Genomic DNA, 72089 nt, shown 5'->3' with positions numbered 1-72089 from the left:
GGATACATTTTAGCAAATGTGTACCAATTTTGGTTGAAGCGGGAAGTCAAAACCAGAACATCCAGGACCTGTGTTTGCTACAGAGGCAGAGAAAAGGCGGTCAAATCAAAATCGAAAGATCCGGACTGATTGCCTAACCATATATCACCGTGGCCATTCTAAGAGCCCATGGAAGTTGTTTGTTTGTTTGCTTGCTTGCTTGCTTGTTTACAAACTGCTAAAAACGTCTTCCAAAATGTTCATCTTAACGACCCAGGTGGAGACATTGTCATCTGCTAAAACAAAACACAAAATGCAGACATTAAGGAAGAGAAATGTTGGAACTTTTTCGAAAAAGGTTAGAACATAGTACTCACTGAGAGGGCATACAATTCTGCATCGTAAGGCTTTAAAATGGTATTTTAATAAATTGATTTATTTTTTTAATTTGTTTAAACGTTTATTTATTTTTGAGAGAGAGAGACAGAGTGTGAACGGGGGAGGGGCAGAGAGAGAGGGAGACACAGAATCGGAAGCAGGCTCCAGGCTTGAGCTGTCAGCACAGAGCCCGACGCGCGGCTCGAACTCACGGACCTTGAGATCATGACCTGAGCCGAAGTCGGATGCTAAACTGACTGAGCCACCCAGGTGCCCCTGAATTGATTTATTTTTATTTGGAAAAACTTAAAGCCATAGAATTCTTACTCCGTAGCCTGCAGGCCTCCTGTTTAGATTTAATTAGGTGTGGTTGCTATGAGTATTTGTCAACCATAGTAATCGTTTGGCCAAACAGGGTAAGTTGTTAGAATCATTATTTTTTATAGAAACATATACCGTGTTACTGAGCTCTCTCTGTCTCTGTCTCTGTCTCTGTCCTTCGCTATTTGTTTGTCTCCCTGGCTCTCTGTGTCTTGTGTGTGTGTGTGTGTGTGTGTGTGTGTGTGTGTACATATAACTGATATACATGTTGGGTGTTTTCAGTGCAGTTGGAAAATGTTCAAGGACTCTAAGAGAGCTCAGGAGAATCTTTGTATCCAAGCCGCAGATGCCAGGGAAGCTGAATGAGGTGTGCAGGGCCGAGCGGAAGAGGAAGCCTATAAATCTTGTTTTTAAATGAGGCGCAGCTCAGAATGAGGCACTTGTTTTCCTTAAGAAAATAGAGGCTGCCTGTGAACGCAGCCGCAGAGCTGGGGCTGCAACAACCGGGGAGCTGGGGAGGAACCGGGGCCCCTTGTCTGGGCAGAGAAGGGGGGTCTTAATCAGGGTCTCCAGCCGGTTCGGTAATCAGCGGAGCCGGGCGTCCCTTGATAAGGAGGACCTGGTGGCAAAAATGATTTTAGAAAATCTCACCCGGAGTGTTAATCAGCAGTGAGCAGACTTTCGGAATACCGTTTACGACCTGGAAATACCCACCTGCTCCTTCCCGTAAGAAATTTTGTACGCCTCTGTCCCTTGTTCCCTTGGACGTAGGAGACAGGAAATCAAGAAAACCGGCCCCCTGCGCATTTCTGAACCGTCTTTCCAGGGGCAGCTCAGGGCACCTGGTGGGGGCCCCGACGGACAGGTGGCTCACGGAGGTCACCCTCCAGGAAGGTGAAGGGCCCCCCGGCCTCTATTCCCTAGGAAGGGGGGAAGCAGCCCAGCTCTCAGTGAAGGACAGAGATGACAGATCCAAGCTGGTCTGCAAAGCGTGAGGCCATCATCCGGCCATGCCGCTTTTCTCATTTTACGTGTTTAGGCAACGTGCAAACTCAACGGAGAGTTCAGAAGCATGACACTTACGGTGGCTTCACTTACAAGTGAAGTCTCTCCTCTCTTTTTTGTAGTAGAACCAATAACTGCACTCACCCCTCGTGATTAGCGCCCCCCCGCTTTCAGCCAAGGTGGCCTTCCTGACCCAAAGACGGGCGACCCCATTCAGGTGCCGCCCTTCTCCCTGCGAGTCAGAAAGAAGCCAGTCTTGGTGGGCAGAGCCACAGAGCGGTGGTCCACAGTGCGGTTGACGGGCCAGGCAGGCAATTTCTCTGGAGGAGTCAGATAATACCATTAGGAAAGCGCTAAATTGAGAAAGCCGGCTTTGACCGAGAGGCGGTGGGCCTGAAAGAGAACTTCCTGACCGTGGCGTCCAATCCGGGCCCCGTGGACGGCGGACAAAGGGACTGTCTGCTCTCCCCCTACAGAGGCCCAACGGCCCAGTGCCAAATTGCCCACCACAGTTTGCACGTTCCTGCCAAAGTCCTGTCCCCTGCATAATAGGGATGTTTGTCTTTGGGAAACACTTCGGTTCTGCTGCTGGGGTTTCCAGGGCATGAGAATTTCCAGTCCTGGAAAAGGAATAAAACACCCCGTCCTTTTCTCTGCGTGCAAAGTACAGAGGCTGGCTGCCCCCAGCGAAGGGCGGCTTTGTTTCCCGCTCAGAGAAGGTCTTTGATCCAAGCCAATGGAACAAAAGCTGATGATCTCACCTTTAAATAGAGGGATCTCGGCAGAAATGTGGGCGCTGGCGGGGGGCGGGGGGAGAGTGGGACGCAGCCCCAGGACGCCCCTCCGAGTGTGCCAGGGTGGCCCAGCCGGGAAGGAAGTCCTGACACTGGAGACATTCTCCACGGCTACTCGTATTTATGGAAAAGAGGCTGCGATGAAACAACCATATGAATCCACCCGGGAGGCGGAGGACAAGTCCCCCTTTCCCACCTCGCAGTCCGAGGCAGGCGTCTGTGGATGTGGACAGATAGGCTGGCTCTGGGAGACTTTCCCCATCTTCACGACCTGGAGCTCAGGGCCGCACTCTCCAATGCCAAGGAGCGGGCTGGACTGGTTCTGGGTCTCAGCAAGTTGGGTGCCAGGCCACCGGAAGGGAGGCCAACTGCCCGCTTGCAAGAGAGCCCCCTCCCCAGGGCCTCTGCTCTGTCAGCACGGAAGCCTTGGCTTCACTAACTCCAACCTTGGACTTCATTTCATCAGCGGAACATTGGGAAGAAAGCTTTCGTTTGTGATACTGGGAAGGTCGCTGCTGCGTGTTTCAGGTTTTCCATTTAGGAAATGGAAGGAGCCAACACCTCTCACTTGCAAAGATAGGAAAACCCATAAAAATCTGTTATAATGTCCGAATTCTAACTATAGACGTGTGTGTACGTGTGTATATGTGTGTATGTAAATACATAAACACTCGGCTTCCAAGCTTTGAACAAGTGTAAATTTACTCTGTGTGTGTTCTAATAATTATTATCATTAACCATTTATTGACAAGCGTATTTTAGGCATTGTTATCTCCCTTTAAATACGTTGTCTGGGGGCACCTGGGTGGCTCAGTCAGGTAAGCATCTGACTGTGGCTCAGGTCGTGATCTCACGGTCCGTGAGTTCGAGCAACGGCTCGTCATGCATGGGCTACTGTTCCTTCATTAAAAAGGGTCTGTTGAGGGGCTTCTGGGTGGCTCAGTCAATTAAGCGGCCAACTTTGGCTCAGGTCACGGTCTCACAGTTTGTGAGTTCGAGCCCCGCGTCGGGCTCTGTGCTGACAGCTCGGAGCCCGGAGCCCGCTTCGGATTCTGTGTCTCCCTCCCTCACTGCCCCTCCCCTGCTCGCACTCTGTCTCTCTCTCTCTCTGTCTCAAAAATAAATAAGCATAAAAAAAATAAATAAATAAACGCATTATCTCCTTTCATCAACCTAGCATTCCTAGGAGGCAGGCATACAATCCTCATTTTATAGGTAACAAAGCAGAGGTCCTAGAAGTTTATCCATGTGTATGTAGTAAGTGGGGGTTCTGAGAGCCAAAGAGTAAGATTCCAAAACTTGCCCCCTTACTCACCATGCTGTACTTACAGTGAAAATTCCGGCACCCAAGAAGAAGACGCACGGGGGAAATGGAGGTCCGTGATAGCAGGAACAATTTTAAAAGCCCATGATGGTTTTGTTTTTTGTTTTTTGTTTTTTGCGTTTTTTTACTACTGATACTGTAACACAAAAGACGCGTCTCTGGCTTGACACAAGACCACCATCCCTGGACAATGACTCGTGATGCAGCGGGTCACCTGGTTCACCTGAACAAACGGGAGGAGTGAGGATTTTTTCTGTCCGAACGGTGCTTCGGAAACCTGGCTTGGGTCGTAAACTCCCTTCTTTAGAAATCCCAGGCTGTGTGCCCCGAACGCATGGATCCCTAATCAACGTGGAAGCGTCGACTTGGAAGCATGGATAGTTGGTAAGATGACTTAAAGACCGACAAGCAGGAGCAATGCTAAGCAGCTCTGGAGGTCGGAGAAAGTCCGTGTTCTGAAGATCCAGAAAACTACCAGGATGAGCTCAGCTCTTCTGACAACGTGTTGCAGTAAACAGAGGAACACCCGTGTTGAGATTACGCAGTTTGGGGGCACTCTTTGCGTTCTCTTGCTTCACTGTGAATCGTTACACTTTTTACGACACTTTGTTTATTTTACGGACAAGGCCTTACATTCAAATTACGTCTTGAATGAGATTTACTCAGTTCACGTCTCACTTTAAGAATGTCTCATGATCCAAGCTCATATTTCTAGCGTAGACGAATGGCCCAGGCCTTAATGGCAGGTTAGAAAAGACTCGGTTCATTCCGTCATCCAGACATATCCTGTGTCAAAGTTATTTTTGATTTCATGTATTTCTCATCGCTGGGCGGTTTTGGAAAAGGACCTGGAAAACATGAATGTGTGTGTGTGTACATTTTCCAAAGTAATAAAACTGATAAAGAGTCCCTGTTTAGCCCCGAGCCATAATTTAATATTTCAACATTGATTACTGATGGTATGTTTTCAGTGACACGTAACCTACGTCACATGGGACAAAAGGAGGTATTTCAGGTTCTTCTAGAAATTCTTGCAAACTCTGACTTACACTGACTATCAAATTGGGTTGTCTGTAATTTCTGTTTTTTAAACTTTAAAATTTTTTTAAATGTTTATTTTTAAGAGAGAGAGAGAGAAGGAGATGGAGCATGAGCAGAGGAGAGACAGAGAGAGAGGGAGACACAGAATCCAAAGCAGGCTCCGGGCTCTGAGCTGTCAGCACAGACCCCGACTTGGGGCTTGAACCCATGAGCTGTGAGATCATGACCTGAGCAGAAGTTGGTAGCTTAACCGACTGAGCCACCCAGGTGCCCCGGGTTGTCTGTAATTTCTATCCTGTTGTTTCCTTGCTAGTTTGTTACAGAGTCTCAAGAAGTCAAGGGGCACCTGGGTGGCTCAGTTGGTTAAGCATCCTACTTCAGCTCAGGTCGTGATCTCCTGGTTTGTGAGTTCAAGCCCCACATCGGGCTCTGTGCTGACCACTCGGAGCCCAGAGCCTGCTTCGGATTCTGTGTCTCCCTCTCTCTGCTTCTCCCCAACTCACACTGTCTTTCTCAAAAATAAAGAAGCTTTAAAAGAAAATTAAAAAAAAGAAGCCACATATGTATGAAAGAAAGAAGCCTTTATTTACCATGAATTTGAGAGGAAATTATTTTCTTCTTTTCATCTGCAGATAAGCATTTGGTAGCATCTTTTGAAATTGCAAAGGGTGTCTTCTCAGTAGAAGGCCTTAAGCAGTTTCTGCAGGCTTCCCGTGAGCAGAGGGTTTTATTATTAGTTTTAATTGTCATCCTCTTATGCTCCTCTCCGTTTGAGGTTAGAGTTTACTATTTTCTACGAATATAATGTTCCAGCAGACAAAACCGAAAGGCAGTGTTTTGAAAAACGACAAGCGGAATTTTTAATCTGAAGGGATTAACATAATCTGGGCTGGACGAGAAAGCTAAAACTGATAACTTCACACGGAGATTTTAACATTAGTATCAGTGGTGTCTTATTGTTTTATTATCTATCTCCCTTACGGAACAAAAACACGGTTACAAGTTCCTTAGGTTGATTCTGTTTACACTCAGCAGGTGTTAATAGTTTTATAGCTCAGGCTGCTTGCTCCAAGACGTGCCAAGAAGAACGTGACCATTTTGAGTAAAAAGGATGTCGTTTTTAATTTTGTATATGAAATGTTCACAGAAGGACTTTTAGGCAAGCTCAGGAATGGCTCGTACGGAGGCAAAAGCTCGTCCTCGGCCGTACAGGACCTGTAAGTCCCCCAAAGGTCAGAAGCGAATGGAACGCAGAAAAAATGTGCTGAATGTCAGCTGAGCTTAGGAATTGACTGTTTCCGAATGTAAACCTGGGTGAGGGCTTATCTTTTTAGTCGCTCATTAGTTTCTTCATCCAACACCTACTTGGGGATGCCCTTGGGGTGCCAAGTTCAGACGTCGGTGCTGGTACCCAGAGTTGGCCAACATGCGACACGAGGGGCACGGCCCCCAGCGAGCCAACCCCATCAAGGGCCTCCGACCCCAGTGCACAGTGACGGTCCGGCTGCACAAAGGGAAAGATCCACAGAAGGCCACCCTCACCTTTACACCCATGACGACTTTGTTGTGGTTTCTCCCAACCATCTTCAGATTTAATGATGCTCTAGAAAGACTCACAGGACTCACTGGAAACTTTTCTACTTGTAGTCACATTTATTACAGGGAAAGGATGCCCTGAAATCAGCCAAAGGAAGGGACACGTGAGGCAGAGTCAGGGAAGCTTCAAATGCAAAGCTTCTTCCGTCCTCAGGATGCATGTCCCTTCGGGGCACAGACGTGTGACAACAAGCATGAAAGAGTGTCACCAGAAAGATCACCTGAGCTTTGACGTCCAGGGATTTCAGCAGGGCTTCCTTATTTGGCCTGTTTGATTGGTTGATGGCTCCCCCACAAGGTTAAGTGCAATCTCCCAGCATCTCCCTTCTTTGGAGGTAGGCTGGGGGCGGGCCACCTCATTAGCATAAACCATCAGATGTGGTCCAACGGACCCACCCGGAACGGCTGAGACCTTTTATCACTGGAGAAATGAAATGAGTTTAGAGATTCTTTCCAAAGAAGCAGGGCGGAAGTCCAGACCTCTTTCTGGGCCAAAGTCCTTAGCACACAGCTGGGGAGAAAGCAGTAAACACATCAGAATCCCAGCCCACGTATGGTTCTTACTCCGGAGAGGACACATACAGTGACTAAGTCAAATAGGGAAAAGATACCATACACCTGGGTGTATTAGGGGGAGAGGAGACAGAGAACGTAAAAGCAGTGATTGGTGACATTTCAGGTCTAGTGTCCGAGACAGGCCTCAAAGAGAAGGTGTCGGAGCTAACAACTGGAGGGGGTGAAAGAGAGGGCCAGGTGGAAGTCGGGCATCAGAGGAAAAACATTGCAGGCGAAGGAAAGAGACTCCAACAGTGCTGAGTCTGAAGGATACCGAAGGTGTTCTACAAGAAGCATGGCGGAAATGAGCAGGTGCCACAGGAGACGAGACCAGAGGAGGAGTGGGGGTGTGTTGAAGCAGACACTGTGAGGGCTTATGTGCCAATGTCACTTGGCCTTTGGTCTGAGTGATAGGAACACCACCGGAGGGCTTCAGAAGTGACACACTCCAAACTGCACTGGGTCACGATCCCTTTGGAACTCTGTCGAAAATAGACCGATGGGAGGCACGGGGGCTCAGGGCCCAGGGACGTGGATATTGCAAACCCCAAGCGAGGGACTCTGAGGGTTTGGACTAAGGAGGAAGGAGTGGAGGGCTGAGAGTTGGCCTGAGTTTGAGGGTAGTTTGAATGTAAAACTGATGGGTAAGATGATGGGTATGAGAGAAAGTGGGGGAGCTCAGTTGGCTTTAGGGTTTGCAGCCCGAGAACCTGAAAGAAAGAATTGCCACGGGCTGAGGTGCCACGGCTGGCGGGGACGCGGGTTGGAGGGGATGGCGAGGAGTTGTGTCGCACGCTGGTTACGTTTGAAGGGAGCTGTAGGGCGGTGGGCCTCTGGAGCTCAGAAGACTGGGAAGAAGTTCACACCGAAGACATCACGTAGCGGGGAAATGCCACGTAGGAGGCACTGAAAGCCGCAAGACTGGAGAAGGTCAGCAAGGGACTTAGGGTGCGTACAAGAGAGCCCCAGGACTCCCACATTTCACGAGGGGAGAAATCAGGCTGAACAAGAAAAGGAGTCCAAGGAAACGCCACCAAATGGTAGGAGAGGAAGCAGACTGTCTTGGGCCTCCTGGAAGGTAGGTGAGGAAGTCATTTCAAGGGACCCTGGTGCCCTTGACAAAGCAGTTTAGGTGAGGTGGGAGGGGCTAAATCTGCTTGGGGTGGGCATTGCTGAGAAGAGAAGTTGGAGACGGGAGACAGGCAACTCTGGTAGGTGGTCTGGCTGGAAGAAGGACACAACAGTGCAGCAGCTGGGATACGTAGGAGTCGAGAGAGGCTCGTAGAGGCAGGAAAAATAATAGTATTTTATATATTTTAGACATTTTTGGGAAAAGTGCCATGTGACTTGCTGGAACAATGTCCTCGCATTGGGGAGAGCGGATGAGACCCAGTGCCTAGGTCAAGGGGTTGCCCTTTGCTCGGAGTGAGGCGCTCTCCCATCCACCAGAACTGGGGAAGAGACAGACTATATGTGCACAAAAAACACAATCGACGGCAGGAGCACATGGTGTGTGCCCTGGGCCAGGCACTACTGACGTGCCTCACTACAGAAACTACCGGAAATAGTAGGCAGTGTTATCGTCCCTGGTTTACAACCGAGAAGCTAGGCACAGACCGAGTCCATAATCCTCCACCCGGTGGAGGCAGTGCTGGGACAAGCAGTTTGAGGAGGGAGAACGAGGCACGAGATATTAACCCGGAAGAGGGGATGAATAGGGAATACAATTTTATCGCCAGCCAATGTCAAGGGCCCACCTGAGGTTAACGCGCGAGACTTTCACATGTCATTCCACACGGAGACGCATTTTTCTCCCGCTGTGTTCGGCTGCAGACGTACAGGGACGGTCGGGGACAAGCTGGGCTTAACCGTGGTTTTCACGTCACCTAGAGGGGAAGGGAATTGAGGGTGAATTCAAGGGAGCGACGGCAATGATTGCTTAAGGAATCAAGGCCACCAGAGAAAGGAAGGAGACAAGGGAATGAAAGAGGAAAGGCACAACCGGTGGACTGTAAGTCCTGCTTTGGCAAAAAAAGGAACTCGCCACCTACTACGCGCTCTCATGTAGAGACCGATCTGGAAAACTAGGTGGTGGGGAGTGGAGGGCAGGATGCTTGAAATTTAGATTGTGGAATGCGTGCTGTTGCTGTCATGCCAATACCTGGGACTTGGCGAAGGGAACGAGTTGGTGGAGCGTAGAAATGACAGCAGAGAAGAGGTCAAGGAACGGAGAGGATGGACTGTTGGAAGGTCGTCTTGGTGAAAATCAAAGTCACCAGGAATGGCAGGAGGAGCAGCATCAGGAAAGTGGGCTGGAACCTGGGGCTTGCAGGCCACCTGACCTTTATCTGCTAAAGTACCAATCAGCCAGAAGGGAGAGAGCTGTTGACCCAGGCCTGTGGGCCTCTTGGGACACAACGGTGTTCTAGGACTCAGCTCAGTACACTTTGACTCTGCCTCACATATCGGTCAGTGTTGTACCTCATTTCCCTTCCCAGCTCCGCTGTAGTTCCCGTCACCAGCCCCAGGGAGAGCCCTTCATTTTCAAAATTCTTCCGTGGCATTTTTTCGAGAATCCTCCGTTACCACATTAATCAGGTCACAACCGTCTATATGGGGGTAGACCTAGAGAGGAACCGTGATTAGGAACAGACAACAAGGAACACAAAAGCCACAGCAGCTAATTCTCCAGTATCGACCCTAGAAATAAATCACATCATGTGAGAATTTGCGCTCATTGAACCTACAGTTGGCAAATAGATGTCTTTTTGCACCATTATATATTGGTAGAGTCCGTTGGGCCCTCATAAGACCCTGAGGTCAAGTGTGATGTCAACAGGGCTGTGCTCTGATGCGTTAGCAATGTCTGTCACGGTCAGCTTTTCCTAATCTAAAGCGAGGGCTTGTTTTGGGTTGATTAAGGGCCTGGGTGACCTACAAAGAAACTGATGAGAAAGCTGATCCGGAGACATGGAGAGAGTCGCCAAAGTCTCACTGTGGTGTAGTGGTCGAGTCAGGACAGAGATCTGTCCAGCGCTTCATGATCGTCACAGGATCAGGTGATCCCTGAGCCAAGTCCTGGGGGGTCAGTGAACAGAAGAAGTGATGGTAGAAATAACACCACGTATGAATCAGGAAAGCTGGACTCCCACCCACCCCCTACTCTGCTGCTCTCTTAGGTGTCTGGGATCCCACGGAATTTAAGTCTTCCCGCCAGTGAAACGAGGCATTGGTGCTAGACCATCTCTATGATAATCTCCGGCTCTAAAAAGTCAAACTAAACCGAAACAAACATGCAAACTGTGAAATCAACTAAACACGGAGGCTGTTGGACTGCGGTGGCCCTGGTGCCCTGGTGGCCTGCCTTAAGCAAACCAAAATCAAAGCCGGTAAACGCCTCACGGTCACAACATCACAACAGGAAGGAGAGCCCGTGACAAGAAGCAGCCAACCAGGCTTTAAGCTGCAGACAATCGGCTCATTTCCTTCCTACCTTCTCTCGCAGTCCTTCTCCCCATGCTGCCGTCCAAGGGCTCCCAACCAATCCCATCGTGTGGCTGCCTCGCTCGAATCAATTTTCGCTCAAACTCGTAAAATGTTTAATACGCCTCAGCTTATCTTTAACAAAACAAACAGACCCACCGAACTCTCCATGACCGCCACGCCTCTTTTTTCTCTCTAATTCTCCATCGTTCATCTCGCAAAGGCAAAGGCAGATTTTCTTTTTTTTTCTCTCGCTCAGGCTTCCATTGCCTCTAGATTAACAAGATCATACTGCTCCATTTTTGTCTTTTACCTTCTTGTATTTTTAGAACTCAAGATGATTATGGAGAGAGAGGTCCAGTAGCGGTGAGGAAAGGGAATGTCCTCTGACAGACTACAGTGTTTAAGGAACTTTTATTTTTCTATCTTGTTTAATCCCCTTGGCAAACTGGGTATTGCAGATATTACGATCCCCACCTTACAGACGAAGTCACAGGGACCCAGAGAGGTTGCGTGATAGTTAAGAATGCAATGGCGGCAGTCGGTTAAGCATCCAACTTCGGCTCAGGTCATGATCTCTCGGTTCGGGAGTTCGAGCCCGGCGTCGGGCTCTGTGCTGACAGCTCGGAGCCTGGAGCCTGCTTCGGATTCTGTGTCTCCCCTGCTTGTGCTCTGTCTCTCCATCTCTCAAAAACAAAATAAACATTACAGAGTTTTTAAAAAGAATGCAACGGTGGGAAACGACAGAGCACAGGGTAAGTTTACCCTCTGATCTCTGCCTGCAGTAGAAAACACTCTTCTACGCTGTGCCTCTTGGCCAAAACATAACGAGCCTGAAAGACCTGAGTTCCAAATTTGGTATGAGTGCTCTAGAAACCTGTTTTATTTCCCCCCCGAAATTCCACTTTGGCCTTGGATTATGCAGAGAAGTGTTTTCCCATGACCGCACTGTATTTTGCCTGCTGAAATCCAAGAACTTGGAACGCCCATCACGGAGATACACCTCCTCATATGAAAATGCCTATTGCCCTAATTATCACATTTGGGATTTTTCCAAGAGGTAGACTGTGAATGTTGCAAACCATTGCAGGGAAAGCGTTTTCTGAGCAGACTCCTGGGGAGGGCAGTCATTAGCTCCTGCACCAGGCAAGGATCTTTTGAAGCTCTCCTGCAGGAAACTTGAGAGCGATTCAATGAGGAAATGCAAATAGTCTTTGCAGAAAACTACAGAATTCCTCTGGGGGGTGTTGGGCTATAACGAAACAACTTGGAATTTAAGCAAAGTAAATTGTGGAAAAAAAGGCTGTTTCTCACCCCGCACTTTGGTTTGCTACAGCAGGAGAGAGCTTTAAGTTCCCATTTCCTCCCCATTAAGAAAATAATTGAGGCTAATTTCATTCTTACACATAAACCACATGGCTCTTTAGCTCTCTCTTTGAGATCTTGGACGAAGGTAGCGGCAGGAGACTCTGAGGCAGTAAACAAGACTTTCTCTGACTGGTCTTGGGGGGGCAGCCCTCAGTAAAAGGCCCCTGAGATGGGACCCAAGAGCCAAGGAGGAAGATGGTAATGAGCTCAACCCTAACGCTGTGGCTTCAGAGAAAACTAATTGTAGGGATTGTTTCTGGATTCCACTGTCAAGGGTTGACCTCTGGTTTAAGCGTTCCTAATGTACATACTTGAACATACCGGCATTTTTACGGAGAGGAAGGCATCGTGACCTCTCAAGACCCACGGACGTTATTAGAAATGTGAGTTATGCGCACTTTTGTCCTTTCCATCGCTAACCCAGCAATGTCACATCCAGAAAGCAGAATTTCTTCAAATGACAGGAATACCATAGGTCTTTATTTACCTGGCTTCTAGGGGGATGTGATATTCACACTCCAAAACAAACATCCGATCAACACTGCCCAGAGCAGGAACCGAGGCTGATTGTCTTGTGAGAATGTTCTGGAAACACCAGATCTATTTGGAAATCTAGTCCGTCCCTGGCTGGAAGCCTATGCTATCCTCTGTGCTCCCCGATGGCTGAAAATATCCTTGCTGGAGATTTCATGTTAACTGGCCACTCAGTTAATAATCCCCAATCTGTACTAATTTCTTTTTTTTTTTCTGCCCTTGGATAATGCAAAGAAAAGCATTGTAGGGCAACACCTGATACCCAGTAAACAGTTCACTGTTAACTATTGCTTTTTCATCTGCGGAATGTTTTTTGATCCCGCTGCGTTCTGCGGCCCATACTACTCACGGGAGAAACAGAGGAAAGTCACATGGCCACCTTTGAAGAACCCCTACCTGTGCTTCTGTCTCAGCGTTTGGCACGATGTCTCACGTCCCGGACGATATGCAAACTGTATGAAGTGAAGAAATGCCTTAACTGCCGTCGCTCCCTTCTGCACGCCAGGCTGAGATCTGTCTGCCAAGCCCCCGTTTCTGGTGCATCCTGGAGAAATCCCCACCGCACCTGAATGACTTGATCATAGCAGATGCGGCTTATCCCAGGTTAGACTTCCCTCCACCAACACAGGCTCTAGGGAAGCTGGGAGCCAACTATGGAACAAAAGACTCATCGACCCCTCTGCTGGGGCTTCTGAGTGGTTCCACTTTGTGGCCGCTTCTGTTTCTTTTTCTATTCTCTCTGTCCCGAACCTGGTTTCCTACTCCTTTGGAACACGTTCCCCAGTGAAAGCCAGCGCTGGACTTCTCAGTCCATTCCGTTCGTACTCCTGTCTCACGCAGACTAACGGTTACCTGCCCCCCCTTCCCGAGTCCCTCTCTCGGACCCCCGGGGGACCGGGAGCACATGCATTGAATCCGCACGTGCTCCCAGGTGACCCCAGAGCCGGGCCAGCTCCGTGCATGGCCTCTCGATGCCGATGCCCTGTGTGCAGCCCGCGCTGGGCCTCTGCCGGGAACCCGCAGCCTTGGCTTTCCTTCTTGGTTGTTGCTCAAATCGGGAGAATTGGCTTCTGGGCCTCACAACAAATCTGACTTTGCATTCTGTTTGGAGCCAGGCCAAATGACCAGCGCAGAGCGCAGGAGTGTGGAGGGGAGGCGACACTGGTCTCTTGCTTCCGGACGCCCTCTTTCTCACAAGTCGTGCTTCCGTAGTGACAACCTCTTCCCCTGGGGTCCCCTGAGGAGGGGGTGGTGATATGGAGTCACTCTGCTCTGGTGACATCTGATCATGAACCACGAGGGATCCCTGCTCTGGGAATTTCCCTGCAAGCCTGTTGGCTGGCAAAGTTCCGACTTGGGACCAGAAGACGCAAGTCACCTAACTTTCCAGCACCTAAGGCAGCGCCCGGGTGCTTATTAGAAATGTGGAAAGTCAGGCCTTCACCCAGACAGACGGAATCGGAATCTGCATGGTAACAAGGGTCTATGCGTGTTAAATGTGGCAAGCCTCGAGCCGTCTTTCACTAAGAGCTGGGTAAGACCCCAGCAACCTTCAAAACTTCCAGAATGTTCAAAAAAAATATTATGTTTATTTTTGAGAGAGAGAGAGCCTGAGTGAGGGAGGGACAGAGACAGGGGGAGACACAGAATCCGAAGCAGGCTCCAGGCTCCGAGCTGTCAGCACAGAGCCCGACGCGGGGCTCGAACCCACAAGCCGTGAGACCATGACCTGAGCTGAAGTCGGATGTTTAACCGACTGAGCCTCCCCGGCCCCCCAAAACCTCCAGAATTATCTTCAAAGTGTCCGCTTACCTTGTGTGTGTGTGTGCCACTACCCCCATTATCATCATAGACGTTTAAAGCAAATCCAATCCCACGGAGGGAAGGTCTGCACCTAAATATAGTAAATATCAAGTACAAGTCTCATGAAACATTGGCATCTTCATAACTGCCCTGAGGAAATTCACTTCTAAAAGCCACGGACGAGATCGAGTAGATCGATGCTCTGTCTCCACAAAGGGCTGACAGGAGGTTGTTAGCTGTTGGCCACGTGCTGCTTTCGGGGCTTGGTGGGACCCCCGGGGAAGGGGCGCTCAATAGTGCATCTCCTGACAGCATCTGAAGAGGCGATTTTGAGAAGAACCACAGGTCCTGTCCAACTGAGGGCCGCTGAGCGCCCTTGTGAGGCAGCTCTGGCTGACGGGAGGCCACCGGCTTCTGAGCAAAACCCAAACGGTTTGTGTTGTTGGATCCTGGAGGAAGATACCAGCATGGGCTTTGCAGAAGAGGACACCAGAACGCAGACCCCCCTGGGTCCCGATGGATCCGCGAGCATCGGAAGGTCATTTAATTGTGTCATCGGAGCTAAGCGTCCCCGCTCCCGGGCCAGGCTGCATTGCTGACGGGACACGAACACACTGGGAAGCCATTGCTGTGACTTGAGTCTCCCTCCAGAAGATGGAAACGTTGTGCATTGGTCCTTGGACGCACCACCGTCTGGAAGCTGGATCCATTAACCCCAAGCCTCAGCCGATGAGGCCACATTGACCTTGTAACCAGGGAAGGAAATGCCCTTTGCTTACCTGATATTCCCCGCGGCTTCAAGCAAATAAGCCATTCTTCATGGTTGGTCTTAAACCTTCACCTAATGTTATCCTGATTTATATAGAAGTTCTTGCATTTCCCCTTGGGGTGACTGTACTTTGTGCTGTGTGAAGTGATCCATATCTGTGCTGTTTCTAATCCATTTGTAAAACCATTTAGAAGCTGATTGGGGAGGAAAGGTGGTCTAGAAATGCCTGGTAATAATAATGATTTTGAGGCTCATGAATGATGGAAGATAGCTAGGCATCACAGCAAGGCAGACACTGCCTGCACACACATGCTGTTTTCCTTTTTTCAACTGCTCTCCAACCAATGGATGTGTAAAAACGAAGGCTCCCTGTAAAAAGCTTGATGTCTGATTCGCCAGGACTAATGGGCGTAGGGAAAGCAAACCGATCTGAAAGGGACTTACAATTATGTTACAATTATGTATTTGTAATACAATTAATTATGTATTAATTCTTTTTAAAAAAAAATTTTTAAGTTTATTTATTTTTGATAGAGACAGAGCATGAGTGGGGAGGGGCAGAGAGAGGGAGACACCGAATCCGAAGCAGGCTCCAGGCTCTGAGCTGTCAGCACAGAGCCTGACGCAGGGCTCGAACTCATGAATCGTGAGATCATGACCTGAGCCGGAGTCTGTCGCTTAACCAACCAACTGAGCCACCCGGGCGCCCCTTAGTTGTTTCTTTTAAGTTAGTTTGTTGCTCTAACGCCCATGGATGTGAATTTGGAGTGTGTGTGCTAATTCCATCCTGAAAGTGACATACGGTTCTGTGTAGATGTTCAGAAATAAAAGCCCGTTGCTCTCTCTGATCTTACAGAGTTATGGACATTTTGAAGGATTTTGCTTCATTTCTGAAACACCACCCTTCTCTGCTACCCCCCTTGCTTCCCTTGTCACCAGGGGTCAAGACCAAGCTAGAGTGCAAGCCTCGAAAGCAGATAGGAATGCCCTTCAGTGGGCTTTTGTGGTCTCTGATAAGTCGCCAATGGTTAATTCTGTCCTTCCTCCTTTCCGGTACGATCCTGGAGCCCCTCTACCTATTGATTCCCTTCAAACATAACCCCACTCTGTTTGCCGGGTAGGGGCCTGGCAACACAGGAGGAATGGCCCTGGTGTGTGGGGTCACGCTGCTCAAGTCTCCAAGGAAGTGGCGTGAAAGGAAGAGACACATTCCCGCGCTGTGGGGGTGAAGCCAGTAGAGCTCAGCTCTGTCTGCCTCTAGCCCAGATCACGTGACTTTTATTCCTACAATCAGGTGGCCAGAAATCTGCCTTGTTCAAGGCAATGAGTTTTGTTAAGTTATATTTTTACCAGGGTATTTTACATTTGTGTGTGTGGCTGTTTCACAAAGTTTATAATCTGCCATAAGTATTTTTTTGCCAGCATGCGTTCAGCCAGATTGTATGCCGTTCTCGCTGTGACTTCACAGGAACCTTTTTATTTTTGTAAATTAAAAAAATATATGTATTCCTAAGGCTCTAGAGTACAAACACATGTACACAATACATATACATACGTAGTTAATTCTTAAGACGTTTTAGCCATACATAAAGCAGAATTCAGCGTTTATATTACATTATAGGCATTACTAAGTTTTCACGTAGTGAGTCTATCCTCCCTTTTCAGGGAGACACAAGGAAAACAGAGAAAGCTGGCAGCCACAGGGAATACCTCTCTCCACCCTGCACCCTTGTTAAATTTCCGAGGCCCTCCCCTTCTTTCCAGCTTCAACAGGAAGCTGCTGAGGCTCGCTTTCCTTTCTATTCCAGCAACCAGACTCAGTTGCCTCAACGCCCTTATACAAAGAGCTGTGTCACCAGCTCTCAGGTTGAGTGAAGGAAATGTACACCCTCTCATTTCCTGGTCCGTCCTACCCATCCTGTCTACAACAGGGCTGACGGCACCATCACGTCTCTCAGAAGAAACGCAGATGCCCTACAGGGTTGGTGGGGTAAGAGGGGTACCCTCAAGAGGGCAAGGAACATCAAGTTTCCTGCCCACCCCTTGAAGGGCTTCAGGACAGGTGCCTCAGAAGGGGCCACTTTGCCATGTGGATTATTCTGAGCTGAGGGCAATGGGGACCCTGGGGGGCTCAAGAGACATTCTACCTCTTCCTTAACTACACAGAAGAATCTAAATTGGAGGTCTTTCCCAGGATAAGGGTTATCCGCTGAGAGAAACTGTGTCCGAGTGACCCAGCTGGATGGCAGGGAAACCATCTAATTACAAACCTCTTCTTATCACCCTGTGAAGTACATTCCTTCCCTCTGACGTCCCAGACCCCTGCCCCTTCTCCGGTTCAGGATGACACATCCACCTAATTTTGCCTGTCCCTGGAATTTTCACATCTGTGTGGATTCCCCATACCCACGCCCTTAAATTTGATTTTCTCCTGTTAATCTGTCTCATGTCAACTTGATTCTTAGTCCAGTTAGAAGGACCTTGAAGTAGACAGGAGTTGAAGCTCCCAGACGCCCTTATGCTCAGGAAACTCATGCAGCAAGATTTCAGTGAGTTATTTCTTTTTTAAAGAGTTACTATTACTATTTGAAAAAGTTAATACCTGTTAATACCGGCGCGGGGGCCGGCGGGGAGAAGAAAACACTACAAAAGATGTACAACGGAAAGTCACCCCGTCACTCTCAATTATTTTCCCCAGAGGACCGTTGCTGTTTTTCATGCGTCCTTCCTGTGAAAGTCCGTGGCAGGCAAGCAGAGGTACCTATTAGTGTGGAGTATAAATGTGGGCACTTGCCCCCCTTTTTTTTAAACCAAAAGTAACAGATGATATACCTTTTCCTGAACCTCACTCTTTCCATTGAATAATATTGTCATTGTCTATGAATAATATATTCATAGATAGAATATCTGATTTTTTATTATTTTTTAAAACTGTTTATTCATTTTAGAGAGAAAGAGAGAGCGGGGGAGGGGCAGAGAGAGAGGGAGAGAGAGAATCCTTAGCAGCCTCCGCCCTGTCAGTGCAGAGCCTGATATGGGACTCAAACTCACAAACCATGAGATCATGACCCGAGCCTAAGTCAGACACTTAACTGAGCTAGCCAGATGCCCCCAGATCTGTATTATTTTTGATGGCTTCATATTGCCCATGATTTACTTAACTACTTGTATCAGTCGATGTTTGATCAGGGAAATGGGCACGCTGGGTGATCTAGAAGAACTAGACCTTCTACAGCCTGGGGGCTGGTTGAGCTGCCTATATATCCATGGACCCCACAAATGGTACTTGGTCTGAAGTCATTAGAGTGGGGACTTGGGCACGAAGTGGGGGGCCAAGGGCAAACTAGAACCGTGAGGGTAAAGTGAAGCCATGTGTCTCACCACCTCTATTGTTGACCATCCATGGCACCTGCAGGGTAGCTGATGCCTCGTACCACAGAGCTGAACTTGCACCTGGCCAAGATGCAGAGAACCCACAAGAAGAAATGCCGTGGGAGCTGCCCACCTTGCACGTTTCTCTTGGTGAGCCCTACCCAACCCAGAAACTTACAAGGGAGGGAATCAGCTTAGCTGGGTTCTGAGCTCAAAACTCTCCACTCGTCCCACGCTGATGGAAACGGAGGGTGTTTCCTATGTTTTGGGTCTGCAAGCGATGCTGTAATGAATAGCTCTGGTCTTGCATCTTTGTTCACTTGTGTAAGCACAGCTAGAAAATCAATTTCTGAAAATGGAATTGCTGGCCCAGAGGATGTGTGCATTTTTTATTTTATTAGATATTGTTAAGTTTCACTCCAAAGAGGTTGTACCAATTTACATGCCTGTCAATGATGCATGAGAGTTCAGATTTCCTGACATCTTCGTCAACGGAATGTATTATCCTGCCTTTTGATCTTTTTCATTTTGATGGGTAAAAAAAAAAATCTCATTGTGGTTTTAATTTGAATTTCTTTTTATTCGATGTGTGGCTGAACACCTTTTAAAAATGTTAAGCCCACTTTTATCTCCCTCCCCCCCTTACTGACTACATTTAACCATTTACCTATTGGATTCATTTTCTAGTTTTTTACATTGACTTATAAGAGCTCATTGTATATTTAAAATTTTAATTAATATATATATGGCAAACGTGTTCTCCAATGTCTTTAATCTTTTACATTTCATCTATTCATAAAATTGCTTTTATGATACTCCACTTATCATATTTCTATTACATAAAATTTGAACGTCTTACTTCTAGAAAGCGTTGTTACCTCCTGTGTTTCACAAAAATTCTGAAAGCCAGGCAATATGTTCCTATTCTACCAACGAGGAACCTGAGGTTGATAGACATCAAATAAACTGCATAGATCACATAGGAAGTGATTGAATCAATCTGGGTCCCCCAGGAAACAGAGTCAAAGTTGGTCTCTGAGGAATGTTTAATAAAGGGACTATATTCGAAGTTGTGGAGAGAGAGGGAAACACAAGAGGTAGTATAGTTCCCCAGGGCCAGTAATAGGCAAAACCATGATCACCCCAGGAGAGAGAAGCAAAGGGAGATAGTGGGTTACTGGAAGCTGGAGAGGGGTGGTGATGTTGAGGAGAAGTAGGTGCCCAAAGGGGACTGACCTCTTGGAGAAGAAACACAACCAGACCATGGGTGGCGCTGCCACCCTGTGAGGAGATGGGAGAATAAATACCCTGACCTCTTTCTCTTCTCTCCTAGTGAGTGATGCTCAGTGACTGAAATCCAGTGGAAGCCAAGGGCACAGATAGTATTTGGGATTCCACTGGCAAAGAATAATGTTAAAGTTCTCCTTGTGACAATCAAGGAAATAAAAAATGACCTGGCCCTTCAGGGTTGGGTCAGAGGAAGAGATAAATGGAATTCATTAGACACACATAAAAATCTCTGAGTGGTGCTAGCCCATGTGAAGGAAAACAAAGAGTTCTGAGTGAAGATGAAATTAACTGACTGGGCACTAGAGTCAAGGGCATTGGTGCATCAGAGTCAGTGGGATGTGCCAATTTTTTTTAAGTTTATTTATTTATTTTGAAAGAGAGAGAGAGAATGTTTATTTATTGTTTTTAAGTTTATTTATTTTTAAGTTTATTTATTTATTTTGAAAGAGAGAGAGAGAATGTTCAGGGAAGGGGCAGAGAGAGAGGGAAACAGAGAATCCTAAGCAGGCTCTGCATTTTCAGCACAGAGCTTGATGCAGGACTCGATCCCACAACCATGAGATCATGACCTGAGCCAAAACCAAGAGTAGGATGCTTAACTAACTGAGCTACTTAGGTATCCCTGGGATGTGCCAATTTTAATGGCAATGGGTATGTCACTAGAATTGTAACATATCTCTCCCATCCAAATCAGTTCATTTGAGAGAAACTTCTCTATCACCAAATTTCATTACACAGGAGAACCATAGAAAACTGGGCATTCAAATGTAAAGTCTGAAGCTTTTTCTAAGCAAGAAAAATTGAGGATGTCCTAAAGTAAACACCAGGATATGGGCATGATCTAGAAAAAAAGAAGGCTGAATGACACAATCCAGCCATACCAAACTAACTTTGATTTCTGAAAACTTCTCTCTAACTCTGAGATCTGTGTGCTGGATGAATTTGTGCAAGAAGAACCACAAAACAGGGAGACATCTTAGGAGACTATTGAATTAATCCAGTGAGAGAGAAAATCCTGAACGAGGAGCAACAGAGACAAAGTGAGATAGAATCAAGGATCATTAGAAGCAAACAATGTCCAGAAGTTAAAACCGAGAGAAAAGGAAGAGTGACATCATCTGAAATGTTAGGCTTTCCTGATGAGAACACTGGCACATTAACAGAACCTGGGAATCCTGAGGATGTCCCCAAGAATTGAAGAGAAGGGAGATAATGAATTCTGTTTATAGATAAACTGAGATAGCCGTGGATCATTTTGGTAGACGTATCCTTCAGGCAGTTGGGAAATATGCACCTATAGTTTGGGTTACTGAAGACAAAGATATACAAAAGCACATTCTTTCTGGTAGTGAGATAAGTGAGGTAAGGACTAAGGACGGAAACTTGGGGAAACGCATTCATTGGAGAAACACGTTAACATACCTCCATAAATGGTAAGTGCTCAGCTAAGCATTAGAAAAATCTATTTTGTTAAACATGGGGCAAGTAAGGGTATCCAGCCCTGAGATTAAGGAAAAACCAGAGAGGAACAGATACAACTATGGTATCACTGTATCAGCTGTACTGTGACATCTTTCAAAATATTGATCCATTTCATCTAAGTTATAAAATCCATGGGTATGGGGTGTCTGGGTGGCTCAATCAATTAAGCGTCTGACTTCAGCTTAGGTCATGATCTTGCGGTTCATGAGTTCAAGCCCTGCATTGGGCTCTGTGCTGACAGCTTGGAGCCTGGAGCCTGCTTCAGATTCTGTGTCTCCCTCTCTCTGTACCCTTCTCTCTCTCTCTCTTTCTCTCTCTCCTTCTGTCTCTCTCTCTCAAAAATAAATAAGCATTAAAAAAATCCATGGGTATGGAGATGTTCTTAGTATTTCTTCATTATCCTTTTAATGGTTATTGGGTCTGTACTGATGTCTCATCTTCCATTTCTGAGATTAGTAATTTGTGTCTTCTCTCTTTTTTCCTAGGTTAGCCTGGGTAGAAGTTTGTAATTTTATTGATCTTTTTCAAGAAACACCTTTTGTTTTCATGGATTTTCTTTTTTTCCTATTTTCAATTTCATTGATTTCCACTTCCATTTCCATAATAAAACTTTTATTATTTATTTTCTTTTGCTTACTTTAGTTTTAATTTGCTCTTCTTTTTCTGGTTTCCTAAGGCAGACACTTACATTTTTTACTTTAGATTTTTTTTTCTTTTCCAATATATGCATGCAATGCTATTAGTGTCCCTCTAAGCACTGTGTTTGCTGTATCCTACAAATTTTGACCTGATGATTTTCATTTTCTTTTGCTTCAAATTAGTTCATTTCTCTTGAGTGCAGAGTGGTATCACATGCTGAATCTGGAGTCATGACATAGGTGTAAAGATTGGCTCTTTGATTTACTAACTCTATAGCTCTACGCACAACCACGATTATCACAACCAAACATCCCAAACCACTGTCCCACTAGTACTGTGGCAAACTCCAGAGGGCTCGCTGTGTGCCAGGCATTGTGTTATTGGCACTTCATACTTGCCTAATATATGTCTCACTCCATCTCTATAACTACTATAGATATAATTATTGTGCATTAAATGCAGAAACTTGCCCAGTGGCATAGTTAGTAGGAGGTGAAATTAGGGATTGAATGCATGTTTGACTGGCTCTGAATCTTCAGATTCTTTTGCTGTTATTTGTTTGTTTTTTCTGGAAAGTAGGGGTAATAACTGTGCTCCCATTTTGCAAATTTCATGGCCAGACCTTCCACCTTTGGATCCCATCTCTTGAGTCTTCCCAAAAGATGTGTCTCTGGATCATCCTTATGTCCTTCAGTCTTTATAGCAAACAGCATTGAAGCTCCTTTGGCCACTACATCCCCTCAAACACCTCCTCTATCTGTCTCTTCCTCTTCATAGTCAAAAATCTCAAAAGAGTTACCTATACTTCTTGTTTCCACATCTTCTCTTCCCAATTTCTACCTATGCCAAGAATTTGGCTTTGTTTTCACCAAATCATTTGCCACAAATGATTTTTCTTGATTTCAGCGCTCAGTCTTTACTATTCATCTTATTTGACTTCCAAGTAGCTTGGAATGGGATATTCTTTCCTATTTGACACCTCCTTTTCCCTGACACTTTGGCACAGTTGTTTCCTTCTCCTTCCCCTTTTCTGACTTCTCACCTCTGACCGTCTCAACTATGGTGCTGTTACTCAAGTCCTCATCTCTTCTCTATTTGTACCTATTTGCTGCATGATCCCGTAGAGCTTCACGGTTTGAGTTCCCATCAGTGCCTGGGACTCTTAGGTCCACACACCCGCACTGTCTCTCGGGGCTTCTGACCAGACCAGCAGATTTCCAGGTGCCCGTGTCTACTTGAATGCCTCATAGGCATCCCAAATTCCGTCTGGCAAAAAAAGAATTCATCATTCCTTTCCCAAGTCATTTCTCCCCTGGTGTCCTTTATATACAGATATAATGAGCATAGAAGAGAGTAACTTAAAACTCTGTTGTTGTTGCCTATTTTTTCCCTGATACTAAATCAAGGAAAATATCAACCTCTAGGTTTGATCTGGCAATCATAATTTATGAATCAGGGAGCTGATGAAGCAACGAAAAATATTTACTGAGTTCAAACTTCATGCTTCCAATAGTTCTTCCGAAGCTAATAAGTCATAATAAACTTCTCACTTGCAACTTAAAACTTTTTCTTTCTAGAATTTGACCTTCCCTTATATATACAGAAATAAGAAAATTTGGGGCAAAGCTCTCATGAAAACACAGCAGGATTACCTTAGATTTGGGAGACACAGACTGACCCGTGTGGTTGACAATTATTTTCTAGGATACTCAACGGAGAATCTTTATTTGATGGCAAGTCATACATATGCATTCTGTGGTTTATGGAGCTGAGTGTGAGAGACAATACTAACAAAAAGCGATAAATGTTGAGATGACTCTCTCAGAATTTCGTCATTTTTTTCTACATCAGGTGAATTTTTAGTATAATTGTCTTTTTTTGAAGAGAGATTAACTAATCATTTTCAGATATTTTTCATTCAAACCTCTTAGACTCTGATATCCTATTGTAACTGTGTTGGTATAGGGGTATAATTTATCATCTTTCATTTAGAGTTAATAAAGTTGTTTGTGTGGGAGTAGCTCCAGATAAAATTGGAAAGAGAAGATTCTCTACGTTGAGCACACTTAGAAATATTGCCTGTTAGAAAACATATCAGAAATGTGTTCAGTGAAAGCTTGCTTTTTTTTTTGTTCCATTTAAAAAATGAACACTGTAGGGCCAAGTACATTTTCTCAATGCATCCATTTGCTAGAGTGGTTGATTATATTGATTTTTTCCCCTACAAATTTCAATCAAAATAATATGTATTTTTAAAGCAGTGCTTCATAGTTCTGGCACTGTTCTGAGAATCCAGAATCTTCCTTTTATCTCTTTGACATGTGTCAGCTACAGCTATATTAAAACTACATTTTAATCTTTCTGAGTTCAATTCTCTTGACGAATTTCTCCTTCCTCCATGCCTGGAGTTCTGACTTCAAAAGAAGCTTTTCACACACAGGAGAGATAAATGCCAGGGGAATTGAAGTAAGGATTGGGTCAAATAACATTGGAACCCCTTTCTTCCTGCATTTTGAGATGTGAAATGTGAACCCAAACTAAATGGTGAAAAGAAGCCCAACTCCTATTCTGTCCTTTATAGGTTCTACGGGAAGAAATTGTGTCTGTTAAAAAGAAGAGTTCATAAACTGTCTGACTTCACTGTGAGATCCAATTTCTTCCAATATCCAGCCTGTAAATGGAAAAATTTGCAGATTAAATATTGTAGACTGTCACAGACGGCTGGTACATGGCTTGGATGTTGCATGAAGAAGAACATTGGGGAACCTCAATGTTTAGGAAGCAGAGACGTTCTTAGTGTCCGGGGCTACTGGCCGTCAGAGGGACGTGTAAAGGAGAATCCTATTAGTGCAAACAAATGACAGCATTTGGGGACCAGTCTCTGTTTTCCTCTGGTGCGTGGCCTTTGCTTGTGAGGTTAGAGCTTCCCTTTCAAGTGCATCCTATGCAGGCAGGGCACACACAGTCACAGACATAGACGCAGACACTTGTCCGGGACAGAACGGATGTGCACACGCATGGAAAAAAATATAAAATAAGAAAGAAAAAAACCCTGGAGGCATGTTTTTTTCCCTGCTGACATGACACAGTGCTCAGCACATCAGGTCACCTCTTTGGACGGAGACGTCAGAAATCTCTGAAGCAGAGAGGTTCCCCCTTAAGGAAAAGGAATGTCACCCCGTCATAGGGGTTTACCACCCTGAAAACTAGTTTTGCGGATTCTTGTAATTATAGAAGAGTGTTGAGCACTATCTAACCACAGGAGGAGCAGAATCCCAAAAGGGCGGAGCACGGCCCCAGGGGGATACGAGGAAATGGGGCAAGAAGAGGCGCCAGGGGGGATGTTCTCAAGGGTAGGCTTTCAGATGTCAGCACTGGTGACTGAAATTTTGGTCTCGCACCCCACAGTCCTGCCAGTGAGGTGTTATGGCAAAAATGCCGTGCAGCTGTCCTGAAATGTTCAGCAAGGAAAGGATCCCAGGTTAGTGAGATCCGGGGGCCGTGTCCTTCCTGACATGGGCTCTGCACATGGGGGGCCAAGGGCTCCTGCCAACAGCCTTGAGTCAAGGGGCAATCGTCATTGCAGCAGAAGGTGACACAGCACATAAACTCACACAATTCGAGTTCAATTCCACTAATTACAGTAAGATATTAGGTCGTGATGAGGAGCTCTCAACAAAAACAAGATATGAGCAAAGCTTCCGTAGGCAGTTGAATTACCTTTTTTTTTTTTTTTCTTGTTGGTGAAATCCAAAATTCAAACTCCAAAATCGAATATCAAGCATGCTGTTTTCCAGAGCGGCTGCACCGGTTTGCATCCCCACCAGCAGTGCAGAAGGGTCCCCTTTCTCCGCCTCCTCGTCAACATCTGTTAGCAGTGCTATCAACAATAGCCAAGTTGTGGAAAGAGCCCAAATGTCCATCGACTGATGAATGGGTCAAGAAGTGGTGTGTGTGTGTGTGTGTGTGTGTGTGTACTACTTGGCCATGGAAATGAATGAAATCTTGCCATTTGCAACAACACGGATGGAACAGGAAGGTATTATGCTAAGCGAAATAAGTCAGTCAGAGGAAGACATATACCGTATGACTTGACTCATATGTGGAATGTGAGAAACTCAACAGACGAACACAGGGGAAAGGAAGGAAAAATAAAATAAAAACAGGGAGTGAGGTAAACCATCAGAGATTCTTAAATACGGAGCACAAACCCAGGGTTCCTGGAGGAGGGGTGGGTGGGGGATGGGCTGGATGGGGGGTGGGCATTAAGGAGGGCGCTTGCTGGGGTGGGCGCTGGGTGTCACGTGTAAGCGATGAATCAGCGGGTTCTACTCCTGAAGCCAAGACTACACTGTGTGTTAACTGACTTGAATTTAAAGAAAAAACATAAAAAATGAATTTAAGAAAGCACTCGTGCTTCTAATTTATCTCTATTGTCCAACAGATTGAAAGAAAGTTATGTAACGTGTTCATCTTGTGCCTGATGTGTAAGCAGGCAGGCTGTACATTTGGGTGGCCTGGACTCAAATCGTGCTCTCGAAATTAAGAAACAGTTGTAACCTCTCTGAGTTTATTCACTGGATAAAAGGGATAAGCTGCCAACCTCACCTTTGCCCCCTCCCTGCCCCCCCCCCCCCACACACACACATACACAGGGGTCACAGATGCTTAGCAAATGGTCTGGAGACTATTAAGTGTTTAATAAATAAGAGCTACTATCATTTTTATTCTCATGAGGACAATGTGGTTTATTACAGAAAAGGTGAATGCCCTTCATCTCACCAAAGTGCATGTAGGCTCCAGCCGGTGTTCCGTAGGACTAGGCGGAGGTTTTGGATACAGATCAGGTTTCGAAGGGAGCCCTTGAGAGAACAGGCGGGAGAAGATGAGAGGGGATCTTTACTCCGCCTGACAGACGCCTTCGGTCCACGGCTCTCGGCGGGCGCCTCTTCTGTGTTGTTCGTTCATTCGTATTTTTTCCCTCAGAATTTCAGTTAAATTGGAGCCTTGAAGGCTGAACTCCCCCAGCTGCTTGTTTTGCTGCAGACATTCGCAGGGAAACCGTGCGCACGTTCAACAGCTCGGGGCTGATGGCCATCTGGGCCCCACAGGGTGGCCCAGACCCTGGGCGTCCTTCGCGTCCTTCGCGAGGAAGGACGCGACGAGATTCGGCGCACCTCTGGCCTGTGCCACCATCAGATCAGCGTCCTTGGGTCGGGAAACAGGGCTGTTTTCTCTCGAAAGGCCCCATCCACATGATTACTCCTCTCGCTCACACATTCAGGGGGGCAAGTGTAAAGGATCCGAAGTGAAAAGCCTTCTCTGTTCCTCAGTCTCCTCGTGTACAAAGATAAGGAGGTCTCTGTGAAATGGAGAGGAAGAGGCAGGACAGTGAAGCAGGCGCTATAGAAGGAGCTAGAACGCGACACTTGCCCGGAGAGACTGGCCCCTGGGATGCCACTTGGAAGGCAGGACAAGGCCTGCCCCGATCAGGACCAGACACGGGGGCATTCAATTTGGATGGAGGGGACGGGAAAGTCTGAAGTCCACGTCGCTGCCTGGGGGGCACCATGTGTCAACCAGACACGGTCTTAGGATTCTTGAGGATGTAATTTATTGGTTAACTACTCACGGTTTAAGCAGTAACTTCTCCAAGTGTGGTGCAAGTGCTCCTCGGGAATTTTTTTGGAATGCATATTCCTGGACCCCATCCCGGCACCTGCCCAATGACGTCTTCATGGTATCGTGCCGTGTTTCCCAGCCGGCACTCCAGCAACGCAGCCCCCGGGCGCGCTGACCTTGGCCCGTGCCTCTTCCTCTCATCAGCCGGCTGACACCTGCCCCTTGGTCCAGACTTGGCTCCTCAGTCTCCCGGCCGTGGATGCTTTCTTCTTAATCGCTCTGACTCTAATTTCCTCTGAACTCTGTGGCCGCCTTGAACTTGGTTTGTGCTGTCATCAACTCACCTTCCAGTGATTGTCGTGACTCGCTTCCGTCTCCTTCGGGCCAGTCTTTCTCTCTTCTGCCTCACTGTGCACACCACCACTCGTTTTAACGACATCCCTCCCCTCACGTCAGCTCGGCACCGATGACCTTTTATTGCTGATTTATAAACCTAAACACCTTAGCCTGGCACCTGACCCCCTGTGCATCCGACCTCAGTTTAGACTTCTCTGCACCTTTATTCTGCACCGAACGAGGCTGGCAATTACTTTTTACGTCTCTCTCTTTCCCTCATGGGACAGCCACGTTCTGTTCAATACTTACACTGCTTCTGACCCCAACTTAGAATTCCACCCCCTCTTAGTGCGACAGACTCCTTGAATTTCCAAAGGGTAACACCGTGAACATCTCAGGCCCCTTCAGTCAAAGAAAACATGCCGCCTCTGTCACCACCTGTCCCCGTACGTGCCCTGGGACGAATCTTTGGGTGCTTATGTATCATAGCAGCACTTCCCTGGCTGCACTGTAGGCGGCCTTGAAAGCAGGGTGGTATGCTATGGTTGAATTTTCAACAAGGACTGGCTGAGTCATTCCTGGGTCATCACGGGGTCCCTTTGTTCCTGGGTCACCGTGAAGTCCCTTCGTTCCTGGGTCATCGTGGGGTCCCTTCGTTGCCCTGAGCTCTTCTCCAGGAGAGCAACAGCTTCTGCCATAGTTATGCCACTTTTCATCAATAAATAAAGCCTCCTGAGCCGATGTGCTTTCCTTTACTTGCTAGTTATGTGTCATAAAATCGAATCAAGAATTCCCAGTTACGGTACTCTAGGTGAGTCTCAAAGGCAGTTTTTGGCGACCCTGAGGAAGTTCCTTTCAACTGTCCCTATGGCCTATTTGCTTAGGGTCCACACATACAAAGAACCCTATATGCCTGAACTGACTACCTGCTTGGGTGGAGTGCCCTGAGCATCATCATGGGCAAAGCCCATGGAAAGTTCCACAGGGGGGGTACCCAGCAGGAGTGGGATGCGGCTTGTCCTCAAGGAGCTTAGACTTTGGATGGGGTGAGAAGAGGTTCATGTGAAGAGTCTCAGCCAGCCGGAGCCTATCGGGCCCAGCGTACCTCCCCATAACCCTCTCCTTCCCCAGGAAGGAGGAGCTGCTAATCTGGTCAGGCAGACTCTTAGATGCCAAGTGTACAAGTCCAAGAATGGGAGGGTCAGAGAGGTTTAGATCTCCTGTCTTTGAACTTCCTGCTCTGGCCCCATCTGGTAGACAAACCCTCAGAGGCCCGGATGGCTGGTCACCCACTCCTCATCTTTCCATCTACTTCATTGTCAAAAATGGGAGTCTGTTGTCTCTGAATCTCCCATTTGCCTCTGCCCTCTTTCTCCATACCGAAGCCCAGGGATTTTGAGACTGAGGCTCTGGGGGCCAGGTTGGAGAAGGCCATGTGGTCCTTGCAAACAAGGCCCACTGTGCTCACGAATGTTTTCAGCGGACCCACCTGGAGCTGGTGAAGTAAAGTACTAACACAGTGACGTTTCCCTTGCGTCGTACTGGCTTTTGCTTATAACTTTGTCAGCAATCTTGGGATATAAGCAATTATGGCAGAATTGGGGCATTTTCAGTTCTTGAAGGTTCTGGCTAGATTCACCAACCCTGTCATCTGACCTGTATTAGAAAATAGAGCTTCACGGGGTGCCTGGGTGCCTCAGTCGGTTGAACGTCCAACTCCTGATTTCAGCTCAGGTCATGACCTCACGGTTCATAGGTTCGAGCCCCGCATCAGGCTCTGCTCTCCTCTCTCCTTCTACCTTCCCCACTAGTGTGGGCTCTCTCTCTCTTAAAATAAAAAAATAAACATTAAAAAGAAAAAAAACACAGAGCTTCGTGAGGAAATTATAATGAAAAAGAATCAATCCCTTCTGTGATGTACGCATTTCACATTTTACAAAGCACTTCCACAGACAGAAGAATAAAAGAAAATCTAGGAGTATCTGATGTAGAGATGCTTATTTTTATTTTCAAACGGTATAAACATGATGCACAATACTTCTCTCTGCCCGTTTGAGGGCATATGCTGAACGATAAAAACAAAAAGTGAAAAAACAGCTAACGGTTTCCGACGAGTTGGGACCCCAAGTGAGGTTTTGTTTTTTGTTTGTTTTTTAATACAGACTTGTGCCATCTCCTACAAGTGGAAGCCCTAGATTACTTCTGTCCCAGTCTGTGTGCCACAAGCATGCTGATAACTTCAGACGGTTAAATGTGACAGCTAAGGGTCACCGTTAAGGGTGTCAACCATTCCCCCCTTTGTTTATTCCTGATGCAGATGATTTTTAAACTTGCACATGATATAACTTTGGGGGCCAAGTGAAGCATGTGCTGTCTTCCCTGTGACATGAGCCCTGTGTCCCTGGGGAGGGAGCTCCTGTAGCCGATGAAGATGTCGGTCAACAGCTGCATGCCTACCACTGTGCCATCGACCTTCCCAGACTGAAAGATTTCACTGTTTATCCACAGCAAAGACACTTAATTAATGACTAGGCCTAATCGGGCTGTCTTATTATTTACAGGGATACCAGCGTGGCTTAGCTCAACTGATGTGCAAACAAACCAGCCTTGAGGAAGCTTTAATTAATAATTCTGAGCCAGGCGTTCCGAAAGGCCCTGTCACCAAGCTCTCGGGTGATTTACAGCAGCTCCTTTGCCATGTTCTCATGTCCCCTGCATGCAAATGAGTGACCACCCCGGCAGATCTTCCTGTTTCAGAAGCACCGGGCCTTGTTTATTACAGAAACACTCTTATCTTTGCATAGGACTTAATGGAGACGGATGCCCGAATGGGAAAATTCCTGGTGGCTTCCTTGGATGCGTTGCCGTTCAACAGCATTTCCATAAATTTATTGAGAACCAACTGTGCTCTAATACAGAGGGGATTCATTCACTTCAGTAAATCCAAAATGAATGAACCTTAATATTGCCCATTTGGGGTTCACAATCTAGCTGGGAATCAAGTATTATAATACAAGGTCAATTATGCTCAGTATTAACCTGAAGTAGAAAGCTCACTGAGAGGAAGAGAAGAAGAGAGAAATTGCTGTTAGGGTGCCCTTAGGGTGAGAAGAGGGGCTAATGAGCACGCTGAAGGATAATAAGGAAGCCAGTTGGAATTGTTCAAGAGGAAGACGATCCTGGGAACAACTCAGGGGATGAATCAGAAGGGTGGGAAGCTGGATGGAGGAGAATGAGCTAGGAGACATTTGCAATTGATTGGCTAGAGGATTCATTATCTGGGTATAAAATAGGGTGTAAGCACTGGCAACGGAACCAGGGGATTGTGTCTGAGAGATTTCCTGCAGGCACAATCAGGAGATTTGACGAGGGATTGGACGTGGGAGGTGAAAGGGAGGGCAAGACCTTGACTAATTGGGAACGCGTGTCCTCACTGTTACTCAAAATTGTTTTAATGTTTTTTTCTCCTGCAACTTTTTTTTTGAAAATATCACGTTACTGTCTTCTTGCATCTAGTAGGGCTGAAGGCAGTTTAATATCAAACGAGTGTCTGTCATTCTGTAAGCTTAGGTATGCTTGCAAGTACGTATGCATTTTCTGTCTATCCATCTGTGCATCATCTGTCATCTCCGTGTATCTGTGATCTTTATGTACTTATCATCTATCTTTCTATTCACCTGCCTAATTTTCCTGTGGATAGCCTTGGATTTTTTAGATCCTTTCTGCTCCTCAACTTTGCTGAGATTTCTAAATGTGAACCCTCCGTATCTATCCTGTTTGGAACTTAAGGAGTCTTGAAATCTGAAATTTCATTTCAAATTCTGGAGACGCTTCAATGACAATTCCTTCATGCATTTTCTTCCCCCGTTTTTCTCTCCTTCTTGAGATCGTGTTATCTTGATGTGGCAGGTCTATCCCCATGCCCCGCGTGCCTTCGCTTTTCTCCATGGCGTCTGCTCTGGTCTAGCCTACTGCATCCTGGGACAATTTTTTGCATCTGGTTGTCCAGCGCTCCAGCTCATTCTCAGCTCTATCCATCTGCTGCTGTCCCCATCAACACCCTCTCTATCTAAATTATTGTCTTTCTTTCATACCAATTATTTTCCCACATGGTCTCTCATTTCTGCCTCATAATCCTATGCCTTTGAGGATAGGTATTGCCTTACTTTGACTTCTTGATGTATCTGTTCCATGAATTCTGCATCAGGTGGTGTTTGGCATTGGGTTCATTGTCTTTCCTTTAGGTTGGTTGCAAGACAAACTTTCACTTGAACGCTGTTCCTCTGGATGGAATTTCAGCCCCAAGTTTCCCAACTAACCAACGCAAGGAGGCTTTACTTTAGGACTGGAGCACTATTGTGCTTAGACCCTACCCTTCCTCACTCCCCGGGCCTGGAAACACTCCTCAGACAGAGATAACCTTCTTTACGGAGTGCTTTTGGGGGTTGGTGTCAAAAGTAGTGACATCAGCTCTTCCCTTCACACATGATGAGAGAGGTACAGGAGGCAACGGAGACTCTTCAAGGACATAACATTTCTTGACAGTCCACCACTCTCTTATATTGTTGGCTTTGAACTTGGAGTTTCTTCTGAACTTGGTTAGATCCATGGGAAGACTTCTTTTTTCTTTTTTTTTTTTAATGTTTATTTATTTTTGAGAGTGAGATAGAGCATGAACAGGGGAGGGGCAGAGAGAGAGGGAGACACAGAATCGGAAGCAGGCTCCAGGCTCCGAGCTGTCAGCACAGAGCCTGACGCGGGGCTCGAACCTACAAGCCGTGAGATGGTGACCTGAGCCGAAGTCAGTCACTCAACCAACTGAGCCACCCAGAGGCCCCACCATGGGAAGACTTCTGTTTCTTTCTCAATTTGAGGTTGGCTACTTATACTGGCTAGATAGCACCCCAAATTTCTGGTCCATCATTGATATATGTATCTCTTCAAAATGTTTTCATGTTTTCTCTTTTAAAAAAATTCTGTGTCTTCAGGTGGACTTCTGGGTCTGAGACTTTTCAATCTATCTGATTGCATTATGCAATAGATATGATGTCTTTTAAAATACAAGTATGGGAGGGGCGCCTGGGTGGCTCAGTCAGGTGACTGTCCGACCTCAGGTCATATCATGACCTCACTGTTTGTCAGTTCGAGCCCCACATCGGATCTGTGCTGACAGCTCAGAGCCTGGAGCCTGCTTCGGATTCTGTGTCTCCCTCTCTCTCTGCCCCTCCTCTGTTCATACTCTCTCTCTCTTTCTCAAAAATAAACATTAAAAACTTTCTTTTAAAAAAATACAAGTATGGGAAAAACTAAATGAAGCAGTTTGTGTCCTGGTAAATGTTGTTGAGCTGATGTCCACCCTGTGGAATATTCACCAACATACTTCTGCTGGTGCAAGTTTGAAACTGACCATTGTCTGTATCAGTCACTACTTAGGTTATTACCTGACTCCCCACAAATCTGCTGATCCCTTTTACACTTCTTATTATTTGATGAGCGCAGCTTACTTTGAGAAGCTTTTCTTCAGATTCGTTATGAGATTTTAGCACTTAATTTCATCATTTGTTCTTAAAAAGTAATCATAAAGTTTAATTTCATGTCGAAATCTACAAAAAGAATTATGTAGCGTCGGTTCACGCTTTCTAGCAGTTAACGATTTTAAGGACAATTTGATAGTGACACAGAAGGCAGAGAGAAGAAGTCACCTTTCTTATTTTTAAGGTGATGCTGCTTAGGTTCTGGCAAACTCACGTACCGGTATGAGAGGGGTATGCATTGACAACAGTTGACTCACGACTACCCAAGGAGCATTTCAGAATCATAGAAGCTATCGCTGTTTTGTTTTAAAAGTTTTTATTTACTTATTTTGAGAGAGAGAGAGCAAGTGCAAGGAGGGGAGGGGCAGAGACAGAGGGAGAGAGAATCCCAAGCAGGCTCCGCACAGCGCAGAACCTGACTCGGGGCTCGAACTCATGAACCGTGAGATCGTGACCTGAGTCAAAGTCGGACGCTTAACCGACTGAGACACCCAGGTGCCCCAGCAGTTATAATTGTTTTTAATCCATTTTGCAAAATACGGTCCCACGGCGCTGTTGCAAAATCTAATCTTTAAAAAATTTCTTAGAATGATTGCATCTAACTGTTTCTGAAATTTAAGGTAATTGGCACTAAGATGGGCAGATCGATGCTGTTTCAGCATGGTCTACCTTTGATTGCAAGTTATTGAAAATCCCCACCATCAACTCTGGGTTTGGAAATGATATGCTTTCATTCTTTGTGGGTTACAAGACACTTTAATACTTACTAGCTCACTCACTCGTCTTTGAGAAACTCCCTCTAGAGATACATTTTTCTTCTTTTAAGTTGTGGTTCACAAACTTTTCCCTTTGAAATCTGAAGCTCAAGGGTAGTTTCAGAAACTATAGCATAAATGCACCTGAGTCATTTGCATGGAAACCAGATTCCTCTCTTCGCCACTGAACACCCCCCCTCCCCGTCTCCCTTATACTCCTGGATCCCGCAGTCCCTTCCTAAATGTGCCACGCTCTCTTCACCCCGGGCATCGGTATGTCCGGTTCCTGTCGAGGGAAAGAATCTGTTCCCCCTTTCAAGGCGGGGCTCGCTTCTACGTGTCTTAACTGCCACTTCCCCTGGGACGTGGCCATCACAGGGATTCCCCTGCCATCCCACCTCCTGCCCGGCAGACAAGGGGGTGCCGCACGTGATGGTCGATACACCTTCCCGATAAGCCCTCTGCCCTGTTAGGAAATGCACTGTTCGTCTCTCTTACGCCTACATTGCTGTAATCCAGTCCAGTGCCTGGCACATAGTAGGAGCTTAACTAATATATTTGCTGAGTCTGAGACTGCATTTTATCCAGGGAAACAGTATATGACATGCTTCCGATATCCAAGTTCACTGTGAAAACCTGAGGCTGTATCATTATCTGTCCCTTCTTTATACCTCTTTCCGAGACAGTCATATTCGTCCTGTTATTCAGTTTAATAAGGCAGTAAAATTAACTGATTTTGAAGCCATACGTCCGATAGGTTAACGGCATAAACTAAGGGGAGAGTGAATTCCAGGATTTGGTTATCGCATGAAGCCATTCCGCTTCAAAGTCACCCCCATACTGTAGACCTCCTCTCCACGATGCTGGCCGTCGCGCAAAGCGTGAACAGGTGCTTCTCCGTGAGACTGGCACCCACGACTTCTGTTCATGTCCCACTGGTCGGAGGAAGTCTCACGGCCACGCCCACCTTCCGAGGCTCAGTTAAGGAACGGTTCCCGACACCGGTGAGCACCGGGCGACGGAGGTTGTCACAACCCCCCCGCAGGCTGACAGCTCTGTCCTCATGCCGTCACTGCTAAGGCATAGCTTGCTGACAAAAGCCTTTAACTGTGACAAACAGAAGTTTCGCTCTTCATACTTGTGCTAATAATTTAATAAATTGAGTGCATGCAGTTCAGCTGATTAAAATGCACAGTCCAAGTACCGACATGGATTCGAAGTTCTAAAATTTTGAACGTGGCGCACAAGTTGCATTTCACGGGCTTTCACAATCCCTTGCTGTTCCGTGGTAAGTGTGGACCGACGCCCCCCCTGTCCCTGGACAGTGCCTGGCTCCATGGATATGCGGTGCACTTAGATGCATTGTTGTTTAAAGACTGAAATAACAGAGGGAAAAGAAGGACTAGTGTGGGGCTGTAGGCTTTCTAACAAAGACATGATTACAAGAACGTCACAGAAATTCACAGGAAAATATTTGGAAAAGCTGTGTTTCCGATTCCTGTAAAAACTGAGTTAGTTAACAGTGTAAGTTCATGCATTAGCGATCCTCAGTGTGTTACGTTTTACGAGATAAAGCTTTTGTATGTACCCTTTTTATTATTTCCATTTTTAAAAATGGTCAAACTTTATTGTTTTAAATTTTTTTAATGTTTATTTATGTTTGAGAGAGAGACAGAGAGACAGAGAGACAGAGCATGAGTGGTGGAGGGGCAGAGAGAGGGAGACACAGAACCGGAAGCAGGCTCCAGGCTCTGAGCTGTCAGCACAGAGCTCGACACGGGGCTGGAACCTGTGAACCATGAGATCATGACCTGAGCTGAGATCAGATGCTTAACCCACTGAGCCACCCAGACTGTCCCCAAATAGTCATACTTTCTTTAGGTGAAACATCTTTAAAACTCCTTAAGCACCTGTATGAAACTGATGGAATTGAAAATCATTGACCTTGGTCTCACCGGTAAGTTTAGAGGTGAGGCAACTCAGGCTTGCAAGGGCTCAGAAACACATCTGGGATATGAAGGTTTAGGGTCTCGTCCTAGGTTTGGGCCCAGTGTTTCTCATGCACACACACACGTAAGCATGTACATATGCCTGCAGATGTGTGTGCCTCTGTGTGTGCGCGTATATATGTCTGCGTGAATGACTGTATTTTTGTGCACACATGTACACATGTGTGTAGACATGTTCTTGTGTGCAGTATGAGTGCGTACATGTGCCTGCATTTGCATGTGTGTCTGGATATGCATGCTTGTGTGTGTGCACGTGTCCCAGTGTTCTCCTGCCTGTGTGTGTGGATGTGTCCCAGTGTTTTCCTGCCTGTGTCTCTTTACATGTCCCAGTGTTCTCCTGCCTGTGTGTGTGCACACGTCCCAGTGTTTTCCTGCCTGTGTGTGTGTGTGCGCACGTATCCCAGTGTTCTCCTGCCTGTGTGTGTGCACGTGTCCCAGTGTTCTCCTGCCTGTGTGTGTGCACGTGTCCCAGTGTTTTCCTTCCTGTGTGTGTGTGTGTGTGCGCATGTGTCCCAGTGTTCTCCTGCCTGTGTGTGTGCACGTGTCCCAGTGTTTTCCTTCCTGTGTGTGTGTGTGTGTGTGCACGTGTCCCAGTGTTCTCCTGCCTGTGTGTGTGCACGTGTCCCAGTGTTTTCCTTCCTGTGTGTGTGTGTGTGCATGTGTCCAGTGTTCTCCTGCCTGTGTGTGTGTGTGCACGTGTCCAGTGTTCTCCTGCCTGTGTGTGTGTGTGTGTGCACGTGTCCCAGTGTTTTCCTTCTTGTGTGTGTGTGTGCGCACGTGTCCCAGTGTTCTCCTGCCTGTGTGTGTGCATGTGTCCCAGTGTTTTCCTTCCTGTGTGTGTGTGTGTGCATGTGTCCAGTGTTCTCCTGCCTGTGTGTGTGTGTGCACGTGTCCAGTGTTCTCCTGCTTGTGTGTGTGTGTGCACGTGTCCCAGTGTTTTCCTTCTTGTGTGTGTGTGTGCGCACGTGTCCCAGTGTTCTCCTGCCTGTGTGTGTGCATGTGTCCCAGTGTTCTCCTGCCTGTGTGTGTGCGCACGTGTCCCAGTGTTTTCCTTTGTGTGTGTGTGTGTGTGTGTGCATGTGTCCAGTGTTCTCCTGCCTGTGTGTGTGTGTGCATGTGTCCAGTGTTCTCCTGCCTGTGTGTGTGTGTGTGCACGTGTCCCAGTGTTTTCCTTCCTGTGTGTGTGTGTGTGCACGTGTCCAGTGTTCTCCTGCCTGTGTGTGTGTGTGTGTGCACATGTCCAGTGTTTTCCTGCCTGTGTGTGTGCATGTGTCCCAGTGTTCTCCTGCCTGTGTGTGTGTGTGTGCACGTGTCCAGTGTTTTCCTGCCTGTGTGTGTGCACGTGTCCCAGCATTGTCATGCACGTGTGTGTGCACTCACATATGTATGCTTCTCTGTGAATGTGTGGATTTTGCTGCTTTTACAAAACCCATGTATATACACAAACACCTATTCCTTCTTACGTAGTTTTATTTTGTTGAAACAGCAGTTTGACCTTCTCTTAATGACCAAAATATTCAGAAATTAAGTACATACTTCAGGTATATTTCAAGGAAAAACCTTTATGCTAAACTAGTTTGAAGACGTCTACAGATTTTTGCTAACGATGCGGATATTTGGGGTTAGAGAACCATTTTCAATTTTCACATATTTGATCATGTATTACATCTATAAAGGTGCTCACTCAACAGGATTTTGCTTAAAGGGAATATTTATTATATTATTTTCAGCGCATTGAAAGAATGTCATTTTTACAACACAGAATGCATACGCAGGTAAAAAATCTCGAAATGTACCAAAAAAAGGAACATCACCTATTTACCACCTTACGACAGCTGCCACTACTATCTCTGATCTACGTTTTCACACATCCATTTGTGCCGATGTGCATGCATCCACGATCGTACACAAATCGTACTGTATCCTGTAGGTTCCTTGGTCCTCTGTGCCTTCTTCTTCTTGCGTCATTTCTCTGTGTTTCTTGGTCTCTTCACTCAGCTCCCTGCCCGGGGTGCCACGTGACCACCTGTCTCTGCTCGCACCCTCACATGCAGGCGTGCAAACACATCCACGGTGAAGATCGGTGCCCCCACTGAAAGGTGACGCATCACAACTCCTTCCCAGCGCGTCACGTTTCTCACTCAGATAATAACACCTTTAAAAACCTCCTCGGGTTAACTGAGAAGAGATTTCGTTGTATTCATTTTAAATCGCTGTGTAATATTTACATTTGCTTGCCATCGAGCACTTGCGTTATGTTTTGCAGCCTTTGAGGCCTCGATAGGGCCACGGATGGGGTTCCTTCCTTTGGTTTTCAAGTTAAATGAGCCCTCCTGCCTCCTCCTGCGCCCCCACACTTAATACGTGGTAGCATTTGTTTTATTGCAGTCTAAATACCGGTCAATTGAAAGAGAAGGTTACCAGGGGGACAGGTAGTCACCCTCGTAAGCAGACGCGACAAACCTACCCGATTGTAGAGACAGCTGACGGGGAAAACGTTGGCAATGTCTAACATACTTCGCAGGAGACGACTCACAGCATTTTACGCAGACTTCGTATTTGTTCCGTTTCAGCGATCTTACTACATAGTAAGATTAATAAATTTTTTAATGGGAAGTTACATTTCCGGGGGAAGCATTAAAAGACGAACAAAGTATATTTGTGACAGGTCATAAATGCTACATTAGTGCAAGAGAGCTCTCTCAATCTGGCTGCTAGTGAGTTTACCCCTTATATAATAAATCCGGCAATAACTCTGAATCTCAGCCACACACCGGATCGATGGCAGTAAAGCAGTAACCTCTCTTTTTAGCGCCTTTGCAAATTCAAGGCCGGAGGCTAATGCTTTTGTGAGCACATAACTCTGCTTCTTATATTTTAACGACAGCAACGGAGATAGTACCTGGGATCTTTGGTTTCTACCAATTAACCATGTCCTGACTTTCAATCCCTCTGCCTCCCCAGCTTTTGGGGTAAGAGGGAAAGAGACAGCGGAGCTCTTTCTCTTAAAGAACTCGAAGCAGCCCTCTTGTCACTCTTGAAGGATCGGTGCCATGGTGCTTTCATTCCCCGGTGCCATGGAGACCCAATGTTTGGGGACAAGGACAGCAACTGCAGCTGATTACAGTGTTCCTAAAGAAATGCTCAAGCCTTGCGACTCTTCCGGCAGGAATAAAAAGGAATTATTTTCCTCTTGTCTTGTTGCTGAAACTGTGACAGCCACAGAAGCTGTATTTATAGACACAGGTGATTTCCTTCCCTCCTCGGCTGCCTTAGAGATGGATGTGTGAGCGCTTCCCGAAATACACAACTTTCCCAGATACGTGAAATTAACTACAGACAAGACAAATGGCAAATGGAGTGATCGTCTACCAAACGATGAAACACTTGAAAGCAAATTGCACTTAGGGAGGAAGACGGCTTTCTTATGTTGGGAGTGGTTTCCCAAGAATTTTAGAAGTCGGAAGTACTTTTCTCAAGGCATGTGGGTAGGCCTAAAGTAAAGTGAACTTCGAGAGAAATAACCTAACGGTGCCAAAGCAGGAAAGAGTCCTCGACCTCCCTTGTAAGCGCTGTGACTCCCTAGGTCCCTGTCTTCACTCCCACCCCCCTGGCCGAGTAGCTATGAAGGGTGGATTTGGGCTCCAAAACACAGCCGTGTGGAAGTTTGGGAATTTCCCTTCAGAAATTCAGGATATCCTCCAAAACAAAAAATTTAAAACAAGGATCTAACCGTAGCACTTGTGTATACGGAATGGGCGTAAGGGAAAAAGCAGGTCGGGATGGCAGAACCGTTTGGGGAATGGCATAGAGAATTAGCTAGGAATGTTCCTTCCACTCTGGGAGCTATTTACTTGACAGGCGTTAGGAGCCAGGAAACCACAAAGAAAGGACATTAGGTGATCATAATGGGGATGTCGAATCTCGTTTATTTGTCTTTTCTTCCTGCTACAGGATGGCTTCTGGGACACAGACTGAGAGACTTAGGCCCCAACACGAGTCACTTAAAATCATTCTGCGCCCTTCCAGCTACATGTGGGTGAATTAATTTCTACATGCAATATTGTCTGAAAATGGAGAGTTTACTTAACATTAGTTTCTCATTAGTAATAAATCAGAATATGTTTGCTACCCTCCACGTTTGTTCTGTCTTAGGAAAAAAGACATTTTCACTTGCATGAATCATTAGTCTTTGGGAGTGATTTTAAAAACAAAGCACTGAATGGTGTGCCTGGGGGGCTCAGTCGGTTAAGCGTCCGACTTCGGCTCAGGTCATGATCTCGCGGTCCGTGAGTTCAAGCCCCGCATCGGGCTCTGTGCTGACAGCTCGGAGCCTGGAGCCTGCTTCGGATTCTGTGTCTCCCTCTCTCTGCCCCTCCCCTGCTCACGCTCTGTCTCTCTCTCAAAAATAAATAAACGTTAAAAAACATTTTTTAAAGAAAGCACTGAAAGGTAATGACAACAGCTGTTTTCTCTCACTGCCAAACATGAAAACGATTTCTGAAAATCTAAAACAAAAATGCACATCTATTCAGCAGTGTGATGCTCATTGATTTCTTCGCACTATCTTTATTCCAGAGGTACTGGAGATAACTGTCCACGCTGTTTCTTGGATACACTGGAGAAGTCATTTTGCCTAAAGGGCTCCTAAGGATAATCCCTCTCCAACCACCTTTCCCAACACATCACTTATTCAAAGAAAATCCAGGGGCAGGAAGTCAGTGTGGAGCTCAGCAGAGCACAGAGAGCCTTATTCAAGGGTGAGCCTGCAGTGTGGCCAGCCAGTGGATCTTGGAAGAACCCTGGGGCCTCGAACATGTTAATCAAAGAATGTAGGAGTAAAACTGTTGAAACGGGAGCCCCAAATTCCACTTCAAGTTAGCCGTAACGAGTCTGGGGATTTTTTTTTTTTCCTGTGTAATTACTAGTTTTTCTTATGTATTTGCACTGCATCAATCATTCTGAAAGTATAATGGATAAAACAAATGGATTTCATAGCCAAAGAACATAAGTCACGTAAGCATATCCTCTTGGCTTAAACAAAATGGTAAAAATAACACGAGGGCTTGGGGGTTGGCGGGGGAGGAGGGGTGATGAAATGTTAATCCATTCCAATCCATCGTGTAATGCATTCCAAAAAAAACAACTCATCTACTTACCCATTTCCACATGGTTTATCTGTTAATACCTTGGTATTTAAAGAAGAGTGTTACACAAGATGAAAAGAGAGGGGGTATAGATTACGCTTTCCTGCAGTGCTGAGAGGCTCTTTGGGGAGCTTTTACGGATATGGGCATTCAGGCCAGGGAAGATCATGCGGCTGGATGGAACGAGGCATGAATTTGCAGTTCCGAAAGCCTCTGGTTTTCTCCAGCTTCCCACCTACTTGGCTAGGAGGTCTTGGGCAGCCCCAGAGGGAATCAGAACTTGCACACGCACGGACGCGGAACAGCGCTCTCTCTGCGTCACCACGTTTTGTACATTATAAAACATCTTATAAACGTAAGGGGAAACTCGGTCCTGCGGATAAAACTCCTCAGAAGAGACACGTGTACAGTTTCATTTTTGCATGTGAAATCTCCATGCCCATCTTGACGAACCCACTCGGGAAATTAGACAAAAGGAAAGTGTGGATTTCTGCATTCATCGATATTCTCAGTGCATGCACACTCCGCGGATTTCGAAACCCAACGGAGGAGTCAGAAAGAAAAAAGGCGAAATGTGTATACACGGTTTCACGGATTTCAATTCATTACACTGCTGACATCGCTTAGAGGGGACCCGCTTCGGCACATAACTGCTTCTGGCCTTGATGTAATGCATACGTAAGGCCAGCATTAAAACACCATTCAACTGACTTCTAGGCTTTGCTTCAATCCAAGACTTCAAGCATCTTTTCTATAGCTCCTATAACTTAGAGCCCCCCATCTCCATGAGGTAAGGGGTATCTCCTCCACATGTAGAGCCGGCACACGAGCTAGTGGGTTGGTCTGCTACCTGAGGGTCAGAGCAGGGTAAGAACAACACTTGCTGGCTGTTGTGACCGGGCAGGTCACCTGGGGTGGGGGGGGAGCACAGACGATAGCCAGCCGCTCTTCTCACTGTCGTTCTCACTAGAACGCTCTTGACCTCATTGCCGTGGGCTTTGCACAGCAGATGCATTTACATGACCCTCCCAGAGCATAGCAAATTAATGCTGCTATTAACGTCTGCCTATTTCAGTCCCAACATGCAAAGACAGAAATAAGACATCAATTTGCTCATTTTCTTAAATTTGGCATACGTTGGGGGGCGGTGCGGGGGGGGAGGTTGGAAAAAACTTGGGAGAGAAGATGTGGAAAGCTGACCGGGTCCTTGGGAAAGTCTTTGCTTCAACATTTGCCAAAAGCCTGGCAAATATCTCTCTTTGATGCCCTGTGCAGTTAGGTATATATTTTACATGTTTGAAGCATAGGTATATATATCAACATAATGACTAGAGATTATATAAAACATAAGGTGCCCTATTGCCTGTTAAGTGGGTAATTCCGCCTTGAAGTGCAGAGTGAAAAATCATGGGCTAATCTTCTGCTCTTTGTTCTGTGTCTTTCTGCCCAGGTAGACATGAGAGGGATCCTGTGTCGTTGGCAGTAATAAGGCCGATGTAAATATATGTACATAATTAAGGCTAAATCCTGTATTAAAAAAAACTCCACAATTATTTTCATAGGCACATGTTTCAAATCTTCTACCCAAATGCCAAAAGAAAATCCAATTATCTGGGTATAATTGTTAGACATTATTTGATAAACATGAGAGTAATGTCTGTGACTGCATGATTAAGAAAAAATAAGCAATGTTTGTTTTCACCTGTTAAATTTTAGATTTTCAGCCAAGCGAACGCTTCTCCAGTGCCTTCTAAAATGACTTTGGAGACGTTGTCATATATTTATGTTAAAAGACCCAAGAGATATGTCATTAGTATGGTCATGCATATATTCAGATTACATATTATGGAGTCAAATCTGCTTACCCCGAGTTAATTTAAATGAGTATGACAAGAACTTCTGGGAAAGATGTCAGCTAAATTATATGTTTACAAACTCTTCTGGCTCTTCTCTTTAGCCCACAAAAATAATGTCCTCAGAAATTAATACAAAGAGCGGCGCCTGGGTGGCTCAGTCAGTTAAGCTTCTGACTTTGGCTCACGTCATGATTTCGCAGTCTGTGAGTTCAAGCCCCATGATGGGCTCTGTGCTGACAGCTCGGAGCCTGGAGCTTGCTTCAAGTTCTGTGTCTCCCTCTCTCTCTGCCCCTTCCCCGCTCATGCCCTCTCTCTCTCTCTCTCTCTCTGTCTCTAAGAATAATTAAACATTAAAAATATTTTTGATTAAAAATAATATTAAATAATATTAATTAAATAATATTAATATTAAAATCTTTAAAAATATTTTTGTTATATATTTTAAGCTTTGTGTAAATACAAAGTTCTAAGCTAAAATCTGGATAAAATATACAACTTTTTCAGAAAATACAAATGATCTACATTGACCTAAAAAGAGATACAAAATCCAAATAAGTCAGAACATACCCAAGAAATTAAAAACATATCCCAGGAGCCTCGATGGCAGAAAAATCTGCTATGCTCTCAGATGGTTTCCCAAGTGATTTTTTTTTCAAATTTCCAAATAATAAATATCTCCTATATAAGCGTTTGCAGAGAGAAAATATCTCATTTGTTTTTGTGAATTCAACAAAATATCAAATTCAAAATCTTGACAAAATCAGTACCCAAAAGAAAAACATAGAGAATTTCACATAAAATATGAAATAAAAAATCCCTAATTAATATTTAAAAAAAAATTTTAATGTTCATTTTTAAGAGAGAGTGACAGAGTGTGAGTGGGGGAGGGGCAAGAGAGGCAGACACAGAATCGGAAGCAGGCTCCAGGCTCCGAGCTGTCAGCACAGAGCCTGACGCGGGGCTCGAACTCACAGTGTGCGAGATCATGACCTGAGCCAAAGTTGGAGGCTCAACCAACTGAGCCACCCAGGTGGCCCAGCTAATTAATATTTTTTGAAGAAATTGGTCATAAATGATCGAATATGAGCTATTACAAGAAAGCCTGTCTCTTTCACTACCAGAATTCACATTTATAAAATTCCCTTTAGAGGTCATATGCTCATTCTAATAAGTACAAGACAGTATTTGATGAAATTCTGTATCTACTCCGTGTTTTTATTCTTATTTATTTACTTATTTAAAATAAAAGAAATGTTTATTGATTTTTGAGAGCGAGACAAAGTGCAAGTGAGGGAGGGGCAGAGAGAGAGGGAGACACAGAATCCGAAGCAGCTTCAGGCTCTGAGCTGTCGGCACCGAGCCCGACGTGGGGCTGGCTCCAACCCACGAACGGTGAGATCGTGACCTGAGCCGAAGTCTGATGCTTAACCGATGGAGCCACCCAGGCGCCCAGCTACTCCATGTTTTTAAAAAATACACTCCATGTTTTAAAACAATCATCCTTTTCCGATGATAAAAGCAGGCGATGTTAGCATATGATAAAAACTGCACATCTGAATTGAAAGCCAGCAGCACACAGAGTTTTAGCACTAGCAACATTCTCATTAAAGTCAAGAAAAAGGAAAGGAACTAAGGCAATTAGAGGCAAAATAAAACTAAGAAGCGCAGATGCCAGAAACCGTAGGCTTCTTTATCTTTACTTGTAGATTACGTGATTGTAGAACTGGAAAATAAGAAATCAACTGACAAACTACCAGAAAGGGGTAGAATTTCCATAAGCGAGGGGGTTAGAAAATTAATATTAAAAAGCCAACAGCTTTCCTGGATACATATTACCAGCAACAGAACATTAAGGAAGAAAATATACCCTTTACAACTGCAACTTAAAAAAACCTGAGAAAGTAGGAATATTTTGAAATAAAATTATGTAATACCACTCTGATAACTAAGTTCTACTGTGAACATTCAATATAATCCACATCAAAAGATCAGTTGATATTTTTTTGTTACTTGGTGAAACAATTCTCAATTTCATCTGGAAAATAAAATATAATAAAATCTGGCTGGTTCTGGGGTGCCTGGCTGGCTCAGTCGGTTAAGCTTCTGACTTTGGTTCAGGTCATGATCTCACGGTTCGTGAGTTCAAGCCCCACATTAGGGGCTTCAGGTCCTCTGCCCGCCCCCCCTCCCCCAAAACAAATAAGTAAACTTTAAAATGTAATGTGGCCATTTCTAAAAAAGAAAAGTAATAGTGGGAATCTAGGTGTATATAAAATATACTTTGTGGTTATTTAAGACACACATATTATTTAAAACTGTGTGGTTCTCACACAGCTACTGATGTGAAAACCATAGGTGGATTTTTAGACACAGTTCCGCTGGTTTCCCTGTACAAAGAGAGCCTGGCTATACACATATTATTTCAAGTTATGGGAAAAGATACCCAAAAGAAAAATACAGAAAATTTTTATCGATTATTTGACAAATGGTATTGGTACAAAAGAGTAAATTTTATTTCTTGAAGCTAGAAGCCCACAGCATCATTATAATAAAATTATACCATAGGTGGTCAAATCTTTAGACCTAAAAACATAATAATAAAAAAAAAGAAAAGAAAGGACAGAAAATGTGAATTAGGGAAAAACTTTAAACAAACCTCACAGAAGTCTGAAACCGTAAAGTAAATAGAATGATACTTAAAATATATGTAAATACTTTAAGTATTCTAATAGCAAATATACCATAAGCTAACAGAAAGACAACTATCGTAATAATATTTTGGACGTGTAACAAACAATAATTGCCCCAATGAACAAAGAAGTTATACAAATTAGTAACTAAAGAATCTGAGTTACAAATTAATATACAAATTAATAACTAAAGTAGTTAAAAATTAATTAAAGTAGTATACAAATTAATTTAAAAAGTATTAATTAATTAAATTAATTAATTTTAAAAGTATAAATAAATTAATTAAAGTAGTATACAAATTAATAACCAAAGAACTAAAGAACCTAAGTGCAAAAGAAGACCTACGAACGGGTGAAAAATATCTTCTACTCTCATTTGGAATCGTTTAAAAAACAAGAAAGGAGATGATTTTGCTCATTCAATGGCTAAAGATTTACAACACTGACTGAACCAAATGTAACTCTTCAGAAGAATGTGTTTGTTTTTCTACTCTTGGCAGGAGCGGACATCACAAGCCTTCCGGAAAAGATGTTGGGTAACATGCATCGAAATTTAAAGGTAACCTATCACTTGACCCCGAGGTCAAATTTCTGGTGACATTCCCCAAGGACAGTGCAGAGGTACATCAAAGTAGCCGGGCACAGTGGTGCAGTGTGCTTTACATCAACAAAACACTTACAGATTTTAGAAAATAAATGAGGGCATACATGCCTCCTACGGAAAATGGAGCACAGTGTAACGATTAAAAATGATACTGTGGATACACAGTTCCTGCCTTAAAGGATGTCTCTGACATGTATTGAAAAGCAAAAGCAGATTCGAGAACAGCATGGATAGGATGACTCCAATTTTGAACACTTGCTGTGTTACTCATTTACCACTAATGTATTCAACTAGCTCTCAGTGTGGAAGCTGTGAAAACAAGACACAGCGCTTTTCTCTAAACTACGGGAATTCAGGTGCATTTGACCTTCTTGGTACTCTTACTTTCTAGACTCCTTCCTTCTTGGCTTTTCTCCTCCTACTCTGTCTCTCCTCCTTTCCTCCTCTGTCTTCTTTTCCTTCTTCTGCTATTAGTTTGTCTCAATTAGTTTGTGTCAAAGTGAGCAGGGAAAAGAGCTGTATTCATTTTGGAAGAGAACTGAATCCGACGATGGTTTTTAAGAACGCCCAAGATTTTGAGATACTCTGAAAACACTTTACAAATTGTGCGTGGAAACACACACAACGACGGATCTGAAAACAGTATTTGGGAAACTCCACCATTAGTCAGGACTTTTAAATCAATAAGAAACACACATTTAGAAGCCGCGCAGTGTTTGGGGATTTAATCTCCAAAGATAATCGCACTTTGGCAACCCTCTTGGTGCAACTTGTCCCTTTAATGATGTTTTCAAATTGCCCCATCAAGCCTGGGTGAAACACTGTCATGGAGGGCAGTTAACGACATCCTATTAGTCTCACGACAGCAAGCTTTGTTATCATAAAGTTAAGACTGAGAATTTAAATTGAAAGCCCAGCAATTGGCAGTGAGGTTTGCAAATTTCAATTGGAGCCGGCTGGCTCCGATAGAAATTCCATTTGTGATTTTGTGAGTTTCATGACTCTTGCCTTTTGGGGAAAGGCTGGTCCGGCCTCTTTGTTTGAAAAGTCCTTTTGCAGTTTGCCTGTGGCCCAGCGCAGGGTGCCTCAGTGTCTTGGGGGCAGGGGGTCTGGTGAAGCTCTGGCAGCGGGGCTCCCCCCCCAGGTGCTGACTGCAGGCGTCTAGAGTAATTTATTCCAATTCAACGCCTCTCACGCATCCAGCTTCTGCTGGTCCAGGGGCCACACTGGGAATACCGGCTTCCGGTAACCTCCCGGTTTACAAGCCTGTTTCCAACTTCTTCGCTGTAAACCTCTGTGACGCTCTTCAGGAAATATTTAAAGGACTGAATCTTTAAGCGCAGGATGTTCTTAGAAGGAGGGCAGTAAGAGTTCATTCAGATCATATTTCCACGGGGCTTTGAAAATGTGTAGTGGCCATAAAGGGACAACACTTAGCTGAAATCTTGGGCCGAACTAATGAAAATTAGACAGCTGGAATAAAAGAAATTTGCGAGACCCTACGTCTTGTCTTTATTCCCTTTCCAGGTGGTTTTTGCAGGGATTTGTATTGGTGGTGGGGACCCTTGGGTACATCTTTATAGAGCCTTTCCTTTACCCCTTCTGAGTGGGAGCGTTCATGGCCAGGAGAGCAAAGATAGACCCTTTAAAGGAGTCGGGACGAACAGCACGTTTTCAGGTGAATTTCAAGGTTTGAAACAATATCATTCGAATATGTAAATCACGGAAAGTAATAGAAATTACAGGGACTGGCTGATAAGCCTTCTGTGAGAGACGTCAAAATAGCCTCATCGTTCGTTCCTAAATCTGTGGGTTTGGTCCATGAGCAGGGCCATTTAAGTCTCCTATAAAACACGCGTGATGTGACACGTGTCCTTTGCCCGCCTTTGTTTCTGACACTAGTCCATTAAAAAATTACAAATCCTCATTAGGAGCTATTCAGGTATCTTGCAAACTGTATTTCCAGTTAAAACAGCAAGTTTTTGAGTTTATTTTAGCCATGGACTCGTTGGCTTCTCACCAAATCTACTTTTGTGTTTTCATGAAAGTTTTAGGTTCTCGTGAAGACTTTATTCCCATCTTACAGAGGAGTGAAATTTGAAGGGGGGGGGGGGCGGGATTTTGTTTCCACATAAGAAGACTATTTTTAGAAGGCCAAGCTATTGTCTTGGGTGGGAGTGAGGTGGCCTGCGATGTGGTGGGTTCCTTTTTTCGAGAGCAGGGATTCGAACAACAACACGGAGGGCTGGCATCGAATGGACTCCGGTATTGGTTGTTTCCAGGGACGATTTCACGATTCGCTGGTGTGGTGGTTTCCGTCTCTGGGCATGGTCTTTGGTTGTTAGAGTCATTAGCCCCTGAGGGGAAAGCATCACGATGTAAGTAGAAACCCAATTTGTTCATACGTGCGAACTCACTTGCCCTCCCTTCCTTTCCCCCTCGCTCCCATCCTCTGTTATACTGGAAATATCGGCAGTGGCAGACGGCCTGATACGACTCCAGAGTCAAGAGGCTAAGATTGAACTTTCAGTGCTAGGGATTTATGCGTCAAAACCGCCTGGGTCCCCAAACGTGCTTTTATGACCCTTAAAAGGGAAGATCCAGTCCCCCGGCCTCAGGCCGCGGACAGGCCAGTCTGTGGGGTTCGCCTCCAGGCAGGCTTCTGTGATACGCAGCGAGCCTCTGGGACGGGGAGTGACCTCTCCAGGTTGTTGCAGGGCCCACAAAGGGAATCTCAGCCCAACCAATGATCAGAGTAAATTTTTGTTTTTTAAAGAGCCAGGTTGTACATGTTCGTTGCATAATTATTCAGCGATCTTGCATGGTCTTGAGGAACGAAAACAGAAAACGACCTCCAAAGTGCATTCAAAGTATCTGTGCTGAGCCAGGTGTTAGAGGCGTCGCTCCCAAGGCCCAGACTGGCCTGGTCCGTCCGGGATTCAAGGACACCAGCAGAGCAGAGACAGAAGAAACAGGAGGGCCATCAGGTGTAGAAACCACCCAGCAACTTTGGTTTGGTTACCACCTCTTGGTTCACTCCCGTTTCGTCTGTTTTCGTGAAAAGGCTCTGGCTGTAGTCACTTTTCACCTCCTGGGCTCCTGTCTCTTATTATTCAACCAAAGTAGACCAACAATAATTAATTTCTACTAGGCTATTATTATGCTGACACTATAACTGATTTTGCTAAACTGACCATCCCATCTATGTGTGGGGTGGAAAAAACAAGTATGTAGAAAAGGTGAAATTCACTTTCACCTCTACTTTTTCAAAGGCTTCCTTTCCTCTGGGAAGGCAATGGAAGTTGTAACTTAGTACAACGATCTCTGTAGGAAGGCTTTTCACAGGCCACGCAGTCTCTGTTTGGAGCTGATTAATAACTTTTTTGTTTCTTTGTTTCTGGACATCACCTGCCTTGCACTCAAGGGCATCGCTATTTGTCAAGCAAGTTACTCCATACTTTATTTTCAAATAAAAATTACCATTTTTGAAGGTGCTTTCTTTAGAAATCATGTTCTGCTCAGGAGGAATGAGGGTAAATCAATATTTTTGTCACATGTGGCCAAGGGCATTTCCTTACGGGGGACCTCAAGGGGGAGATTCTGAGCTATTTCTGGACATTTTGTTTTTCTATTCTGACCATAAAGAAGTTTCCTGGTTTCAGAACACTCCTTTAACCACTGGGTTCAAAAGCTGCAAATGATCGTCTTTCCAGTTCATTCTTTTGCTTGCCTCCATTACTCGTTGGTCTGAGGTCCTATTTCTGTTTTGGTTATGATTGCAAATCAATTAAGAGGTTCTAGTGGTTGAAGAAATCAAAGCAGAAACTGTTTAGAGTATCTTCTGGGTGAATCTTTATTGCTTCGCTGGTCCCACAGATGGGGACCCTCTTAAGGGTGTTAGATATCGTCTTATCTTTAGAGAGTTATAATCTAGCTGGAAGGACCAAATATAAAACTACAGAAGCAAAGTAGGAACACTAGATTTAAATGGGAATTTTCAAGAAAACATGAGAGGTCACATGCTGGTGTATGATTAGCATTTAACTGGACAGTGAAGCGTGATCTTTCAGAGGTATGTGCCACCCCAGTAATTGTTAGAGTGGATCTGATGGGTCGTATATACTGGGTGGGTTATGTCTGCTTCCCCTCCAGCTACCTTCTTCACCTGGCCTCACCTCATGCACCCTCTCCAAATATCACATCCAGTCACTGAACTCTCCCGCCCGGGACAGAGCAGGGCCAGTCTGTACGAGCATCGAGCAGTGGATGTGTTCTGATAAGAAAGCATATGAGTCGGAAGGAGGATTCAGGAAGGACGACCCCGGGATCTTGTGGTCCGTTAAAAATGGTAAAGTTTGCAAATGTGGAGGGGACGCTTAAAGCTGTTGGAACAGAAGCACTCTGGAAACAGACTGATTGGAAAGGGTCGGTTATCTGGGCAAGGACTTGGGAACGCAATGCCTCGACTCATTCTCCTTAATGATTGAGGAGTTGTCTGCCTGGCAGGGATGACTGACGTTGTAGGGATGAATTAGATCAGCAAGGAAGAGAACGTAAAGAGAAAAGAGAAGAGGCTCACAGCTTGGACAGGAGGAAGAGGAGGAGGAGGAGAGAAGCCAGTGGAGGAGAAAGAGAAGGACGTCTGTGTGTTCAAGGGCAAGGCACCGCTTGCGAAAAGGGAGATCAAATAGATTGCAAATTGGCAATGGTTTCACCCAAATGCTATAAAAATCAATACTTTTCATTAACAAAGTGCCTTGAAATTTAATTTGATCTTATTTGCAGACAGTATTACTTATAAAGGGATATTTATGCTCCCAAGTTCAGACGTAGAAACTAGCATTAATCAAAGATATTAGCTCATTTTAATTTTTCTTTGCTGCATTTATATTTGGGCCAGCGAGCCCATTTGGGGATATATCTATTTTATAAAAATCTATATATTGAGAGAATGAGAGAGAGAGAGAGAGAGATGTTGCACGGTACCAAGAAAAAAGAAAGAAAATCCTTTTTGGCAATTAAGTGGATGGTTGATTCCCTTAATATTCTAAGAGCAAACACAGCCATCGTTATGAATCACTATAGTTGATGAGTCTAATTCTTTTTAGTGCCATTAGAGCAGATGCCCACATTTCAATCCTCTGTAGACAGATCAATCTTCGTCATCCCTCATGTGTATCCCAGCAACGACACTGGAGTTTGGGTGGCTGCCCTGGTGTCGGGCAGCATTGTCATACCTTCCTTGGTGAACGAGCAAAGCACCTACCTGGGAAACCGGAACCAAAAGGTCCAGAATTTCCTGTTCTTTGCAGAACGGACAGCGACCACGGTTGTCTGTGTACCTAGAGACTGGGTGGGAACGGCCTCTGCTTGGCTAATGCCGGCTTTCTGGAGTTTCCTGCCTGGAAGAGGTAGTTGACATCTGATTCCTAGTCTCTCTCTCTACTGGATGAGAACAGAAATACCAGGAGTTCCAAGGAAAAAAGCCTTTCCACTGTAGGTCATGGAGAATGGTTGTGTTTCGTGATCTGGAAGGAAAACACTATACAAACACACACACACACACGCGCGCGCACACACACACACACACACACACACACACACACAGACACTTGGTTCCTGATAACACTACATGAAAGCCTGGAATAAAAAGTGGCAGAAACTGCCTCAGAAAGGAAAGTATTTCAGTGTTTGCCTTTCCATGTAAAAACTGCTACTTCTGGCCTGATCCTTGAAGAATTCAAAGGATTCCAACTGCAGGAAATCTTGCTATTCTGGTTTTACCTACCAGGACAGGTACTCGACAAGGGGTCCATGGCCGATTCTGTCAGTTTCCGTGGCTGCCAGGAAAAGTGTGACAGACTGGGTGGCTTAAATAGAAGTTTATTCCCACAGTTCTGGCTGCCCGAAGTCCAAGATCAAGGTGAGAGCTGGCCGGTCCCCTCTGAGGCTGGGAGGGAGAATCTGTCCCAGGCCTATCTCTTACCTTCTGGGGTAAGGAGATCTTACCATCCCTGGAGATCTTTGGTATTCCTTGACGTGGGCTTCTCCACTCTGATGTCGGTCTTCTTCTGAACACGGCATTCTCCCTGCGTGCATGTCTGTGTCTGAATTTCCCCTTTATATAAGGACAAAGTCCGCTCTACCTCCTGTGACCTCATCTTAACCAGTTGTATCTGCGATGAGCCTGTCCATAAATAAGGCTACGTTCTGAGTTACTGAAGGTTCTGAATTTGGGAAGAAACACAGTTCAGCCCATAGCACTTTGCCCCCCAAAGCTCACGTCTTCTCACGTGTCGAATGCATCACCCCCTCCCAACATCCCCGCTTGTTACAGAAGATGGCTGTGCCATATCTTCCATTGTGCCTACGTTTTGTAAGTTGACCTTGTCAGTTCTGCGCTAAAAGATGGAATCTAGTTTAACACCTTTGATCTCAGGCTGCTCTCAACCTGTTCTAATCAAGAAAATGTGGTGGGAGAGATGTTTCATAGGTTCCGAGGCTGAGCCTTAGGAGATCTAGAATGTTCCACCTGTTCCCACCTTCTAGAATGTTCCTTACTGGAACCCAGCCCCCACGGCAGCACCAGCTGCCCCAGGGCATAGCCCTCCGGGAAGACTGCCACAGCCCCAGCCCCCAGCCCCCAGCCCCTCGAGGAACTGAAACCAGTGATCAATGTCAATTGCCAGCCACGTGAGGGAAGACATTCTGGAAACTTCAGTCATTCCAGCACTCCCTAGGACACCAGGGAAAGCAGAACTCTTTGGTCTCACAAAGAATGGCAGTTCAATACATTGTTATTGTATAAGCAACTGCGTTTTGAAGTGTTTTGTCAAACGTCAGTAGAAGAATCGAAATAGATTCTAATATTAGTAACAAAAACCCAGAACAGATGGCATTGGTAGCAACCTACAGGGTCTTGAAAAGTTTGGTGCAGACTGAAAAGGCCATGAGAAGATATCCACTGAAGCCTGGAAAAGTTGTGGCCTGTGCTCTAGGTTGCAGAACTGTCTGCAAACTGGTGTTTGTAGAAACATAGGAGGTAGGACGTGAGAAGTCCGGGCAGAAGGTTGGAGGTAATGGCGGGCTCCGTTTAGCTCTCAGTGATAATGTGTGGGGAAAGAAGGATTTGGAAAGAAACTGGTTTTTAAGCAGAACTCAAGAGAAATATTCCAACTACAGTCTTGCTAGGTTGGAAAATAAAATTATTTGTCATTTTTTAAATATATATTTATGTATTTATTTTAAGAGAAAGAGAGAGAGAGAACATGAGCAGGGTAGAGGCAGAGAGAGGTGGAGGGAGAGAATCCAAAGCAGACTCCATACTCAGTGCGGAGCCTGACGGCAGTGGGGGGGTGGGCTCGATCTCATGCTCCGTGAGATCATGACCTGAACTGAATTCAAGAGTCGGATGCATAACTGACTGAGCCACCCAGGTGCCCCAAGGTAATTGTTATTTCTGACTTGTCTAGCGGGCAAATGTTTCCCAAGATGAACAGTGACTCAGGCAAAGATCAAAGACATGTGCTGCCAGGAACCCACGGCCTGCAGGTTAAAGGCAGGTCAAAGACGTGAACATGGAACCTGATGTTAAGATCTCAAAAAATTTTAAGAGGTGCTTGTTTCTCCTCCAGGGCTGGACAAATTTCTCCTAAGAAACTTAAGGGCTTTTCCCCACAGCTCCCAACTCACAACCCACGGTAGAGTGCTCAGTCTCAAAACAAATAAACAAACAGACAACCATGTGGGCTCAATGGTTGGCCAATGGATTGAGTTAATGACTTTATACACTGGAATCCCACTGAAGAGTTTAGGAAGCTGTATCAGTTTGAGCCAAAGGGGACCCAATACAAACTGGAAAGAGGTGCCCTTTTCCCTTCCTATTCTGAGGGCAGTCAGAAGGCTACTCTGTTGCAAGCAGAGAACATTTCCTATTAAAGGAAGGGTCATTCAGAGGGTGAAACCCATGGTTCAAAGGGAGAAGCCAAATGCTGAGAAGAAATACTCCCCGTGAGACGATCGAGGCCCTTCTCAGTGAGCTAAGGGAATCTGAAGACGTGCGTCGCTGGATTTCAGAATCACTGTACGTACTGTCCCTTTCCCTCTTTCTGATTTGGAATGTCTATTACTGTGATTCTGTTCTGGCCTCCCTATGCGTTCTGTGTCTTCCCTCCGACTTGTCTTTGTAATCATGGGTCTCCCTACCTGGGGAGCCCTGTGGGAGAAGTCTTACTGACACCTGTCTGGACACAGATGACAAGATCGTGCTCTTCGCACCGGAGCCTGACGCCATCACGGGGTGGCAGTTATGGGGTCCTGGGAGGCGTCAGTGTATTTTGCACGTCAGACCACGTAAATCATTTGTGGCCAGGGGAGGAAGTCTGCTGGCCGGTAGACGGCTGCAAATTCTTGCCCCTCCTCTGATCGAGAAGGAGGGTCGACTTTCCTCCCCTCGAATCTGTCCAGGCTGAGAGAACGCCCTGGAAAGATGCTGTGTAGCTTTCACAGCTGGGCCACCATCCGAAGCCTCTCCTGGAGCTCCTCCCAGAGCCCTCTGCTGGGATCCCGCAGCCAGCCTTCCCCCACCCCATCCACAAGGTGACGCATGGGAAGCCCAGGGACTGCAGTTCTGTGATCCCAGCCAGAATCTCCCAGAGCAGCAGAAATACCAGGCTGGGCCCTGCCTGAGTCCTGATGCACAGAACTGTGAAGCCACAGGATTTACTCCTCAGCAGTGGATAAATCACCTGCTTAGACGAGACAACACCCAGTGCGCTTTGCTCGGAGCTTGGTCATTGCCCCTCCCAGGTGATTAACTTTTCTGACACTTTCCGCACACTGAACCTGGTCAAAGGGCACATTTTTAAGACACCCTTAATTAAAATAGAGGGAAATGCTTTAATGTAATTACACTTGAATGCTTTGGCCCACGTATATTGGACTATCCAGAGCTGACCCATTTCCCCAATATTTTATCTTGGTTCTATTGAATCTGTAGTTGAACAAGATCCATGAATCTGACCATAGCATTTAACTATGAAGGTATTCGATGATACCAGACAGGTGGCCAACAGGAAGTGATCTCACGATGGTGTGTCCAGAGTGCAGAAACCTGGCCGATACCGTAGAAGGGACGGGCGGCCCTATAAGCTCATTAGCCTCCTATTCGTCTTGGTTTTTATTTATCATCCCGTCTTTTCATTCACAGAACACGGCCTTGAGCGCGTGCTACAGGCGGAAGTTTTGGAACGAACCATGAAGTATAAAGACAAGACGAGGAAACATTTTAAACAGAGACAAGTGTAGAGCCCCGAACTCTGAAATTTCCAATTGTCTTCCCTCATTCGAAACCCATAAGCTGTAATCAGGAACCCCCTGACACATCAGGGTCCTATCCGAGTGTTTTGCTGATCACAGACTTTCTTTCTCTTTGCGCGTTCCTTGATTTTCATCCAGGGAGCTGTGAGCTGCAGCCACAGTTATTACCAAAATTGATTTGGAGTCTGCACCTAAAGCCCTCTCCACTACCTCTTTGAGGAAGATGGAATATATATTTATCAAAATGTCCTGGCTGAATAAAAGATTAAGTAAAAGCTAGGAATAACAATATGGACGTATTGGAGATTTTAAGCGAGAAGATCATTCTTTTGGTTCACAATTTCCTCTGGCCGTCCCCATGTGTAGGGAGAGGCCCCCTCGCGGTGTCCAGTCGGCCGGCAAAGGGAGCAGGTGGCATAAGGAATAGACGGCCTGGAAGGTTGTGTGGAGAGGCAGGTACACCTGTAAGTCACAATGGCACGCTGTTGGAATTTCTACAGATAATCACCTTACACGGACTCGTGAAATGTCACACATAAAATAATAAACAGGACTCTGGATGTGGTTGTCCTTTCTGATCAAATAGAGCCATCGATGGAACAGCTCCTTACTTCTGCAGGTTCTGTCAGATTCAGGCCTATCAGCCACTCCTCACTTCACGAAATCCTGCACAGACAAGCATTTCCCCCCTCTCCACCGTATTAATTAAATTACATAAAACTGGCAGTGTTTAAGTTCTGGCATCTGTATTGTCTCACTTAATTACACCCCTGGACTCTTTTCAAAATTCTTTCATTTGCTGCAGGGACATCTATCGGCAAAAGGGGAAGAAATCGGCTGCAAGCAAGCAGGTGCACTCCGGGGTTCCCCCCAGCCCCTGCCCACCCTCGTGGGACAAGCACTTTTCACTTGTCTGTAGTGTCACACCAGGTCCTGAGGGGCTGGGGCCAAACAGGAGAGGGAGAATGCCAGCATGAGAGATACTCAGTGGGAATGAGGACGTTTTGGTGTTGAGCCTCATAAATAAAACACTTTTTGATATTCTTTCAACTTCTCTTAAATATGAGAATACCTGGAAATGGAATGCGGTTTCCCACGCCCAAATTTTATGATTCACGTACTCCAAGTAAAAGTTTCCTTAGAGCTTGGACATAGGAGAACCTTCGAGAAGTTTGCGAAGGTGCGTCCTGCTCAGAGGAGTGCAGGAAGCCCAGGGGAGCCAGGTGACCCCTGACTTGGTTGGGGGGGCAGGGGGAAGACAGGGTGAGGCTGGGCAGACAGGACACCTGCTCCAGCAATAAAGAGCTCCTGGCAGAAAAGGCGAAGATCACAAAAGCCCACAGATATTTTTTGACAAATGCTTGCCTTTGTTAAAAAAACAAAAACTGATTGTGTTCCAAATTGAATTGGTTTCTTTTCCAGATCCACTTGTCTTACTGGCCTTTTTTGAATCCAGCCACCACCGAAGCCAGAAATCTGGGATCGCCTTTGGTCTCTCTTCCTGCTTCTTACCTCTGGCCCCTAATTCCGGCCTCCACTTCTCCCTGGTGTCGCTGCCACTGCTCTGGCTTGACAAGTACGCTCAGTGGGACTCTGAGTGTTCTCTAGATCAGGTCTCTTGGCTCTTTCCCCACATCCTGAACCTGCCGAGATGATCTTTCTAAAAGGCGAATTTTGCATGGTTGCTCCTCGGCGGCCCCAAATTGCCTCCACCATAACATCCAAACTGCTTAGCATAGAAATTGATCCCCCCCCTGATCCGGACCTCGATTCCCTCCTCAACCTCACTTCTCTCTCTATTAAATTGTTCACTGTCTTCGAACCACCGAAATGGGGTCTGTCGACTGAAGTTTTAAAAATGACGCTTATATTCTACTGAGAAAACAGTGACAAATCTGTTGGACTCATTTTTTTAAAGAACAACACTAAAGAGAGAAAAATCGTAGGTTTGATTGAGAAATAAGCTTTTACTAGTTATCATGGGAATGTGATTTTGGTTTATTTTTACTAAAATGAACCCATTCAGCAATTCAGAAAATACTGCTGTTAATCAAACAGCGAAAAAGTTTATCCATCTTTCTTTCATTTGTTCAGCAAATACTTAATAAATGCCAGAAATATAACACACAGCTGGTCAGGCACCGCCACACAAAAATGAGATACCGTTGCAGGCTTCCATGAGCTCAGTCTATTGTAAGAAAAGACAAATGAAAATATGTGGTGGAGTGTGGCGAGCGCTAGAAGAAGGTACCGGGCTTACCCCACTTGATTAGTTAGGTCTCTTTCTATTGCAGGTGGCAGAAAACTCAGACCAATCTCATTTGAGCCAAGTGGGAGGGGAAAGGAGAGCAAACTTGTTGTCATGCATAAAGGAAAATTTCAGGAATCATTCACATCCAGTTGTAGTCTGATGCAGGCACCTGCTAATGTTGCCAGATCTCGTTATGTTTGTGTTGGCTTTCTCATGACTGGCCTGTCCAGTAAGGGACCTCTACTCTTAATCCAAACACATTACTGAGAGAATAAAAAGTATTGTTTGATGAACATCGTCCTTCCGACCTTGGTGTTGGAGCAAGGAGGAAGCTTCAGTTGAAACAGGGCAGGCTGGAGGTGAGAGAAAAGTGGTTCCCCGAGGGATAATGACAGGAAGAAGGAGGAAGAGATATTACATAGGAAGAAAACAAGATATGCTTGTTCTAATGCTTTGGCTGGATCTTGAATGATGAGTAGGAGTTAACCCACAGAAGGGTTAATGAAAACTATTCCAGACAAAGGTGGCAAAAAAGTAAAAACAGAACTATCAGAAACATAGTACAGTACCTTTAGGTACCTTTCACAATTATTTCAATATGGTAGGAAACGTGGGGGTATATGGCAGGTTAAAAGACCAGAGAAGTTGAGTCCAATCATAATGAGCTGTGGAGCACTGAGATGTCGAGTTATCTTTTGGAAAAGTCTTAGCATGGCACAAACATGAATACTTTAAAATCTCGGTAATATTTGGGGAAGATCGTGCACAGCCCTGCCCTGAAGAATTATGTCCTGTGGGTCCACGTGCTCTGAGCCCAGTTGCGATCACTTTGCCTACCGTCAAAGGGACATGAGAGGGGTTTCTGACCTGGAGACAAGCTGAGATAAAACTTCTCTCCCAAGGGGACCCCTACACAGGTAGTCATTTGTCGCACCTGTCAGATCAACATTCCAGAGGGAGAATCAACTACTGACTACCAGATGGAGGAGTAAGGAAAGAGGGAATAAACTATCATAACGGCAGAAATTAGAGCCAGGAATAACAGTAGTGTAGTTACTAAGGCTGTGCCCTCTCTTGAGCCACCCTGCAACTCTTCCCATGGTATTCTGGTGTTCATGAGAATAGGTGCTTTGGTGTGACTTTCCTTTCCACTAGGCTGTGCAGACGATGTTCTTTTTTGTCATTTATCTCCACAATTGTCCCCTTAGAAGGCCCCTGTGTCTTGCTACCTGAAGGAACTTCCACAGTTTCAATGCCTGGCACATGTGAGTCCCTAGTCTTCACGTCAACATGAAAACACTGGAAAGATTCTAAAGCACAGTATTGAAAAGTACATGTTACCTTTGTGTTTTTCAGTATATTAAACAGAGGGCATCCTAAAATGGAGGCAGGAGAGGGCAAACCAAATACTCCATGTCTTCCACTTACAGAGGAAGTTTTTCTTTTCCTTTAATCTTTTTTTTAACATTTATTTATTATTGAGAGACAGAGAGGCACAGAACATGAGCAGGCAAGGGGTAGAGAAAGGGAGAGACACAGAATCCGAAGCAGGCTCCAGGCTTTGAGCCATCAGCACAGAGCCCGACGCAGGGCTCGAACTCCTGAACCATGAGATCACGACCTGAGCGGAAGTCGGTCGCCTAACCCACTGAGCCACCCAGGCACCCCCAGAGAAAGTTTTTCTACTCTCATTAGAACTTATTTTTCAGGCTCCGCACTTGGTAAAATATTCATAGCCAAATGTTACTCTTGAGATCATAGCTACCTGACCAGGACTTGCCATCTTGATAGTCGGTTTTGCTGCTGTGATGTTGACAATAGAGTTGAGACATGTCTACGTAGGAAAATAAATATAGCAAAATAAATACACAAAAATAAATAAATCTTGCCTGAAAACGTCTGTGAATGAACATGGGCAAGTCATAACCTCTAAATGATATTCGATTCTTACTTGTATTACGAAGTTATCTTTTTCAGTATATTTTCTGGATCTGAAGCTTTGACTATACAAAAGTTAACAATTCTGACATGAAATCAGTGGATGAAAAAATTCTTGAAACTAATTGATATGCATTCACTTTTGAGGATGCATCTTACTGAGAACCATGATCGTTGCGAGGTGAAACAAAAACAAAACAAAACAAAACAAAAAAACGGCTATCCCTCACACCAAATAATTGTTCTTATAAAAATGTAATTTCAACACACAAAGCATCAAATACATTTTTCTTTCCTCATTCTATAAAAGAGGCACACAGAAACAGCCCATAAGAGACACCAAGGGTGAATTTCATAGATAATGGGGCGCATTCTGGGTTTCTAGTTGTACAGCTTCTCTCCAGGCAGGTTATTATGATTAGGTTGAAACATTTTCATTTATGTTTGTTATCTGGAAAAGATAATTAGATATTTCCACTGCAAAATAATTTACATTAATGGGCCGTAACTTTCAATATGTAGTTTTAAACTGCACATTGAAATAATATAATATCTGTCTCCCTTAATTTTACTGTAATTGTCTCCATGTGGTGGCTTTATTTTTCTTTTCTTCAAAAATACAGTTGGCTGAAACAACATACTGAATGTCTTTGGCTTATTAGTTTGAAATTTTGGAATCGGTGACCTAGGAAGCTTGGTCAGGATTTTACTAAATTCTTAGCATGTGAAGTAAAAGTGATTTTGAACTGGATAAACAAATAAGTAAACAACAAACGTTGCAGTCCTGGATAAAGACAAGGATTACATAGGGGATGGGAGGTATTTGTCTCTGGGGCGGGAGGGTGGGGAGTTGAATAAGCCATAATGAAGGGTTTGTCTTTTTTTAGTCATTTCCAGACATAACCCAAAATACATATTATCTGTTAGTTAGAGACAAATTTTGCCTTATGTAAGTATACACATATGCTTCTTCTCCCTCCCGCATTTGGTCAACAATACTTTCTCTGGTGAATGATCAGTTGTCTGTTTGTTGTTTTAATTTTTTTAATATTTATTTATTTTTGAGAGAAAGAGTGTGAGCGGGGGAGGGGCAGAGAGAGAGGGAGACACAGAATCCGAAGCAGGCTCTGGGCTCTGAGCTGTCAGCACAGAGCCTGACGTGGGGCTCGAACTCACGAACCACAAGATCGTGACCTGAGCCGAAGTCGGATGCTTAACCTACTGAGCCACCCAGGTGCTTCTTAATGATCAGTTTTTAATCGAATATTTTGTCTATTCGTTCCTTCAACAACTTTATCAGTTGCAATTCATGAGCTGAGAAAGAAGAAAGCCCTAATGTATTCAGTTTAGGAAACTAACCATCTGCCTACGTTCCACCTATAGATGGGCTTTCCTGTAGTAGATGATTACCACCAATTTCACAACTACAAAATTGATTCATTTACCAAGGTTTCTCAAATGTAAATGGGATGCTGTCAGCTAGGGACCATCCACTTGGTCTGAACAATTCTTAAATTAGAGGTAGATTGTGAGTGTTCCTATCCTCAACTGATATCGGCAATGTTGGGCATGACTAAACTATTAATTTTATGCTTTCTTTTGGTAATGCAGAAAATACCAAGAGATTCCAATTTTTCATGAGTTTAGATGGATAATGAAATACACATGCGGGCAAGAGCCTTCAGAAATGTATATGAAAATATTTCAGGTTTTGGAGTTAGAAGCCATGAGTTCTAGTCAGTTAGTTAGTTTAATAGAAGACATGCCCTTTTTGAGTTACTTAACTTCTCAGAGTTTCAGTAACCTTGTTGATAAATGTATGTGTTATGGGTGATATTCAATGAATATTATATATCATTTTTATACGTATATATAAATAAGGGTATAAATGCTATAGAAATGCTTATATATTAACACAAAGAATGAAAAAAAATAGTGATAATAGATAATCCCCATAAAAAGTCTTTAGAGGATGGTCAGAATAAGATGTTAATCGCCCAAATCTGCAACTTTTCCCAGAGACACATCCTTTGTAGCTTCTTTCCTAATTATGATTTTTTTTTCCTGAGTAATATAAACGTTCCCTGAGCAAACTTGTTTATAGTGCTAATTAGTCACATCTGGAATAAAGTATTTGCAAAGACAAGAATCAACACACTGCTCTCTGAATTACGAGGATTTTTTTTTTTTGGTTGGTTTGTTTTTTTTGGGAATTACTAGATCTAAACAATGCAGTTTGATTCTATAGCAAATTACATCCATTTTATTAACGTGCACCCCTTAAAACAAGAGACACCATCTCCTATTCTGACCAGTATCCAAATAAACAATCCGTACTTTTCAATTTATTTTTACCACCCAAAAATTGGGACCTGCCGCGTCCCACTCCACCACCTCCCAGGCCTCTCTGTTGAACGGTCTCTTTGACGATGTGAACAGAAAATAACCGTGGAGACGATTTTGTTCCCAGAATATCCGTAGCATCCACATTCTAGACTGAGCTCGAAGAATTCACTGAAGATTATTTGTCAAATAATTGTGGCTTTGGGCTCTCTCTCCCGCAGGCCGCCAGGAGCAGCAGCCACGACTGAAACACCCTTATCAGATAAGGAGACCCCCGAAAGATGTAGTCTGCTGATACTAAGTTCTGACAACCCCACCTTCACGCACATTTTCTTCGCCACGTGCAAAGACCATACTCAGGCGTAATTCCAAGGCCCTTGAATTAATTGGTCAAGTCCCATAGGACCGTTCTTCAATTGAGAAGCCAATCCTGGCCCTCCCAATGCAGGAAGTGAGTTGAGTTCCATTGTTATTTATCAAAGCCGGCGTCACAATGCTGTTGAATGTCACTGGTACATTTTCCTCCCTTTGTATGAGTTTTGATAGCTTAATTCGAGAAGTGCGTGCTCTCTAATGTGACCTTGAACTAATAAGTACATATTAGTGTGTTTACTGTGTGTTGCATATCAGGTGCTGCCCTAGGCACCAGGGATACATGGGCTGGTCTCTTGGAGCGGTGTTCTTATATGGGGAAACAGACAATAAAAAGGTAAAAAGTGACAGTATCGGGTGAAGAAAATGACATGAATGTGATAGAGATTGGTCACTTTGGGGTTAACTGGAATGAAGAACCCCCAGGCGAGGGAGCCCCAGTGGAGTACTAGGGTCCCACGGGGGCAGACACACATACTCTGGGTAGTTCTAAAGAGAGGAACAGTCACACGGACTGTTTCCACCAGGTGAGGAAGGGATCTCGGAAAGGAATGAGGTCTGGAAAGTCAGACCTGATCCAGGATCAAAACTTTGAATTTTGTAGAACCCAGAACACAGGTCTGCACATTGACTCATATTTTTCACAAATTCTCACCTGTGTTTGCATTGTGTAGACTTCTTGTTGTTGAGTTATTTTATGCCCAAAGACAGTAGTTCTCTCTGCACCACTGAACAATATTGCAAAAAATGAACATTCTTCAATAGTTCAGTCTCATCAAGAAATTGTAGCATATTAAAATCCTCTACATAAAGGAAAAAATAATAAAAAAATTATACTAAATATAATGATGGTAAATATCTGGATGGTCAATTAGCAAATGAATAACTTCCTGGTTAATTCATATGTAATTAACTTCAAATGACCTATTCTGATTTTTAAGTATTGTTGGTCACTGATCACAGAAGCAATAAATAAATAAATAACGATTTGTACAATTACAGGATTGAGAATAGGAGGGTGGCTGGGGGTGGGTGGAGAAGCAGCAGTGAGATGAATAGAACAAAGGCTTACAAAGCTGAATTCACGAAAAGCGTGAAACGATATTCAACGTTACAGGTGATCGCGAAGATGGAAACCAAACCACAGTGATGAGACATTCTGCACTCCTATTTGAAAAAAAACAAAACAAAACAAAAACTCTGCAAGTAGCCATTATTGTTGAAGATTGCAACGGGAGCTTTGACTCATTGCGTGTGGGATTAGAAATCCGTGTAAGTACTTTGAAGAACAATGTGGCGTATTTAGTAAAGTCTAAGAAATGCCTACCCTATAATTGAGTCACTCCACACATAGGTAGATGGGAATGATCCTAGGGAGACACGAGCAAGAATGTTCACAGCTGCAACACTTTGGAAACAACACAAAATATTCACCCATAGGGGGTGGTGTAAAAACAAATACTGTATTTATGCCATGGAACATGATACAACAGGGAAAGTCAACAAACCAGCAGTGCATATATCAACGTAGATGACTCACAACATTGAATGAACAAACATAGTTGCCAAAGAATATATATTGTGTAATGCAAGTTATAGAAAGCTGTAAAAGACAGAAAACAATAATGTATATTGCTCAGGGGTATGTGTAAGTGGCATGCTGCGTGAAAATTATAACCATATTTTAACTATAGCCAAACCATGCTTTGCTACAGGAAAGAATAAAATTACAATTTCTGTTTTGGAAGATTGACTTCTACCGATTTGTCAATGCCTATCAAATGATCTTTGCATGTTCATGTTCAACAGAGTAAAGCCAGATTCATCCATGTATCTTTGTTCAGAGTTGAACAAAGAATACTCCTTATTGACTTTAATTTCAAAGTTTCTTTCACGTGAAGTAAGGGATAGAACAAAATTCTCTGGATTAGTGAGTTTGGCAGAGATTCATAAAACCTCCATTATATCAAAATTTTTAGAAATGAAAATACGGGGTCTTTATTTCTTCAGATTTGATTCTTGGAGCTTTTAAAAGTCTCTGGAGAAAAGAAAAACAGCCAAACTCACTAAAAAACTTTAGCAGAAAATGTATTATAAGTTGCTATCATTTTTTGTGCAAAACCTCAAACATGACCTTTTCTCCAAAAATCAGAGAAGATAATGAAATGAAAGCAAATATTGCCATATTTTATTTACTGCTTTATAAAGAATGTCTGCTTCTTGCTGAAAACAATAAAGGTATTCAAGCATTGACTATTTAATTTTTTCTGGCCATTAAGACCACCAACTTTGGTCATCCCTTCTGGCATTCTTCAAAATTTAATTTTTTTTTACTATGTATGTCCATCTCATTACATCTTTTTGTGACCATAGTTAATTGCTTTCTCTGTAATTTCAGGGCACTGAAGCTTAAAAAACATCTTAAAAAAATTGTGTCTCACTGACTTTGTTCCAGAGTGATACTACTAAACTTCATTCAGGAATTCCATAATTTTCAATTACTTCATGTATTAACCAAAATTTATACTGACAAAACAAAAATATTACTCCTCACAATTTGCATGGTGTCATAGTTTTACATTTTATATGCAATGAAATTTAAAAGTGGCCACAACTGGAGTAATTTGAATTGAATTTTTTCCCCCACAAGATCTGTGCTGTAATTTTCGATTCCAAATCCGCTGTTTAAATGCAGATATGTGTATTACCATAGGGTATGGAGGCATGAACTCTGCCCAAAATGAGCTTATATGATCTCCAAACTTTGCAAACTCTCCTTCCAAATGGATGCAGGTAGCTTAGCTCTCTGGAATAACTATCATGTAGAATGCAACTTACATTAAAGAGAAGTGATTTTAAAAATGCTCCTTTAGTCCTACTTCATTCACCTCAGGTCATGATCTCATGGCTCATGAGTTCGAGCCCCGTGTCAGGCTCTGTGCCGACAGCTCAGAGCCTGGAGCCTGCTTCGGATTCTGTGTCTCCCTCTCTCTTTGCCCCTCCCCTGCTCACACTTTGTGTCTCTCTCTTCCTCAAAAATAAACATTAAAATTTTTTTTCAAATGTTCCTTTAAGGCTTACATGTGGAGATTAAAGGTTAACAGTAATAGAATTCAGACCAACACATTTTTTAAGGGAACAAGTATTTTATCACTAAGATAGTTTAAAATTATACCCTTTTGGTGATTGTAAAAAGCAACCAAGGGCATGAGGGAAATGGGGGAAGGTGATCAAAGGTACAACCTTTGAGTTATAAGATGATAAGATCTGGGGATCTAATGTACAGCATAATAATAGAGTAAACAGTGCTGTATTGTATCTTTGAAAGATGCTGAGAGATTAATTCTTAAAAGCCCTCACCACACACCCAGAAAGATAACCATGTTAGGTGATGGAGGTGTTAACTAATCTCATTGTGATAATCAAAATCTTTTTGAACATGAAGGTGGGAACAAGCTTTTCCATACCAGACATCCTAAAACACTTACTCTCCCTACTACACTCTACACTCAGTGGTTTAGTAAAATTGCTTTCGATTTTTAATAAACTTTTCAGCTTAAGTAATTATATTGGAAAGTTACAGGAACTATCACTGTATTTTCCACAATATTTTAAAAAGCCAGTTGTGTGATTAAAGGGCAGGAGGGAAGAGAGAAAGGACTTAGCTTATCAGCCATTATATTTGTGAGGAATTGAAAAGGCACTGGTTATTGAGCCAAAAATGACTCTGAAAAAGGCTCATAGTGCAGAATCCCCGACCTCGCCGAAGAGATTCTGATCTCTGATATGTGGGTGCAGCAAGAACCGAACCCTTTAACTGACAATCCCACCACCAACTCATCAGATGATATTGATGCGGGAGACCCTTGGGCCCAAACTGGAAAACTTTGTCAGGGGAATTAATATTTTGTATTGAATGTAACAGCCTAAGGATCTTTGGACATTCCCTACTTGATCAAACTGACCCTGGGTTTATGAAGCAAAAACATTGTTTGTTCAAAACCATTTATTGAGCAAATAAATATTAGAATAAAATGATGTATGAGAAAATGTTTTATGCAACAAAATTTATAAGACTCTAGCCAAGCTAAATAAAGGAAAAGGAGAAAGGATGGATATTACTAGAAATTAGAGAGGAGACATCACTACAGATTCCATGGACATTGAAAGAACAGTCAAGGAATATTATGAACAACTCTATACCCACAAATCTAATAACCTAAGTGAAATGGACCAACTGCTTGAAAAACACAATCTGTCAAAACTCACACAAAAAGAAGTAGGTGATATAAACAAGTCTATATTTATTAAAGAAAGCAAATCAGAAATTAATAACTTCCCAAGACAGAAAGTAACTGGTTAGGTGAATTCACTGTGAATTCTACAAACACATAAGAAAAAAATAATACCAATTTTCTGTAATCTCAGAAAATGGAAGCAGAGGCAATATTTCTTAACTAATTCTACGAGGCCAGCATCATCCTAATACTCAAACCACATTACAAGAAAACAAAATTACAAACCAATGTTTTTCATGAACATAGATGCAAAATCCTCAAAAACATATTAACAACTTGGATTAAAAAATAATTATACACCATAACCAAGGAGGACTTATCTACAGTATGCAAAGCTTGTTCAACCACCAAATATCAAATGATGTAATCCATCCCATCAGTAGACTAAAAAATAAAAATCACATGATCATATCAATAGATGGATCAATGGAACAGAATCGAGAGCCCAGAAATAGACTTTCATAAATAGTCAACTAATCTTTGATGAAGGAGTAAAGGCAATACAATGGAGCAAGGGGGGTCTTTTGCACATGCAAAAAAAAAAAAAAAAAGAATTTAGACACAGGCCCCACACTCTTCACAACAAATTAACTCAAAATGGATTACAAACCCAAATGTAAAACCCAAACTAAACTCCTAGAAGAGAACATAGGAGAAAACCCAGATGATCTTGGGTGTGGCGATGCCTTCTTAGACCCAACACCAAAGACAAGGGCCATGAAAGAAATTATTGATAATCTGAACTTCATTAAAATTGAAAACTTCTACTCTGTGAAAGACAATCTCAAGATAATAAGAATACAAATCATAGACTGGGAGAAAATATTTGCAAAAGGCACATCTGATAAAGAACTGTTACCCAAAATATTCAAGGAAATACTAAAAGTCAGCAATAAGAAAGCAAACAACCTGATTTTAAAAATGGACCAATGACCTTAACAGACACGTTACCAAAGTAGATAGAAGGATGGCAAATAAGCCATGAAAAGATGCTCCATGGCGTATGTCATTTGGAAAATGCAAACGGAAACAACAATGAAACACCCCGACTCACCTATCAGAATGACCAAAATCTGGAACATTGACAGCACTAAATGCTGACAAGGCAATGAAGCAATAGAAACTCTCATTCATTGCCAGTGGGAATACAACGTGATACAGCCAGTTTGGAAGACAATTTGGTGGTTTCTTACGAAACTAAATGTACCCTTATCATATGATCCGGCAATCGTGTTCCCTGGTACGTACCCGAAGAAACTGAAAACTTATGCCCACACAAAAAACAGAACACGGACGCTTACGCAACTTTACTCATAATTTCCAAATCTTGAAAGCAACCAACATGTCTTTCAGTAGATGAATGAATGAATAAACTATGGTACTTTCAGACACTGGGAGGGTATTTAGTGGGAAACAGAAATGACCTCTCAAGTCATGAGAAGACATGGAAGAAGCCTCAATGCATATTACTAAGTGAAGGAAGCTGATTAGAAAAGGCTGCATAGTACTTGTTTTCACCTATATGGCATTCTGGAAAAAAAAAATTATGGAGACAATAAAAAGATCAGTGGTTGTCAAGGTTAAGAGGAGGGAGGGATGCATAGGCAAAGCACAGACGATTGTTACGGCAGTGAGAATACTCTGTATGACACTACATATATTGATGGATATATGTCATTACACTTTTGTGCAAGCCCATAGCATGTACAATGTCAAGGGTGAAGCCTACGGGACAGTATGGATTTGAGGTGTGTAGGATGTGCCGATGCAGGTTCGCCCTTGGTAAAAAATGCACCACTCTGGTGAGTGATGTTGATAATGGGCGAGGCTGTGCATGTGTAGGCATAGGAGGTAGACGAGAGATCTCCTCATCTCAATTTTGTTGTAAACCTAAAACTGCTCGAAAAGATCAAGGTCTTCTAAAAAGAAAAGAAAAGAAAAGAAAAGAAAAGAAAAGAAAAGAAAAGAAAAGAAAAGAAAAGAAAAGAAAAGAAAAGAAAAAAGAAAGGGAAAGAGAATGTTTCATAAACCATTCAGCACCATGCAAACATAAGACTACTGTTTTCACATTGAGGGTGGGGTTTGACAAAATATTTTGTGGGTCTGGGATCGAAGATTAAAGGTGGTGGCTGGGGGGCAGGAGACTTGATTCCCTAGTGCAATTCTTAAAGGAATGATTCCAATAAATGTGTTTATACCAAATTGCAATGGTGTGAGACAAATGTGTGCCTAATCCTGGTGTCTGAGACAGAGCCGAATTCTCTCAAGGTCCCCAAACAAGTTTTTTAAATCTGCAAAAATGGCCTCAGAAAGTGGGAAGGAGAAATGAGATTTAGTTTTGCTTGTAAATAAGAAATATCCTGAATCCAAACACATATGCTCTATGCTAAACTCTCCTCAGATTAGCATAATCAGAAAGTGGAATTTGTTAATTCCAGATCAAGGAAGGAGTTGTAGCCCATCTGTTTCTTTGCAAAATTTGAAGACCTATTACAGTCTCAGTGAGCGCAGAACTCGGCGTTTATTGCCATTTTAATAATTTTGTCCTTCCTGGAGCACCTCTCACCCAAAAGTCTTTTCACTTCACTGCAGGCGGTGAGGGTCTCCATTACCCACTTTGCGGGGGGAGGGAGGCGTGTGGCACCTGTTTCCCATGCAATATTAAAGAACAGTTTGAAATCCAAAGCGGAGAAGAATATTGCATTCACATTCACCGTGTAGAGGAAATAAAGAACACGGTCGTCTCCAAAGATCCAGGACTAAAATTAATCCCTGACTCACGGAAAGAGTAACTAGGGGACCGTTAACTGCATCTTGAATCCAAGCAGCTTTGTTGTTGTTGTTGTTGTTGTTGTTGTTGTTTTCCCGGCAGCTGTCTGTGGCTTCCAGGCTGGATGTCCATTTGGCAGTGACCCTGGAGGCCGAGCACCTGGCCCTGATTATCAGCAGCACCGGAGGACCTACCTTCAAGGTCTCCTCTCCCACGAGTGAACAAGCTTCATCTGTGGTTTGTGCAGGGGCCGGCAGGTCGGAGGTGTATGAAAATAATTGGCAAGTCAAAGGACACGGCAGCCCACGGATAAGGCCACAGCTCCCAGCCTGAGTGTCCATCCTGCCGTTACTTTAACAAGCCTCCTCTGCTCGACTTAAAGTTCCGATTAAATACCATTCTTGATGAATGAGCCAGGACAGTCTGGCACTGGGGACATTGTTTATTTCAGATGGGAGTCAGAAGGGCATGTTTAAGGATATTATACAGGTCACAGCACAACAAGGCCCACGGAAGAATACGAATGTCGGAGAGCCATTTGCCTTTTCAGTAGAAAATTCACACTCTTCTTCCATTAAAAGTGGGTTTTTTTGTTTTGTTTTTGTCTTGTTTTGTTTTGTTTTCCCAAATTTCCTTTCCCAACGGGTTCTGTAACTCATACATTTTAGAGTGCTGAATTACCAGCACCTGAAATCTTCTGGTCCATACTTTATTTACTTAGAATTGGCAGGAAATGAACTGTTTTACACGGGCAGACTTTCGCACGTAGCCAACCCCACTAGCTTACTCCCGGGGGTGGTAATGTTAATTGAAAGATTGCACTTCATTTTTGCTTCCAAATAGCCTACAAAATATGGTTTAATAATTCCTTCATAATTCAGTGCTCTAACTCTGAGAATCACTGATTTTGCTTACCATACGGCAATGTGACGCGGCCCTGACTCGAAGTGGCCTTTGAAAACTCGTGTCTGATTTTCAGAAGCTTTCTGGGCTCTATCCCCTGCCTGTTCCTGCTCAAAGCAATCCTACCCTTGCTTCTGTTCTCCCCTTTTCAATTTTTAAGAGTACCGCATGGCCAATTATTTTCAGAATTTGTTTAGAGTAAGAGGAAATAGCGGCCCTGTGTGAGCAAGGATGGACTTAATTGATCGTGAAACCCACGACTGCATGTGGTCTCTATATATTAACTATAAATGCATAGTTATCGAATGGTAACTCCGAACGAGATTCATTTTTGAGCCAATCGTTGAGAATGCTGGTTCAATGCCCCCCAAAGAAGCAAAATGGGGCTGCATAATATTGCCTCTCAGTTTTGGGGCTGAGAGGCAATATTATATATATCATTATATATATTACTATGTGTATATATTATTATGTACATGTAGAGTGTATATGCACGTGTAAAATGTATATGTATATGTAACAATATAATAAAATATATTTGTACATATGAATGTATATACATGTATATTTGTAATAATGTATATACGATAATATATATAATCTGTATTAATGTTAGTAGTGCATAGGCCTTATTCGACACCTATATTGAAAATAAATACTAAAATAAAAATTTCAATTTCAAAATGAAATATTTCTGGGAACGAAATGATCGATGTGGTACCTCCAGGCACCGTGGCATAGTCTGGAATGGGAAGTGGCTAGAAACTATTTAAATATCCCAAAGAAGGGACAGTCTGAAGGGGCAGGTGAACCATGGTTCATGTTTGTAAGGGAACGGTTAACAGCTGTAAAAACAAATAAAAGCAGAAATAAAAAACAAAAGCAAGGTTAGTCTTTTATGTTCCCATGTGGTATGGCTTCCGTGCTGGAGGAGGTAGGCTAACCCGTTGCAGGAACTAGGCCGACAATATATCAACACGATCAAGGTCTCTCTCACTCTCCTGGTTGGCAGCCAGCTCTCCTCCACAAGGTGATGCCGGGGCCTTAACTTGTAAAGGGCCATTTGTATAACCTTTCCCTGAGATTACACAAAGACTACCACACTTTTCCCTTCCTTACGTGGCCCCACGACCCTCTAAAAGCTCAGATCGTCTGCATCCCGGCAATGGAAAGGAGCAGGACATGGCAGACGCATGTCTCTTCTTAAACCTCCCGATCTGGAAGGGCGTGTGGCTTCTCACACTCTGTCTCCAAGAGCTAGTCCCACGGCCGTATCTAGATCCAACAGAGGCTGTGCAGTACAGCTCCTGGCTGGGCAGCTGCTTTGAGCCGTACCTGTTATTCTGGAAGGGGAGAGTATACTTTGCTGGACCCTTGGCCTCTCTGTGACCATCTCATTTGCATATCATTGCATAAAGAAAGCAAGGTGCACAGGATCGTGTCACTATTTGTCTGAAGGGAAGGAGGAATACGCATTTGTATTTTCTCGTCACATGTATTGAAAAAGCTAGTAACCATGGTTACCTATGGAAGATGTTCTGGGAATTAGCAATGCTAGATAAGGCAGAAGGGGAATTTCACTCTATACCTTTATATACTTCTGATATTCT

The sequence above is a fragment of the Panthera pardus genome, unplaced genomic scaffold (assembly GCF_024362965.1).
Source record: "Panthera pardus isolate Hobbes unplaced genomic scaffold, ASM2436296v1 HiC_scaffold_17, whole genome shotgun sequence".
In the NCBI taxonomy this organism is placed as follows: domain Eukaryota; kingdom Metazoa; phylum Chordata; class Mammalia; order Carnivora; family Felidae; genus Panthera; species Panthera pardus.
The sequence above is the reverse complement of the archived record's forward strand: the minus strand, read 5'-3'. Positions refer to the sequence as shown.